This window comes from Cyprinus carpio, chromosome B4 (assembly GCF_018340385.1).
Source record: "Cyprinus carpio isolate SPL01 chromosome B4, ASM1834038v1, whole genome shotgun sequence".
NCBI lineage: Eukaryota > Metazoa > Chordata > Actinopteri > Cypriniformes > Cyprinidae > Cyprinus > Cyprinus carpio.
In genome coordinates, this window is record NC_056600.1 from 25,539,999 (window position 1) to 25,602,949 (window position 62,951).

The following is a 62,951-nucleotide window of genomic DNA, read 5'->3' on the forward strand; positions in this document are numbered from 1 at the left end:
AGGTGGAGGCAGCAGCTTCACGCCGGGGCAAGAAATGTTTGATCACCTTAATCTGCTCCTGGGCAGCTGAGAACTGCTGGACAAATTTTTCCACCACGTCGTCGATGAGGCCGGTTTGTGACATGGGAGTGTTCAAGAATTGTGTCTTGTCCATGTCACGCATGTTGGCCAGACACAGCCAGAGGTGGCGTTCCTGGACCACAATTGTGGACATTGCATGACCCAGAGACCACACAGTGATCTTCGTCGCACGTTCACCCTCGTGCAGGTCCTTTAGTCCCTTAGCCTGATGAACCTGCAACAACGCCATAGCGTGTAAGGTGGAGGCAGCTCTCCACAGGCCATATAAGCACTTCCAATCAGAGCCGACAAGTGCCTACAGGACCGGGAGGGGAGTAACAGCTTGCCCCACCAGGGGAGATTTCCTTATACCCCCGCTTTGAGGGCACGCACGCATCCGTTGTGACAACTGTGCGCGCTCTGGCGTAGTTTGCGCATGCGCCGGAAGCGATATCTCACGCAAATATGTTTAAACAATGAGTGACGTTTTCACATGAGAGATCGCTTCCAGAGCACATACAGACATCACGACGGATGCGTGCGTGCCCTCAGAGCTTCAGAGTTCCCTATAGCTACCATTATATGACTGACAGACTAGAACGGTTTGACTTAAAAAATCTCTAAATTGGATCTAATAAAGAAAAAAAGTCACCGACATCTCGGATGCCCTTGGGGTAAGTTTTTAAACAGCCAATTTTCATTTTAAAGTGAACTATCCCTTTAATGTAAGGGTAAACAAAGTAAATTTAGCTCAAAGGGAATCATTTATGTTTAATAGGGAATTTGAGCAGAATCACTGTTTTACGGTCAGCCAATGATTCACTGAATGAGCCAACAACATCAACTCCAAAATAAAGTGAAAACACTATTAATAAGCACAGTGACAAAACCGAGAGTTTAAGACATTAACTTGTAAACACAAAACGAAATATACTTCTCTTTTCAATATAAATAAGGTTTTATTGGATAAATCGAAGACATATAAACTAATCTAACACATGAACACACGCATTCACACATTCATACCAGTGGAAGGAAGAGAGAAAGTGAGGAAAGAATGAATTGACCGCAGATGCAGAGTCAGTTGGGCTAGTTGAAGTTTTGATGCGAGCACTTAAAATGTGGTTGTGGTTGACTTGGAGACACGGTAAAACTTAACTCAGAACACGAAACTCACAACGGAAAGAAAAGAAATTAAAGGAATAAAAGGATGTAACGAGACTAGATGATGTCTGTTCTCATCTTTTAGGTGGGGGAAGTTAATCTGAGGAAGTCTGTAGCTCGTGAGTTCTATCACAGCTCTACATGTGACGGTCCATGCTGTGCATCTCTTTGACCATCAATCTTGGTTAAATGGTTAATTACTCCAATTTGACAAACTCCTTCCTGAGTCAGGATTGCCAATAAGTGTTCTTTTGTTTTATTGCTGTGAGCTGCTCAAAGCTGCTAGTTGGTTTGTTAGGCTTGCTTTAGGCTGGCTTGCTCTGGGATCTAGACAGATTTATGATGTTATCTTGTATCCTGTCCCTCCTTCAGCTCCTCATGTTTCAATGTTCTGATCGACTCTTAAATTGTCTGATTCTCTCTGGTATCCTACAAGTAGGGTGGCCAAACGTGCCATTTTCGCAGTACACGTCCTGGCCAGGATTTCTATATTGCCTAAAATATCCAGGTTTTGGCTTATGTTTCCTGTTTTCATACTTGATGGTAATGATCGTTTGACCAATAACATGCAGACATTGTATGTAATCGACCAGTCGTGGTGCGTGAGAAGGTGGGATCTACAGAGAACGGTCAAAGCGATGCAAATGCATGTACATATTAGTGTTGGACTGGAAGCAGCACTGAGCACACCGATCGGTGTATGACATCAAAGTACCGTGAGAGCGATTCAAAAGCACAAGAAGCCGTCTACTCTCTAGAGCTCTCACGGTACTTTATACAACAATTGGTCTGCGCAGCGCAAACAAAGCCAAAACGTAGATATTTTAGGCAATATAGAAATCCTGGCCAGGACGTGTCCTGCGAAAATGGCACGTTTGGCCACCCTACCTACAAGATGCATGACAGATAAAACAAACACACATAGAATGAACTAAATCTTTTCATAAGATATTGAAGGCTTTCATGCACTTATGAACTGATTGTCTGATGTTTAACACGGTAAGAAAGCAAGTCTAAAAGTTATTAGAGTGAAACAATGAATGATTGAAGATGCTGGATTTGTGTATTCATGACATTAAATCTTATATATAATCAAAGTCCTAAGATATTTAGAGGCAATTTATAGTAGAGCTTTCATATAACATTATATTTTTATACAGTTCCTAAATTTGCATTGCCTTGAAGCCTTAAGTCCCATGTAAAATATCACAATACCAGATTTTATGAAGAACAGGAAAGTTTTCCAGCCCTGTGCAGATAAAGAACAGGATGAACAAAACTAGCCAGCACATAACAAACCAAACCAGCAAACCAGTGTTCACTAATAAATTGCTGTGTTAGCATGGTGTTAAGAGATATGATAGCATATGGGACATGTATTACAGTCACATTCAAAGTAGATATCAGAATGATATTAAATGCTCTTCTCTTCATGTGGTTTTCACCCTCTTTTTCTCTCTTTCTCTCTCCTGGTCCTGACTGCTTCAGAGCTCTGAGAACAGCCACAAGACAAAACAACTGGATGTGTGAAGAACAAGGTGTATGCCTTCAAGTTGAGAGGGTCTAATATAAACATACAAAATGAACATGCACCAAGTGCAATTATCCAGGCTGCAGTGCAGCAGATCACTCTATATCTGAGAGGTTTGTACTTCAGAAAGGTTACAGGATGAACCACTGCCAGGTAACGCTCAACACAGATCAGACTCTGAAACAGAATACGGATAGTGATGGCTAGTTCTTGTAGAAATCTTACTAATGTAAAGAGACATGAGAACACTTTCGACAGTATAAACAATAAAGAAGCCACACTGTTACCAATCTCACAAACAGAGAGATTGAGGATGAAGAACTCTGATGCAATTTTACTTCTTGATCCTGTGACAATGAGCCGTATTGTCACGACACGCACACAGACAGGTAGATCCAAAAGCAGTATGTTTATTGGGGTGATCCAAAATCAGAAAACATCCAGGCAAAGGTCAAAATCCAGGTAATCCGTCCAAAACAAGAAACATAGACAACATTCAGAAAACACGAAAAAACAGGGAACCAGGAAAACGCAGGGTGACATTCAACAAGGACTCCGTAACAATGACAGAACAACCAGGGTATTTATACACAGGTGCAAACAATGTAAGTGGTGACAGCTGAATACAATGAACAGTGATGAGCAGCTAAGGCTAGTGGGAAATGAAGTTCTGAAGGGGGTGACAATAAGGGGAAGTGAGACCTCTAGTGGACACCCAGGGATACACAAACCAGACACCGTGACACTACCCCCCCTCTAAGGAGCAGCTTCTAGATGCTCCTCAGAACAAAACCAAACACAAAACAAAGATACCAGGAGGGAGGTGGACTGGTGGAGGCAGAACAGGGGGAGGGATGGCGGGCCAGGCCCGTGTAGGGGAACTGGGACCGGCAGCGATGGCTCCCCTGGTAGCCCAGGTGGCTCGGTCAGATCAGGGGGCCATGGTGGACCCGAAAGTTCAGGGGACCACGAGGGACCAGGCAGTTCAGGTGGCCACGGTGGACCCGAAAGTTCAGGGGACCACGAGGGACCAGGCAGTTCAGGTGGCCACGGTGGACCCGAAAGTTCAGGGGACCACGAGGGGCCAGGCAGTTCAGGTGGCCACGGTGGATCAGTCCATTCTCGTTGTGCAGACGGCCAGGGAGGAATTCGCCATTTGAGTGGCCCGAACGGAAACCTGCCAATCGGGGAGCCAGTAAGGAGCAGGCTGTGGCGATGGCCCGGTCACGGCATTGGGAACGGTATCAGGAACGACCTCAGACAAGGGCACCGCCTCGGGAACGGCCTTGGACACAGGTATCGCCTCCGGAGCCATCTTGGGCCCCGCATCGGCCTCCGGAACAGCATCGGCCACCGCCTCTGGAATGGCCTCAGGAACGGCATCGGACCAGGACACCGCCTCAGGAACGGCCTCAGGAACGGCCTCAGGAACGGCCTCAGGAACGGCCTCAGGAACGGCATTGGACAAGGCCCCCGCCTCGGGAACGGCCTCGGGCACGGCCTCGGGAACAGCCTTGGACAAGGACACCGCCTCGGGAACGACCTCTGCATCGGGCACCACCTCAGGAACGACCTCGGCCTGCGCATCGGCCACCGCCTCGGGAACGACCCCCGGCCTGCGCATCGGGCACCGCCTCGGTCTCTGGAACCAACTCGGCACCACCTCGGTCTCTGGAACAACATCGGGCACCGCCTCGACCTGCGGAACGGCATCGGTCACTGCCTCAGGAACGACCTCGGCCTGCGCATCGGGCACCGCCTCGGGAACGACCTCGGCCTGCGCATCGGGCACCGCCTCGGGCACCGCCTCGGTCTCTGGAACCAACTCGGGCACCGCCTCGACCTCCGGAACAGCCTCGGTCTTGGGCATTACATCGGGAACCGTCTCTGGCACCGTCTCTGGCACCGCATCGGGCACCGCATCGGCATCGGGCATTGCATCGGGGACCGCCTCGGCATCGGGGACCGCCTCGGCATCGGGCACCGCCTCGGCATCGGGCACCGCCTCGGGCACCGCCTCGGCATCGGGCACCGCCTCGGCATCGGGGACCGCCTCGGCATCGGGGACCGCCTCGGGCACCGCCCTGGCATCGGGCACCGCCTCGGCATCGGGCACCGCCTCGGGCACCGCCTCGTGCACCGCCTCGGCCTCGTGCATCGCATCGGGAACCGCCTCCGCCTCGGCCATCGCCTCGGCCATCGCATCGGGAACCGCCTCTGCCATCGCATCGGGAACCGCCTCTGCCTCGACCACCCCCTCGGCCTCGGGCATCGCATCGGGAACCGCCTCTGCCTCGACCACCGCCTCGGCCATCGCATCGGGAACCACCTCGGCCACCGCATCGGGCACCGCCTCGGCATCGGGCACCGCCTCGGCATCGGGCACCGCCTCGGGACACCACCTCGGCAACCGGCACCGCATCGGGAACCACCTCGGCCACCGCATCGGGAACCGCCTCGGGCACCGCCTCGGCATCGGGCACAACATTGGGCACCGCTTCGGCATCAGGCACCGCCTCGGGAACCTTGGACACCTCCACCAGGACGACAGCGGCCTGCTCGGGAACGTCCTCCTGGACGGCAGCGGCCTGCTTGGGAACGTCCTCCTGGACGGCACCGCCCCCCCCATGAACACGTGCCTGGACGACAGCGGCCTGCTCGGGAACGTCCTCCTGGACGGCAGCGGCCTGCTCGGGAACGTCCTCCGGGCTTTGAGGAACGGCTGACGCCTGTCTCCTCCTCCTGCGGCCTCTATGATGACGTGCCGGTGGCTCCTTGACGGAAGACTCAGGCGTTGAGTCAACCATCTTGTCTGCTAACACAGGTGTAGCTTCGACCATCTTGTGCAGTGGTGCTGGACTGGCGATCATCTCGTGCTGTGGCGCTGGGCTGGCGGCCATCTTGTGCTGTGGCGCTGGGCTGGCGGCCCTCTCGTGCTGTGGCGCTGGGCTGGCGGCCATCTCGTGCTGTGGCGCTGGGCTGGCGGCCATCTCGTGCTGTGGCGCTGGGCTGGCGGCCATCTTGTGCTGTGGCGCTGGGCTGGCGGCCACCTTGTGCTGTGGCGCTGGGCTGGCGGCCACCTTGTGCTGTGGCGCTGGGCTGGCGGCCATCTTGTGCTGTGGCGCTGGGCTGGCGACCCTCCTGGACTGTGGTGCTGGCTCAGCAGCCGTGACGTGAACACTTTTGGGAATCTCTAGGATCTTGGACAGCCTAGAAAAATAATCCAAGAAGGTTTCCACGGCCCTCTTGGGCGTTGGCGCTGAGCTGGCGACCGTCTGGCCTCGTGGCGTGGAGCTGGTGACCACCCTGTGCTGTGGCGCTGGGCCGGCGTCCATCCTGCCTCGTGGCACTGGCTCTGCGGCCATCGTGGGCAGTGGCGCCACCATGGCGGACTGGCGCTTCCTCTCCCCTCTCCGTCCGCCATGGTGAGACCGTGGCACTGATCCGTCCCCCACGAGCCCAGGGTCGAAGGGGAGCCACGGTTGAGAGCGATGTTGCACCTCCTCTCGACCATTCCCTCCTTGGCGACCTCCCCTGGTTCCACGAAAAATGACCAGGCGGGTTCCCTCAAAACCGATCCCTCTCTCCCGCTCGCTGGCTGGGGGAGAACCCTCAAAAAACGTACCGCTGGATCTAAGCATGACGGAGTCCTTCTGTCACGACACGCACACAGACAGGTAGATCCAAAAGCAGTATGTTTATTGGGGTGATCCAAAATCAGAAAACATCCAGGCAAAGGTCAAAATCCAGGTAATCCGTCCAAAACAAGAAACATAGACAACATTCAGAAACACGAAAAACCAGGGAACCAGGAAAACGCAGGGTGACATTCAACAAGGACTCCGTAACAATGACAGAACAACCAGGGTATTTATACACAGGTGCAAACAATGTAAGTGGTGACAGCTGAATACAATGAACAGTGATGAGCAGCTAAGGCTAGTGGGAAATGAAGTACTGAAGGGGGTGACAATAAGGGGAAGTGAGACCTCTAGTGGACACCCAGGGATACACAAACCAGACACCGTGACACGTATAACATAGAAGTGTGTAACAAGACCAAACATGAAGTTGAAGGTGAAGACACAAATTTCCAGATATTCTGTTATGTTAGTGGAAGGAGTTGTGGAGTTGGTGTACGCGTGTGGTGTGGTTGAGTTCATTTTCACCTCGCTTAAAATATAGCAACTGTGAGCTGTAGGAATAGAGAGAAGTGTAAATGTAATTAAGGGTTCAAAGTAAATTTGATTCTAAAAATTATTCTCTTTGCTATCGTACTCATTAAGTGCCTATAAACCATTTATATATGACCGATAACCACATTGAGACATATTTTTCAGCATAAAAAGTCTTAAAGAGTTTGTCACCTGAATAGTGAATGTCTCTCTGGATGTATATAAATCCCAGTGCAGTGCTTTGTGGACTGTCTTCACAGCTGTCACAAGAATTGACCTCTGCATTTAGCATAGAACACATGCAAATATTCAACATAAAAACAAACAAACAAAAAAAACACATAGGTTCAAAAAACTACTTCTGTGGAAATACAATTGATAGCTCTTGATCGTGCAAAAAAGTAGTAAACCGATTTTACAGTCAGCTTAAGAGATGTTTTCCTGAAGACTAGTTGGAAAATTATATTGTAAGAAAATATTCTTTGTGAACAAATATTTATTAACTGGTTTTATTCAAGTCAAACATGTTATTTAATATCATAGAGCCAACTTAAATACATTAATTTAAACAAAGCAGAAAATGTATACCAATAAAGCAACAATTGCAGGGTACAACTATTTTACAGTGTAAAATGTGTTTTATGATAATTCTCTTCAGGTTTATACTATATCAGGGTGTCAAATTGCAGAGTTTAGCTCCAACCCTAATTAAACAGACCTGATCCAGATTATTAAATCCTTCAGGCTTATTTAAAACGACATCGTGTGTGTGTTGGAACAAAACTCTGCAAGGCTCCAGACCTCCAGGAACTGACTTTGACGCGCCTGTACTATATTCTTGATACTTACTAAAAGGTGTGCCATCAACTAAATGTATATTTTCTAGATAATATTTTTCCTGCATAAATGCTTACGTTACATTAAAATATCTTTCTGCCTTATTTTAGGAAGGGTTTCTTTCACAAGGGATCACCATAGCAGGTCCTTCACGGAAACCCTCACACCAAAGCACATTGTTGATTTTCTCTAAATTTACCTTTCCTTAATTGATCAATGAGATTGACAATATCATTATTATTTTTAGAAGTCAAATCTTTAAAGAAATTGTCATGAGTGAATATAAATCTGAAACTTGGCTTCCACAGGTGGCACACACCCAACACCTGCTATGCAATTTTTTTGAGTGCCAAATGAGAGTTTTAGAAAGACCTAACATTATGACAAATTTCAATAATAGTCAATAATATATACACAAACAGTCAAAGGTTTAAACACACCTACTTATACTTTATAACATTGTACACATTTTTGAATAATACTAAAGGCGTAAAGGTGAGATCAATAAATCTCTGGACATTCACTCAATGACCTGAAGTTTTCATGCACAAGGAGTTCAGTTCGAAGTGCTGAACATTTCTAAATTTAACAAATGGTAAAATGTCACATTAATGTGTTTTATGAGGAACAGAGACAGGAAACTTTTCAAGCCTTGTTCAGATAAAGAACAGGCTGAACAAAACCAGCCAGAATAAGTCAAATCAATCAACAGAGTTAATTAAAGAATGTAATTTATTACTCATTACTAGTAATTCCTTTTAAAAGTAATATTGTTATTTATTACTTTCTGGCAACAGTAATTTGTTACACTATTAGTTACATTACTTTTTCTAACTGTGTATCTTCCACATACAATTCTATTAAAATGTTACTAACAACATATTTCTACCCCATCATTTGACCAAAATCCACATTGGATCGCAGTCAGAAGTTATTACAAACACTCAATAGTGATTGATAGTGATAGCTGAAGTAGAAGTGTTGTATTAATCTCATTAAGGGGCCAGGACACACCAAGCCGATTTCAAAGAACTTACGGCGATGAAGGCCGAAAATGTAAACAAAACAGCGCTTACCATTTTGAATATCAGCAACATGGATAACTTTAATAATTTTACGCGGCTGATGTTATGAGAACATTCGCATATTAGAATGATTGGGAAAGATCACATAATATTTAAACAGACTTCTTTCTTTAGCGCCTTTATTTACATGCTTGTTTTCATCACTTTCGCTTTAATTCTCGGGCACTGACTCGTTTGCTAAACTGATCATCCAATCAGAGTCCTTACTTTCCTGATGAACCTGACATCCCCGACAGCGATTCAACATGTTGAATAGGGCAAACTGCTGCCGACGAGTGGAACACACCAAACAAACTAGTCCGACCGTCATTGGCCAACGTTGGCTTGGTGTGTCCCGGCCTTATACGATTATATTTTATTAGGTATTTTATCAAATCACATAAGTTTGTAAGAAACTGTTTAATTTTCCAAAAAGACGCCCTAGAGGTCAGTGCAGGGCAGGAACAGGGTGGAGTCAAGGAGGACCTCCAGGGTGGAGCGGGGAGCTCGGGGAGCCATGGCGGAGCAGGGAGTTCAGGGAGCCATGGTGGAGCCCATAGCCCACTCACCCTTGACTTGGCCATGACTATATAGCCCCCCCCAAAAAAAATTTTCTTGGGGAAGTCCAGGGTCTTAGCCTCAGGGGGGCACTCAGGAGAAGTGGGCTCTCAGGAGGGGCGGAGCTGGACGGGACCAGCAGAGGCTCAGGAGAGCTGGACGGGACCAGCAGAGATTCTGGAGGAATGGGCACTTCAGGGCGCTCTGGAGGAGTGGAGCTGGCTGGAACCAGCGGAGCTGAGGGAGATTCTGGGGCGAGGAGCCTTAAACTCCGGGGGAATTGCCATATCCAGAATTTCATAGGCCTCTGGAGGGCGCATGCAAGGAGCGGGCTCTGGAGGGCGCTTGTGAGGCATAGGCTTTGGAGGGCACATGCGAGGAGCAGGCTCTGGAGGGCGTATGCGAGGAGCAGGCGGTTGAATGTTTATGGGGCTTGCCATATCCACCACTCGCCCAGTCGCCAGCGCTCGTGTCTTCGGTGCCGCGGGAGCAGGGCTCGTGGACGGTGGCACTGGCTTTGCTGCATGCGGCGGCCTTGACCTCGCCGCAGGCTGCCACACTGATGGGCTGAGGAAAACAGTTGAGCTCGGGAGGATACTGGGGTGGTTGGGCTTGGGCAGGAGCTGTTGGAGCGGTATGTGGAGGTTCCCGGCGTGGGGTGAGTGGGCGAAACACGGCTCATTCCTGAGGGGACTGAACGAAGAAAATTTAGGTTGCTCATTGACTTCGTCCACTTCGAAGTCTGAACTGTTTAACCAAAGGACAAGATTAATCAGCTCGATCAAGGGGAAATCACTATCGGGAATATCGCAGCGGATTGTATTCTCATCGAGTAGTGACAGCTCACCCAGTTAGCTAGCTCAAGGAAATCCTCTGTATATCGCTCCAACCTCCGACCGCTCTGCCGCAAACGCCTCAGCGTGTCCTCAGCCGTCATCTTCTGTAGCTGTCGGTTCTTCTGTAATGATACGTCTAAGGAGAGAGTACCACATGGAATTCCAAAGTACAATTTAATTATCACAGCAACAGAGACAAACCACGTACATAACTTTAAGAACCGACAAAGAAGAACCAAACAGACAGGGCTTATAAACACATGGAACGTAATCAGGGAGAACAGAAACAGGTAGGGAGTAATCAGTTAACTAAACTGATTACTCCCTGTTACTCCATGGGTCGCTGTTGGACAGTGTTATTCCTGCTTCCTGCTTGCCGTGCTGCTGTTTTGTGATCGTAGCTCCGTGTAGCTTTGTTTTTCTGTAGAATCTTTATATTACTATCACTCTCTGTTGTTTAAAGTGATAAAATATAACTTAATTCCCACCATATTTCTGATATTATCTATCAATCTAATCTGATTAATTTGATCGTTCACTTTTATTTTAAATCCGCGAGTGCAGTGCACCTGCATCGGGTTAGCACTCGTTAGCTTGTCATTAGCGTTTCCATTTGTGCCTATCGCTGTTTTCTTTCCTCCTGTCCTCTCTCTCGTTACTCTCTCTCTCCGGTTTTCACAAGTTCATCAAACAACTGTGGTAAGAACCTTTCATCAAGCACGGTGAGTAATGGCTTCTCCTGCTATTGTTATTTGCACTGCTTGCCACATGTATAGTTTATCTATCTCTGTCGGTGTTGAGGGATTCACATGTGATAAATGCAGGGAAATAGTTAGGCTGACAGAGAAGATTTCAGAATTAGAGACACGCATCCAAACTTTAATTGAGGACAGTAAGAATGTGAGGGCTCTAGATACGGCTTTGGATGCGTCTAGCTCAGGGAGTCCTGTACATTGTTCGGTTTCGGTAACAGGGCCTTTGCAGCAGGGCAACTGGGTGACTGTGAGGCAGCATAGTCGTGGGTCTAAACACCACTCTTCTGTTCCGATCAAAACATTAAACAGGTTCTCCCCACTCAGTGATGCACCCACTGAGAAACCTGATGTAAGTGCTCTAGTTATTGGCGATTCTATTGTACGGAATGTGAAAATAGAGACACCAGCCACCATAGTCCAATGTTTACCGGGAGCCAGAGCGCCTGACATCTTAGCAAATTTAAAAGTGCTGGCTAATGCTAAACGTAAATACAGTAAGATTGTTATTCACGCCGGTGCTAATGATGTTCGACTTCGCCAGTCGGAGATCACTAAAAATAACATTAAAGAGGTGTGTGAACTGGCAAGCATGATGTCAGACACTGTAATATGCTCTGGTCCCCTCCCTGCTTACCGTGGTGATGAGATACATAGCAGATTGTCATCACTCAATGGCTGGATGTCTAAGTGGTGCCCGCAGAATAACATAGGTTTCATAGACAATTGGACAAGCTTTTGGGGCAGACCTGACCTGTTGAAAAGAGATGGTCTTCATCCCTCCTGGGGTGGTGCCGCTCTTCTTTCTAGAAATATGGCACATAGTCTTAGAGTTTGTACTTGACTAACTGGGGCCCAGGTCAGGAAGCAGACAGACTGACTAAACCGACCGTCTGCTTTTCAGGATTTCTCAGAGGGCAGGCTTCAAGTATAACTCGTTTGAAGTATTGGTGCTTAATATAACATTATCCAGAGAAACAAATGTTAATGATAAATCCCCTGTGATGTTTGTACTGGCTACTGTATACAGGCCACCAGGGCACCATACAGACTTTATTAAAGAGTTTGCTGATTTTACATCCGAGTTAGTGCTGCCTGCAGATAAAGTTTTAATTGTTGGTGATTTTAATATCCATGTTGATAATGAAAAAGATGCATTGGGATCAGCATTTATAGACATTCTGAACTCTATTGGGGTTAGACAACACGTCTCAGGACCTACCCATTGTCGAAATCATACTCTAGATTTAATACTGTCACATGGAATTGATGTTGATGGTGTTGAAATTATGCAGCCAAGCGATGATATCTCAGATCATTATTTAGTTTTGTGCAAACTTCATATAGCTAAAACTGTAAATTCCACTTCTTGTTACAAGTATGGTAGAACCATCACTTCTACCACAAAAGACTGCTTTATAAGTAATCTTCCTGATGTATCCCAATTCCTTAGCATATCCAAAACCTCTGAACAACTTGATGATGTAACAGAAACTATGGACTCTCTCTTTTCTAGCATTTTAAATACAGTTGCTCCTTTACGCTTAAAGAAGGTTAAGGAAAACAATCTGACACCGTGGTGTAATGAGCACACTCGCACCCTAAAGAGAGCAGCCCGGAAAATGGAGCGCAGCTGGAGGAAAACAAAACTAGAAGTATTTCGTATTGCTTGGAGGGCAAGTAACCTCTCTTACAGAAAAGCATTAAAAAACTGCTAAATCTGATTACTTTTCGTCTCTTTTAGAAGAAAACAAACATAACCCCAGGTATTTATTCAATACAGTGGCTAAATTAACGAAAAATAAAGCATCAACAAGTGTTGACATTTCTCAACATCACAGCAGTAATGACTTTATGAACTACTTTACTTCTAAAGTCTATACTATTAGAGATAAAATTGTAACAATGCAGCCATCAGCTAAAGTATCACATCAGACAGTGCACTATAGATCCCCTGAGGAACAGTTCCACTCATTCTCTACTATAGGAGAGGAAGAATTGTATAAACTTGTTAAATCATCTAAACCAACAACATGTATGTTAGACCCTATTCCATCTAAGCTCCTAAAAGAGGTGCTTCCAGAAGTCATAGATCCTCTTCTGACTATTATTAATTCCTCATTGTTATTAGGGAATGTCCCAAAATCCTTCAAACTGGCTGTTATTAAGCCTCTCATCAAAAAACCACAACTTGACCCCAAAGAACTAGTTAATTATAGACCGATCTCGAATCTCCCTTTTCTTTCAAAGATACTAGAAAAGGTAGTATCCTCACAATTATATTCCTTCTTAGAGAAAAATGGCATCTGCGAGGATTTCCAGTCAGGATTTAGACCGTATCATAGTACTGAGACTGCTCTGCTTAGAGTTACAAATGACCTGCTCTTATCATCTGATCGTGGTTGTATCTCTCTATTAGTGCTATTGGATCTTAGTGCTGCGTTCGACACTATTGACCACACTATTCTTTTGCATAGACTAGAACACTTTGTTGGCATTAATGGAAGTGCATTAGCATGGTTTAAATCATACCTATATAACCACCATCAATTCGTAGCAGTGAATGAAGAGGTATCATATCGTTCACAAGTGCAGTATGGAGTACCGCAAGGCTCAGTACTAGGGCCGTTACTCTTCACGCTTTACATGTTACCCTTGGGAAATATCATCAGGAAACAACGGTGTTAGCTTTCACTGTTATGCTGATGATACTCAGCTCTATATTTCATCGCGGCCTGGCGAAACATACCAATTTGAAAAAACTAACGGAATGCATAGTCGATATAAAAAACTGGATGACGAGTAATTTCTTACTGCTAAATTCTGAAAAAACAGAGGTGTTAATTATAGGGCCTAAAAGCTCTGCATGTAATGACCTAGAACGCTGTCTAAGCCTTGATGGCTGCTCTGTCAATTCTTCGTCATCAGTTAGGAACCTAGGTGTGCTATTTGATAGCAACCTTTCCTTAGAAAGCCACGTTTCTAGCATTTGTAAAACTGCATTTTTCCATCTCAAAAATATATATAAATTACGGCCGATGCTCTCAGTGTCAAATGCAGAAATGTTAATCCATGCATTTATGACCTCAAGGTTAGACTATTGTAATGCTCTATTGGGTGGTTGTTCTGCAGCCTTAGTAAACAAACTCCAGTTAGTCCAAAATGCAGCAGCTAGAGTTCTTACTAGAACCAGGAAGTATGATCATATTAGCCCGGTCCTGTCAACACTGCACTGGCTCCCTATCAAACATCGTATAGATTTTAAAATCTTGCTTATTACTTATAAAGCCCTGAATGGTTTAGCACCTCAGTATTTGAACGAGCTCTTGTTACATTATAGTCCTCCACGTCCGCTCCGTTCTCAAAACTCTGGCAATTTGATAATACCTAGAATATCAAACTCAACTGCGGGCCAGCAGATCCTTCTCCTATTTAGCGCCCAAACTCTGGAATAACCTACCTAACATTGTTCGGGAGGCAGACACACTCTTGCAGTTTAAATCTAGATTAAAGACCCATCTCTTTAACCTGGCTTACACATAACATACTAATACACTTCTAATATCCAAATCCGTTAAAGGATTTTTAGGCTGCATTAATTAGGTAAACCGGAACCGGGAACACTTCCCATAACACCCGATGTACTTGCTACATCGTTAGAAGAATGGCATCTACGCTCATATTAGTCTGTTTCTCTCTTATTCCGAGGTCACCGTGGCCACCAGATCCAGTCTGTATCCAAGTCAGATGGTCACTGCAGTCACCCGGATCCAGGACGTATCCAGCCCAGATGGTGGATTAGCACCTAGAAAGGACCTCTACAGCCCTGAAAGACAGCGGAGACCAGGACTAGAGCCCCAGAGACAGATCCCCTGTAAAGACCTTGTCTCAGACGACCACCGGGACAAGACCACAGGAACAGATGATTCTTCTGCACAACCTGACTTTGCTGCAGCCTGGAATTGAACTGCTGGTTTCGTCTGGTCAGAGGAGAACTGGCCCCCCAACTGAGCCTGGTTTCTCCCAAGGTTTATTTCTCCATTCTCTCACTGATGGAGGTTTGTGGTTCCTTGCCGCTGTCGCCTCTGGCTTGCTTAGTTGGGGACACTTCATTTACAGCGATATTGTCGACTTGATTGCAAATTATTGCACAGATACCATTTAAACTGAACTGAGCTGCATGATGACATCACTGAATTCAATGATGAACTGCCTTTAACTGTCATTTTGTATTATTGACACACTGTTTTCCTAATTAATGTTGTTCAGTTGCTTTGACGCAATCTTTTTTGTTTAAAGCGCTATATAAATAAAGATGACTTGACTTGACTAAACAAGAAAAGGAACATAACCAAATAAGGAAACAGGAGAACAAAAGTCCATAACCGTGACAACAACATCAACACCTTTGTTAGTTAAAATACCATTACTACAACCTAATATTTAAAACCTTAATAGATACAGGTATGAATGAATTCTTATAACGATTACTCTTACATAATGGAACTCTATAACGCTTCCCTGATGGCAGTAATTGATATGTTGAGAATAAAACATGACTTGAATCACTTACTATTGTTTGTGCGTTCTTGAGAACCAATGACTCATATATGGATTGAAGTGGTGTGTACTCTCTAACACCTATAACTTTCATAGCAACTTTAACAAGAAGTACCAACTTAGATTTTGATCGAGAGATTGCCATACCAAGCCTGCATTCCATAATTTAGTAAACTACCCAGTACAGCCTGGTAAAACAGCAACATAATTTTCTGACTAACTCTGAACAACATGAGTCTTCTTAAGAAATATAGTCTTTGCTGGAATCTTGAGCAGAGATAATCAGTGTGGGCTTTCCAAGTGAGTGAACAGTCAATGACCACCCCAAGATACTTGAAAGTATCCACTTGTACAATAATGTTTCCTTGAATAATTACTGGACTATAATCACCCAATTTTTTCCTTAGTTTTCCCAACATTGACAATGAGATGATTTACATTACACCACTGCACAAAGTTCCTAATTTCTGACTGATATTCTGTTATATCCTGATTCTTTCCTAGAAGACTTAGTATTACAGTGTCATCAGAGTATTTAATAATATAGTTGTTCTTATTACTATTTAGGCAATCATTTGTGTATAAAGTAAACAGAATAGGAGAGCATACGCAACCTTGAGGGGCGCCCACACTAATTGATTTAACAGTGTACCGTTTACTTTAACACGTTGGGTACGGTTTGTTAAGAAAGAAACAAGCCACTTAATAATAAAAGGATTAACGTCAAGTTTTACAAGCTTGTCCAAAAGTAACTCTGGCTGGAGCGTATTGAAAGCTGAACTAAAATCCACAAAAAGTAACCGTGCATAAGCATTGGGGTTCTCTAAATGTTGTAAAATCAAGTGAACAACAGTGTTGACAGCATCAACAGTCCCCCTTCTCTCCTTATAGGCAAACTGAAATGAATCCAACAGCGAATTTACATTGCTTTTCAATTTGGCCACCACATATTTCTCTAAACATTTCATAACCAAAGATGTTATCACGATTGGTCTAAAATCATTATTATCAGAAGCGCCTGATTTTTTAGCAACAGGTGTTATGATACACTTTTTGCATAACAGTGGGACCATATGATTATCGAGTGATTGCTGAAAAATCAGGCACAGTGAGCTCCTCTGCACAAGTCCACAAAAGATATGCTGAAATATCATCCGGCCCAGTTGATTTCTTTATACTGACTTTACGAAAAAGTGCAGTAACTTCATGAGGGTTCACAATTAATCTGGCATCCGTACCACAATCAACAGTTTGTAAAATCACTTCACATTCACTGACAAAATCGTTGTTATTGAACCGTACAAAGAATTCGTTCAGCACATGCTGTTTTATGGATGTAATATTATTAGGCTACTGAAATCTTATTAGTAATAAGTTACACTAGTTACTGAAAAAAGTAATATTATTACAATAACTAAGTTACTACTAACTAGTTACTGGCCAACACTGCCAATCAACCACATTATGCAAATGCATTGAATAAAAGTGGTTAATAATCCATGTGTCACGATCATTAGTTGGAGTGCCCATGAACTTCAGTAGAGGGCACTCCACTCAGGACCATTCCACCCATCAACCACCAGATTTCACTTGGACACTAGCACCTCTCATACTGTTGCACCACACCCAAACTACATTCCCCATGAGTCACTGCATCACAATCACCTTGCCACACCTGCACCTCATTCATCAGCCAATTTCCTTGCCACACCTGCACCTCATTTACACACACATAAAAGCAGCACAATCACTCTCACTCACTGTGAAGTCTTGTTTAGCCTGTCTAGCATTTCTGAGCGGTTTCCCTTGTGTTTGTTTTTCCCGTGTCTGATCTTGGATTGTGTATTTCGACTCTGATTCTCTGCTGCCTGCCCCGATCTCTGCTTGGTTCTGTTTTCGATTCTGGTTGCCCCTAATATACCTGACGCCAATCCTGATTTCTGCCTGTCTGACCATTCTTTGAATAAAGTTCTGCACATGGATCCGAACGCCTCTGACTCCTTGTTACACCATGTAACGCAAATGGGACAAATTTGATGTCAAGCTCACTGTAGTTATTAGAATGATATAATACACTTTTCATGTAGTTTTCCTTCTCTCGCCTGTTCCTGACTGCTTCAGAGCCCTGATAACAGCCACAAGACAGAACAACTAAATGGAGAAGAGAAGAAGGAACTGCAGTGGGAAGAAAGATAAGTGTACTTGATTGGATGTATACATTGAAATAAACAAGCCAAACAAACAAAGGCTAAGAGTGATTATCCAGGCTGCAGTGAAGCAGATCACTCTATATCTGAGAAGTGTTTACTTCAGAAAGGTTACATGATGAACCACTGTCAGGTAACACTTAACACAGATCGGATGCTGAAACAGAGGATGACCAGTGAAGCCTAGGCCTTGTAGAAACAGTGATTATCCTAGGCTTGAGAAAACAGTGATAATAGTGTAAAAGGAGAAGCAACTGACAGTAGACAGATGAAACATTTGAGACAGTTACCAATCTCACAAACAGAGAGATTGAGGATGAAGAGCTCTGATGCAACTCCACTTCCTGTTCCTGTCACGATGATCCATATAATGTAGGACTGTGTGGAAAGACTAAACAGAAAATTTAAGAAGTACAAACAGATTTCCAGACAGTCCATGAGCCCAATAATTAGTTTGTACTGTAGATGCATCAGGTGTGAAGTTCACTGAAGAATTATACATCAATTAATCAAGAATTATTAATCTCATCTGCGTTTGTCTACTCAGTTCAGCAGCTCACAAAAACATTGCAACAAGATCTATGGGACAATAGAAGTGTGAATATGCAGGTTAAATCTGATTCAACCACACTACTGTGCTTTAGACACATCTAAATTGCCTAAAACCATAATATTGCCACAAGACAAAAACAAGAACATTAACAAGTATTTCACCTAGAGTGTGAATGTGATGTATAATTCCACAATATATATTACGTATTACTACAAAGAAGAATGTATGTGCATGACTTCACATGACATGAATATGTATATACTAAATGCAACATGCAAATATATGCAAATATTTAAATAAAAAGATGATCTTTGCTAATAAGTATAAAATACTTAGAAGAAATATTGACTTAAAGTGAAGAAACATCATTTATGGTCATTTATGTTCACTTATAGAAAAATGGACTATCCAGTATATGATAAGCAGGGATTAAATTGGCTGGACCAATCATAAAAGGAGCTCCAACAATAGCCCATATGTGTGTGACTGAACGCTCAAATATAGAAACGTCATGCACAAAATGATTGACTAAGTGATGCTTTTCTGCTCAACTGTGTATAAGATGTAGCGAAACATGGAAAACCAACTAAGAAATAGCAGGTTTTATGAAGGCTGAATGTCAGAGGAGTAACGTATCATAAAACTAATGTTGTAAGAAAACTAAGGCTTCCTGTGATAGTATAAGGACAATATATGTTCACCTAATTTCATAGCATTCGATGTAGCGTGCGATATAGCTACTAGCCATGACTTCTTTATGTATACAGAAGTGATGTAATGACACAAAGATGAACAGCGGCACTCAAATTAGAAAAAGCTTACAGTTTTGAACAATTGCTAGTTATGTACTTGCTCAAAAAATTATTTCGGATAATTAATTTAAAAAGTTACGGACTGATGCTTTAAGTTTTATGGTTTACTTTGTTATTCTTCTAGTTATTTACCTATATCGGCTAATTAATTGGAAGTCTGGCACATTAACAGAAAATAGCTTTCTAGTTGCAAAATATGGTGGACAGATAAAAATGCAACACTTAAAGGGGTGGTCTAATGGATTTTTTCAAAGGCTTGATTGTGTTTATGGGGTGCACAGCAACATGTGTTCATGCTTTGTTTAAAAAAATTGCTTTGTTTTTCACATATTTCAAGGTTAAGTCATTTGCATGACTTCATGTCACATAACACAAGCTATTCAAATATTTCGTGACAAACATGGTATTCAGATAGAAAAAAAAATATTTTCATAAAATAGACAGCATTAATTTATTTGTATGATATTAGATATCCATATGCAAGTTTAAAAAGATGAATGCTAACAAGTTTTATATTACATTTAATTCACTAAATAATGACCAACATGAAGATCAGATTACTTCTACAGAGTCTACTGTTTAAGTGATTGAGAAGTCAGTGTTTTGTAAGGAATATGATGACCAGTGAAGACCATGGAATCCATTTGAAGTATGTATAGTGATGGTAATAAATATTCTGCTCTTTGTCAAATCAAGTGTCTTCTGTGACTTTTAAATTCACTGCAATGCTCTATACAAAAACATCTGACATGGAAACAGGTGACACTGTGTTAGAAATAAATGCTTTTATTATGAAAACATGCAAGTCACTGATGATACATAAACTGAAATGGTGTGGTACAGATTTTCAGACTTTTCGTCAGATTCACCAGACTTTTCCTTGTTTCACAGGAGATTGTTTTTTTAAAGCAATAGACACATATACAGCATCTTGGCCATTTCTACCATTATTGCATGAAGAAAAAATGTTATCCTATTGAAGAACACTTCATGGGATAAGCATACAACTGAAGATTCTATTATAGACTTTTCAGCAGAACTCAATCAGTGAAACAATTATACAGCACAAAAAAAAAAAGTGAATGGTAAAATCATAACAAGGTTTAAATATGTTAAAGGCATTAGAGGTGCTATGGAGGTTTAAAGAAGGGCAGTTTCCCAACTCGCCTGAGAAAAAGAAGAGCAGGCACAAAACCACCAAGCACAAAACACCACAAGCTGAAACACGCTCACTTCTTTAATATCTTTTTTCTAGCAGAATATTGAGGAATCTTGAGATAATAAAAGGAACAACAACGATTAGCATAGTTACAGTCAATATTGCAATAATCTTAAACGCTCTCCTCTTTAAGGGGTTTTCCTCCTCTTTCTCTCTTGTTTGCTCTCCTGGTCCTGACTGCTTCAGGGCTCTGAGAACAGCCACAAAACAAAACAACTGGATGGAGAAGAAGAGAAGGAACTGCAGGAACGAAAACCACATAAATAAGTTAACTGAAACTAGGACGAACATGCACAATAAGCAGGATCCAAGACCTGTTATCCAGACCACAGTGCAGCAGATCACTCTATATCTGAGAGGTTTGTACTTCAGAAAGGTTATAGGATGAACCCACTGCCAGGTAACGCTCAACACACATCAGACACTGAAACAGAGGACGGGTGGTGATGATGTTTCCTGTTAAAAACGTCAGTGCAGTCAATCGCACTGATCCTTTGAGACTTTGATTAGTTACCGTCTGCAAATAAATCAAAGCAAATAGAAAGAAAATAATCTCACTAACAGATATATTGAGGGTGACAAACTCTGATGCAATTCTATTTCTAGATCCTGTGATGATGAGCCATATAACATAGGACTGTGTAGGAAGACCAAACAGAAGACTGAAGGTCAACACAAACATCATTCCTGTGTTTTCAGATGCTGTGACATTGGTTTATGGGAAACATCTCACATGCGGGATCCACAGAAGAGCAGTTCATCTGTACTTTTCTTTAAGCCTTTCAGTTAGTATCTGTATAGAAACATTGTTCATTTCGTTTCAAATCCCAACATGAAGCCTACAAACCATTACAAGTCAAAATGTTTACATGAAAGCAATTGTATGATATTAAACATGTTTCACTTCCTAATTATTGTGGGTAAAAAGTGCATTTTCATCTAGCTTTGTCATGGGAAATGTGACTGAAAACAACGTAATAAAATATTAAACAGTTTGACTTCATGTACAGTATTTAATATTTAGTTTTAAAATTATAAACTCTATGAAGGAGTTATTACCTTGACAAGTCAATTTCCAATTATTCTTCAGAAATCAAGTTCAAGTTACCTCTTAGGATATGAATAAAAATTATAATATTACTGAGAAAACATTAGCTGTGTCTATTCCAGTGGAAAGAACAAGTATTGTGAAGTAACTATGGTCTACAGGAAAATTTATTAAAATCTCATAATTTATTGCCATTTGGTCCTGGCATGCAAATAAGCAGGGACCGAACAAGTTCACATGTGCACAGGAGTCAAACATGTCCACGTTTGATTCACTTTGTATGAATCCATACAAAATCACCATATTATCTAGACTCCTGGAATAGCCTGCGATAATTTTTTTAAAAGCTGTTGTCCTGTATTTAACTTGTGATGCCAGTCATTCAAGCTCAAATTAACTCAAATTGTTCATTTGAGTTGGTTCATCTTTTTTAGTGAACTGGGTGTGCAAAATGGTCCGAATCATTGTGGTCAAATGAGCCGCCATCTGTGAACCCCATGTCTATAGAGTGGGGGAACTATGACACCATTCTTGAATAAAGTTCTTGCACATGGATCCGAACGCCTTATGACTCCTTGTTTACAACCATGTAAACGCAAATGGCCACAATTTGACTTGCAAGCTCACTGTAGTTATTAGAATGATATAATACACTTTTCATGTAGTTTTTCCTTCTCTCGCCTGTTCCTGACTGCTTCAGAGCCCTGATAACAGCCACAAGACAGAACAACTAAATGGAGAAGAGGAAGAAGGAAACTGAAGTGGGAAAGAAAGATAAGTGTACTTGATTGGATGTATACATTGAAATAAACAAGCCAAACAAACAAAGGCTAAGAGTGATTATCCAGGCTGCAGTGAAGCAGATCACTCTATATCTGAGAAGTGTGTACTTCAGAAAGGTTACAGGATGAACCACTGCCAGGTAACACTTAACACAGATCAGACGCTGAAACAGAGGATGACCAGTGAAGCCTAGGCCTTGTAGAAACAGTGATTATCCTAGGCTTGAGAAAACAGTGATAATAGTGTAAAAGGAGAAGCAACTGACAGTAGACAGATGAAACAATTTGAGACAGTTGTACCAATCTCACAAACAGAGAGATTGAGGATGAAGAGCTCTGATGCAACTCCACTTCCTGTTCCTGTCACGATGATCCATATAATGTTATGGACTGTGTGGAACAGACTAAACAAGAAAATTTAAGAGTACAAACAGATTTCCAGACAGTCCATGAGCCCAATAATTAGTTAGAGTTTGTACCACGTAGATGCATCAAGGTGTGAAGTTCACTGAAGAATTATACATCAATTAATCAAGAATTATTAATCGTCATCTGCGTTTGTCTACTCAGTTCAGCAGCTCACAAAAACATTGCAACAAGATCTATGGGACAATAGAAGTGTGAATATGCAGTTAAATCTGATTCAACCACACTACTGTGCTTTAGACACATCTAAATTGCCTAAAACCATCATATTGCCACAAGACAAAAACAAGAACATTAACAAGTATTTCACCTAGAGTGTGAATGTGATGTATAATTCCATAAGCGATATTTCGTAGTCTGACTACAAAGAATGTATGTGCATGACTTCATATGACATGAATATGTATATACTAAATGCAACATGCAAATATATGCAAATATTTAAATAATAAGTATAAAATACTTAGAAGAAATATTGACTTAAAGTGAAGAAGCTTCATTTATGGCCATTTATGTTCACTAATAGAAAAATGGACTATCCAGTATATGATAAGCAGGGATTCAAAGTGGCTGGGACCAATCATAAAAGGAGCTCCAACAATAGCCCATATGTGTGTGACTGAACGCTCAAATATAGAAACGTCATGCACAAAATGATTGACTAAGTGATGCTTTTCTGCTCAACTGTGTATAAGATAATGTAGCGAAAACATGGGAAAACCAACTAAGAAATAGCAGTTTTTAATGAAGGCTGAATGTCAGAGGAGTAACGTATCATAAAACTAATGTTGTAGAAAACTAAGGCTTCCTGTGGATAGTATAAGGACAATATATGTCCACCTAATTTCATTGCATTCGATATGTAGCGTGCGATATAGCTACTAGCCATGACTTCTTTATGTATACAGAAGTGATTAATGACGCAAAGATGAACAAGCAGCACTCAAATTAGACAAAAAGCTTACAGTTTTGAACAATTGCTAGTTATGTACTTGCTCAAAACCATTATTTTCGGATAATTAATTTAAAAAGTTACGGACTGATGCTTTAAGTTTTATGGTTTACTTTGTTATTCTTCTAGTTATTTACCTATATCGGCTAATTAATTGGAAGTCTGGCACATTAACAGAAAATAGCTTTCTAGTTGCAAAATATGGTGGACAGATATAAAAAAAAAAAAAAATTATGAGGTGCACAGCAACATGGGTTCATCCTTCATAAAAAAAAAAAAAAAAAAAAAAAAACATGTGTTCATGCTTTGTTTAAAAAAATTGCTTTGTTTTTCACATATTTCAAGGTTAAGTCATTTGCATGACTTCATGTCACATAACACAAGCTATTCAATATTTTCGTGAACAAACATGGTATTCAGATAGAAAAAAAAAATATTTTCATAAAATAGAAAGCATTAATTTATTTGTATGATATTAGATATCCATATGCAAGTTTAAAAAGATGAATGCTAACAAGTTTTATATTACATTTAATTCACTAAATAATGACAACATGAAGATCAGATTACTTCTACAGAGTCTACTGTTTAAGTGATTGAGAAGTCAGTGTTTTGTAAGGAATATGATGACCAGTGAAGACCATGGAATCCATTTGAAGTATGTATAGTGATGGTAATAAATATTCTGCTCTTTGTCAAATCAAGTGTCTTCTGTGACTTTTAAATTCACTGCAATGCTCTATACAAAAACATCTGACATGGAAACAGGTGACACTGTGTTAGAAATAAATGCTTTTATTATGAAAACATGCAAGTCACTGATAATACATAAACTGAAATGGTGTGGTACAGATTTTCAGACTTTTCATCAGATTCGCCAGACTTTTCCTTGTTTCATTAGAGATTGTTTTTTTTAAAGCAATAGACACATATACAACATCTTGGCCATTTCTACCATTATTGCATGAAGAAAAAATGTTATCCTATTGCAGAACACTTCATGGGATAAGCATACAACTGAAGATTCTATTATAGACTTTTCAGCAGAACTCAATCAGAGAAACAATTATACAGCACACACACACACACACAAAAAGTGAATGGTAAAATCATAACAAGGTTTAAATATGTTAAAGGCATTAGAGGTGCTATGGAGGTTTAAAGAAGGGCAGTTTCCCAACTCGCCTGAGAAAAAGAAGAGCAGGCACAAAACCACCAAGCACAAAACACCACAAGCTGAACACGCTCACTTCTTTAATATCTTTTTCTAGCAGAATATTGAGGAATCTTGAGATAATAAAAGGAACAACAACGATTAGCATAGTCACAGTCAATATTGCAATAATCTTAAACGCTCTCCTCTTTAAGGGGTTTTCCTCTTTCTCTCTTGTTTGCTCTCCTGGTCCTGACTGCTTCAGGGCTCTGAGAACAGCCACAAAACAAAACAACTGGATGGAGAAGAAGAGAAGGAACTGCAGGAACGAAAACCACATAAATAAGTTAACTGAAACTAGGACGAACATGCACAATAAGCAGGATCCAAGACCTGTTATCCAGACCACAGTGCAGCAGATCACTCTATATCTGAGAGGTTTGTACTTCAGAAAGGTTATAGGATGAACCACTGCCAGGTAACGCTCAACACACATCAGACACTGAAACAGAGGACGGGTGGTGATGATGTTTCCTGTTAAAAACATCAGTGCAGTCAATCGCACTGATCCTTTGAGACTTCGATTAGTTCCCGTCTGCAAATAAATCAAAGCAAATAGAAAGAAAATAATCTCACTAACAGATATATTGAGGGTGACAAACTCTGATGCAATTCTATTTCTAGATCCTGTGATGATGAGCCATATAACATAGGACTGTGTAGGAAGACCAAACAGAAGACTGAAGGTCAACACAAACATCATTCCTGTGTTTTCAGATGCTGTGACATTGGTTGATGGGAACATCTCACATGCGGGATCCACAGAAGAGCAGTTCATCTGTACTTTTCTTTAAGCCTTTCAGTTAGTATCTGTATAGAAACATTGTTCATTTCGTTTCAATCCCAACATGAAGCCTACAAACCATTACAAGTCAAACTGTTTACATGAAAGCAATTGTATGATATTAAACATGTTTCACTTCCTAATTATTGTGGGTAAAAAGTGCATTTTCATCTAGCTTTGTCATGGGAAATGTGACTGAAAACAACGTAATAAAATATATTAAACAGTTTGACTTCATGTACAGTATTTAATATTTAGTTTTAAAATTATAAACTGTATGAAGGAGTTTATTACCTTGACAAGTCAATTTCCAATTATTCTTCAGAAATCAAGTTCAAGTTACCTCTTAGGATATGAATAAATTATAATATTACTGAGAAAACATTAGCTGTGTCTATTCCAGTGGAAAGAACAGTATTGTGAAGTAACTATGGTCTACAGGAAAATTTATTAAAATCTCATAATTTATTGCCATTTGGTCCTGGCATGCAAATAAGCCAGGACCGAACAAGTTCACATGTGCACAGGAGTCAAACATGTCCACGTTTGATTCACTTTGTATGAATCCATACAAAATCACCATATTATCTAGACTCCTGGAATAGCCTGCGATAATTTTTTTAAAAGCTGTTGTCCTGTATTTAACTTGTGATGCCAGTCATTCAAGCTCAAATTAACTCAAATTGTTCATTTGAGTTGGTTCATTCTTTTTAGTGAACTGGGTGTGCAAAATGGTCTGAATCATTGTGGTCAAATGAGCCGCCATCTGTGAACACCATGTCTATAGAGTGGGGGAACTATGACGTCACTTTGTGACGTGACTGTTAGCATGAAACTGGTTCCTTCGCCAAAAAGTCAATAGGATTTTTCCATAAGCTTTTGGATTATTGCAAAAAACAAGCTCTGTGTTCAACTATAGTTCATGAAACCTGCACGTTTTGTCCATCAAGATAATCTACACAAAATAACTTTGAATTCTGAAGCCTAAAAAAAGGGCCAGAACTTAAAAGCTAAACTTAAGCAATGAACAAACTAACTGTACCACGGTCGATCGCCTTCAACGTCACCACCATTACGCTTCAGACAACTTTTTCAAAATTATTTTTAACATGTTCAGTGAAAAGGACTCTGTATATGAATTTTAATCCACGCTACATGAACCTTTTTATATAAACTAAAATAAATTCAAGACTAGAGCCAAACTAAAACTGAAATGAAACATTAACAATACATAGTATAGTCAATAAATGAAGTAATCATAACTAAAGGACACGTGAAAGCACGTATTTCTGTACATTTCAAAATTAGGGGCATTAAAAGTCAATAAATTCCTGATTAATATGAATATTTTAATTAAAAATGTGTCTCCACGTACTATTCAATAAAATTCTAGTGCATTTCATCTATTAAATAACAGCAGAGTGAGCAAGTGAAAACTTTTGTTTTATCCTTGCTTATAGGAAATCCTCAATCTGTATGCTTTCTAACAGCTTCATGTGGCCGTAAACATTTAAGTTTAATGTGGCTTTGAGAAATATTTGAGAAATTTGAGATTTTGGGATTTTTGGTTATTCATAAAGTATTTTTTCAGAGTAGTGGAAGGAAAACATCCAAAAGACACTGCTAAGTGTTTCTTTTATAGCACTTTATCTATTTGTGTCAAAAGATTTCAATTACAATACATATTTTTAAAGGCCGTTTTCTCAAAATGAGTTTGTTCTCCTACACTGAGATGTATCTCTCCACTTCAGTAACACTTACAAACACTAAACTTTACAGTTTTATTCCTGTCTTTATCCTGAAGGTTTTTACAGAGGGATTTGTCATCCCCCCCCAAAAGAAATTGTGAAAATGTTTTGTTTTCTCTCTGTTCTAAGTATTCTCTGAATTATGGAGTGACAAAATTCCCACTGTAAAAACTTTTGACTCTAATGTCAAACAAATTAAATAAGAATTTTGAAACTGACTTAATCCAGTGTTTCGATTTTTGTTCTAGAAATGTATGCAAATTAGCGCATTTTTCAATAAATAATGCCTCATTGACATATTTAAATCTAACATTTTAGAAAACTTAATACGTAATACAGAAAAATGTTTGCAATTATCAATGTAATCAATCAACTAGGTAAGGCGATAAGTATTACTTAATTTTTTTACCCTATTCACCTGCAGTGTCTCGCCTTAAGCACTATACATTTTTCAAAGTTTCACTTTCACCACATAAGCCGGTAAATGTGGTGTTTACGTGAAATAATCATAATATTAGTTTACCTTATGGTACAAGCACAGAGTCTCCATATGAGTAAGCGATAAAACGAGCATCTTCCATCTGAAGACTTGTATTGCATTTCGGGGCAAAGCAAAAAACACTGTCAAACAACAATATAAAATGTGGGAAACTATTAATTATTCTGTATTTAATTGTATTACAAATTATATTACAATTGGAAAATACTGTGAATTGATAAAATGTTCTGCGTGATAACGTTGAATGTCTCTGAAAGCCTGTAGGCCCATTTAGCAACTTGTTAGCAACTGTCTTTTTTAAGAAACATAACAGTTTTAAAAAAGCCTGTGTGAACCACGAACCTTCCTTAAGGGATGTAACCAAAATCCCATTTAAAAAACACCATTGACTCTGGGACGATGGAACCGGAAGTGCTAAAATGCTCACTTGTTTCCAGGTTTTTGCCTACAAAGTGACATAGTTCCACCACTCTATTTTTGGAATTATGGTACGGATACATAAAGGGGCCAAAAAGCTGACGAAGACCTATATTTCAGCAGTTATTCATTAAATTGTTGCCAAAAACAAGAAAAGTTTAAAAAAGCATATTAATATTGGACATTTTTTAAAAATACAGTTTACTGTGTAGTTTTGGAGTAAAATAAAGTCTGTGCCCCAGACCGGCCTCTTCAGCAACTCAGTCAAAAACCGGCTACAGTGCACCAGCCGCAGACAGAAAGGGAAATGCTCTTTGGAAGATTATGAATGCACCTATCCATCCCCTGGTGGGGGGCCAGGTGGAGAACCTTTTGTTTCCAGAAATCTCGACAAAAGAGAAGTTTCTCTGTCTCTGGGTCTCAAGAGGACATGGAGAGTCACGGAGGGACAGACACCGGAACACACTCATCCTCCTCTCTCGCCAGCAGGCAGCAGTGGGCAGTTCGAGACCATCATCAAAGGCCCTACTCGCGTACCCTCTGCCAAACCGTAGAACCAGGTAAGCTTTGCACCACACACTCAGACCCCTCTTCGGCCCACCCACGAGCTGGCTCCCTATGTTCCACCTCGCTACCCCACTGCAGGTACGTTGGTGGTCCCGCTTGTACGGTGTCTGGGTACCTGGTAGTGCTACCAGCCAGTCTCTCCTGCGGACCATCTGACTTGGCTATGCGACTCAGTTTGCCCGGCATTCTCCTAAGTTCAGGGGCATCCACTTCACATCAGTGAAGGCAGCCGATGCTTGTGTCTTGTGTGCGGAGATCACAGTCCTACTGGTGAAGTACACCATGCAGCCGGTCCCTCCAGCCGATATAAAGATGGGTGTTTATAACCCTTACTTCATTGTACCCCTGGATGGGATGCAGAGGTTCTAGGTGACCTACCCCAGGAGGTAGTTGACGAGCTCCACCATTCCCTCGGCAGCCAGACGTGGCGGAATGCCCAGTGCCAGGCCTTCACTCGATGAATCTGTGAGAACTGGTAGAGGGCTGGGTTCCATATGTAGAGACCTTATTGGATCTCATATGTGCAAATTCCACGGTATAGCCTCAGAGCCTGTGTTTCCCCAGCAGACTTTCTGCCATTTTCCAAGAGGGTTACAATCACCTCTAGTCTTCCATATATGTATTTACTCTATTCTTCCACTAAATGGTTGTTCATATGTTTAAGTGCAAGTGCAAGCTTTTAATAAAGTATGGCAACCACACACACATCAAATTTAATTAACATTAAACATGGACTGCCTTTGCTAGGCTGAATACTGAACACATTCAGTGACTGGGATTCAGTCATCAAAAGGCATTCCAGTTAAGCCATACATCCCAAGAAAAACTTAAGATATAACAAGTAAGACTCAATAACAATTGTAATTAACACAAAAAAGTGCATTTACCAGTAATAATTAACTTGTGTGCGTGTGTGTGTTTTTTTTTAGGGGGTGCCAAGGCCAGACTCCCATTTCTGCTTGATGGCAATGTCAGGCAAAAATTACAATGCAGCCAAACACAAAAATAAAAAAACAAATTACTTCTTAAGATGCTGTTTGGTGTTGTTCATTTTAAGGAATTTGTATGTGTTGTATTAGTATATGTTGTAGTATCTTATACTGCAGTGTTAGAAAATTTACTACAGTAATGGCTAAAGTAATTTGTCTATATTGCTATAGTAGAATTACAACAGCAAATTACAATTCATATGTTTACTGTAGTACATTTATTATAGCATGGTTCAAAAACACTGTAGTATTTACTATAAATTACTATAGTATTTCCCCCCCACAATTTAATATAGTATGATTATGTTTCAAAAACACTATAGTATTTACTATAGAATTTTTTTACTACACTTTCTATGGCACATTTACTATAAACAACTATAGTATTTGTTTTTCACAATTTACTATAGTACCTTTACTATAGTATGGTTCAAATAGTATTTACTATAGTATTTACTATAGAAATTTTACTACATGTTCTATAGTAAATTTACTATAATATTTTTTAATGTGGAGAGGAGCTCCGGTTCGAATCCTGTGTAATCGCGGTTTGACAAAGCAGTTCAAATCTGCATATAAGGAAGTTGAAATGTCACGGTTGCATCAACAAATATGTTTTTATATCAGTTTTGCATTTGTTAACACTATTGGGTAGGTTTAGGTTTAAGCCTTAAGTCCCATGTAAAATATCAGAATAGCAGGTTTTATGAAGAACAGGAGAGTTTTCCAGCCCTGTGCAGATAAAGAACAGGATGAACAAAACTAGCCAGCACATAACAAACCAAACCAGCAAACCAGTGTTCACTAATAAATTGTTGTGTTAGCATGGTGTTGAGAGATATGATAGCATATGGGACATGTATTATAATCACATTCACAGTTGATATCAGAATGACATTAAATGCTTTTCTCTTCGTGTGTTTTTCACCTCTTTCTCTCTTCTGATCCTGACTGGTTCAGAGCTCTGAGAACAGCCACAAGACAAAACAACTGGATGCAGAAGAAGAGGAGAAACTGCAGTAAGAAGAACAAGGTGTATGCCTTCAAGTTGAGAGGGTTTAATATAAATATACAAAATAAACATGCACTAAGTGTGATTATCCAGGCTGCAGTGCAGCAGATCACTCTACAGTGGTGTGAAAAAGTGTTGGGCCCTAAACCTAATAACTGGTTGGGCCACCTTTAGCAGCAACAACTGCAATCAAGCGTTTCTGATAACTTGCAATGAGTCTGTTACAGCACTGTGGAGGAATTTTGGCCCACTCATCTTTGCAGAATTGTTGTAATTCAGCCACATTGGAGGGTTTTTGAGCATGAACCGCCCTTTTAAGGTCATGCCACAGCATCTCAATAGGATTCAGGTCAGGACTTTGACTAGGCCACTCCAAAGTCTTCATTTTGTTTTTCTTCAGCCATTTAAAGATTGACTTGCTTGTGTGTTTTGGATCATTGTCCTGCTGCAGAACCCAAGTTCGCTTCAGCTTGAGGTCATGAACAGATGCCTGGACATTCTCCTTCAGGATTTTTTTTGTAGACAGCAGAATTCATGGTTCCATTTATCATAGCAAGTCTTCCAGGTCCTGAAACAGCAAAACAACCCCAGACCATCACACTACCACCACCATATTTTACTGTTGGCATGATGTTATTTTTCTGAAATGCTGTGTTATTTTTACGCCAGACATAATGGGGCACACATCTTCCAAAAAGCTCAACTTTTGTCTTGTCAGTCCACAGAGTATTTTCCCAAAAGTCTTGGGGATAATCAAGATGTTTTCTGGCAAAACTGAGATGAGCCTTAATGTTCTTTTTGCTCAGCAGCAGTTTTCATCTTGGAACTGTGCAGGCCATTTTTGCTCAGTCTCTTTCTTATGGTGGAGTCATGAACACTGACCTAAACTGAGGCAAGTGAGGCCTGCAGTTCTTTGGATGTTGTTGTTGGGTCTTTTGTGACCTCTTGGATGAGTTGTCGCTGCGCTCATGGGGTAATTTTGGTCGGCCGCCCACTCCTGGGAAGGTTCACCACTGTTCCATGTTTTCGCCATTTGTGGATAATGCCTTTCACTGTGGTTCAGTGGAGTCCCAAAGCTTTAGAAATGGCTTTATAACCTTTTCCAGATTGATAGATCTCAATTACTTTCTTTCTCATTGTTCCTGAATTTCTTTGGATCTCTACATGATGTGTAGCTTTTGAGGATCTTTTGGTTTACTTCAGTTTGTCAGGCAGGTCCTATTTAAGTGATTTCTTGATTGCGAACAGGTGTGGCAGTAATCAGGCCTGGGTGTGGCTAGAGAAACTGAACTCTGTATGTAGCATAGAACACATATGCAAATATTCAATGTAAAAAAAAAAAACACCAACAATATAGGTTCAAAATTATGGTGGCCAAGAAAGCTCAACGTGCTGCAAATGTTCACGACACAACTAAACAGAAAAGCGATGCAAATACAATTCTTTATTTGGCTGTGTTTTGAGCATTCGCAGCACCCACTGTCAAACTGATGAAGATGTTTTTGTGATTTGTTGATGCTTTTTCTTTTTGCATTACATTAAGCTCTCTCAGCCACCGTACAAAAGTCTAGTAATGTGGAAATTTAACTGATAGCTCATGATAATACAAAAAACTAGAAAACAGTTTTCACGGTCAGCTTAAGAGATGTTTTCCTGAAGACTAGTAGGAAAATTATATTGTAATAAAATATTTTTTGTGAACAAATATTTATTAACTGGTTTTATTCAAGTCAAAAAGTGGCCGGAAGTCATTCATTTTCAATGTGAGCTGGCGTCGAGCAGCAGTATAATTCTTACAGCGCGCTAGCTCTAAGTCGGGTACCGGACCTGGTTGAAACACCTCTTGGCACCAAGCCAAATCGGCTCCTACACCATCGTAATCCCGTGCACCCAGATAAGCAACACTGGTGTGATATGGGGAAAATGCAGCAATATGTTGGTGCTTGGGAATACACTGCCGGCTTATAATGCGGGCATAATAAGGGGGCCACATTAGATGGCTAATGAATACCTCAACCGCAGCTATTACTAAAATAACTTGCGCTGTCTATACGACCTGGTCGAAACCATAGCCTAGTCCAATGACTACTCAACTCCCTCCTCCTGCACTGATGGCACATGTGATGCGAACGAGGGAATGTCCAAGTTATAGAATCTCGCAAACGTGTTGCGAGACGACCAGCCTGCTGCGAAACAAACGTCCTGAATAGACATGCCTTTCGCCCAAGCCCATAACGACGCCAAACTCCTTGTGGAGTGGGCGTGCACCCCGATTGGGCAGGCGGTTCCCCGGGAAGCATAAGCCATTCGCACAGCCTCCACTATCCAGTGTGATAGCCTCTGCTTTGACAGCGAGCCGCCCTTCTTGGCACCCGCGTAGCAGACGAAAAGCTGCTCTGAAGTTCGAGTGCCATATGGTGCCATATGGTGCCTCTCGCCTGGGATAAGAGGTCCCTTCTCGGCGGGATCTGCCACGGGGGAAGCCGCGACATGTTCGCCAGTTCCGGGAACCACGGCTGGTTGGGCCATTTGGGTGCCACCAGGATCAATGCACATCTCTTCTCCCTGATCTTTTGCAGCACCAGCGGCATTAACTTGACTGGGGGAAAACCATATTTCCGTCCCGTGGGCTAGCGGCTCGACAGCACGTCTCCCCCCAGGGGGATGCTGTCAGCGAGAAGTACAGAGGGCAGTGGGCGTTCTCCTGTGATGCAAAGAGGTCGATCTCCGCTATGCCAAACAGATTCCAGATCATATTTATCGTTTGCGGATGGAGTCTTCATTCTCCATGTACAATGCCGTCCCTGGACAGCATGTCCGCGCCGCAATTCAAACTGCCCGGTACGTACACTGCTCAAATCGACAGAAGTACCCTGTCTGTCCATAACAGCAGCTGTCTCGCTAATCCCTGCAGGGATCGCGAATGCAAACCTTCCTGCCGATTGATGTATGCCACCACTGCCGTGTTTTCCGTTCTGATGAGAACATGATGGTCTTTTACGAATGGAAGGAAACTCTGCAGCGCTAGATGAACCGCTTCCATCTCCAAGAAGTTTATATGCCAGCGTGTCCACCCTGCTTGAATATGGTCGTGCCGAACCAAGGCGCCAGAGTCTCGAGATATGAACGCATTATAAGGCGTTCCGTTCCCGCTCTCCACGCCTGCGGCTGCACTCGGCTCTGTAACTAGTGTTGAAGCAGTCTCATGTGCAACAAGCCCAGTCTGCAGATGGAGGCTGCAGCCGCCATCAGACCGAGCAACCTCTGAAACGTTCTTAAGGGGATAGCTCTGCCTTGAACGAAGAGGGCTAGTGTATTGTGAATCGACTGGATTCTCGGCTCTGACAGCTTCGCGATCATAGTGTGCGAGTCCAGTATCATACCCAGGAATGTGATAGATTGCGGGGCTTCAGCCTGACGGCCCACGCCAAGGAAGGAACCGTCCATCCATCTCTTAGATGGCAGCTCCTTGGGGGCTGTCCACTCTAATTCCATATCTGCCACCGCCTCCGTGAGGATCGCCATAAGCTCTGTATCCAGCGAGGTGGGGGCGGCTTTAGACGGGGCCTCGGACCACGCTCCCGGGTCGGAGGCATTCGTAGACATGGCGTCGTCCTCATCATATCCAAACAAGACCATTTCCCGCGCTTCTAGTGGAGGGCGGTAACTGGCCTCAGAGTATGAGAGGGGATCTTCCACGTGAGGATGGCGTGGGCGTTGGGCCGGCGCCAGTACCTCGACGGAATCCGTGGACGGAGCTCTCTGCAGTCTCTCGGTTCGCGGCTCGACGGCGGCGGACGGGGGAGAGGCAGGAGATACAGGGCCACCGTTACGGGTAACGGCCAGCCTTGCACGAAGGATCTTGATGGGAAGCTCCTCACAGGCACGACATCCCGATCCTTCGAATGCTGCCTCTGCGTGAGCCCGACCCAGGCACAGCACACACTGCTCGTGTGCGTCCGGGAAATCAATGGGCCCACCAAACATGCGGCAAAGTGACATTTTAAGAGAAAAAATTCCGAAACGCGAGAGGGGATAATTTTCCACAATATTCCGCTCTGAATGCGTGAATCCACGACGAAACCAGACTCAAGTAAAGAAAAAAGATTCTGAGGTTTTTTGGCTATTGGCTATTTGCAAGCAAAAGAGTTATTCAATCAGACTTCATAATTTCGAGGAAATGGATTTCCCCATACGTAATGTCGAGAGACCGCTGATGTTGTCTCTGTCAGAGCTCGCTTAGCTCTGCCTGGTCTCTGAACGCATGTATGTTAAGGAGACTTGGTTTAGACGGCGATTGCAGGGAGGGTGGGAAGTTCGCTTTCAGTGCTATCAGGCTAAGGTTCGCATTTTCCAAGATCTCTGACTGTGCCTTTAAGCCAGATCAAAAAACGGGACATTTATACCTATAAGCACCAGCAGTCAACTTTACCCGCTATAGCCTACACTGAAAAAAATGTTATGTTGACTTTACTTAATTTTATTATGTCAAGGGGTTGCACAAAATAAATTTATCTAAATCCAGATATATTTTTAAGTTGAGTGTACTTATATTTTATAAATTGTTTGTACTTATATTTTATAAATTGAGTTTATTCATCAATTATATTCATAATTTTAGTTAAACTGTTTTGAGTAGAATTAAATTTCTACTCAAAACAGTTTAACTAAAAATTTTAAATTTATGATGCTGAAATTACAAAAAAACAGCAAACAGTTACATTCAAAAAATACTGTAATAGAAAAAAAAGACTGTAATATAACAAAATAGATTTTATGCTTGGCTGAGGTGAAAAAGTTGGTGTATCAATATGGAAACAGACTTACTGAATAAAATGAAACATGTGACTTAAATATCCACTTAAGCTTAAGCTCCTCTGAGAATAATAAAAATAGTGGCAAATGAAAACATCACATCTGTGTGGAGGAATGAGTAGGCTGTAACATTCCTACATGAAACTAACAAGAAATGTTTTCCACATGGTTCTCCATCGTTTGAACTTTAACTGGAGCTCTTTTAATGACGTCATCTCATTGTGTCCTCTTCTTATGCAATGCTTCAATGGCGCAGATGTCACCAACTGTTTATCTCAAATCGCTTAACTTCTAATATTCATATGGCGGTAATGGATGGATGGATAAATTTTGTGCTGAGTGTGGATGGAAACCTGGCTTATTTCCAGGATTGCAATTTTTATTTTAGGTGAATATTCTACAAAATCCAATGAAAGCTTTAAATGTTCACACCAGTGGCTGTGTATTACAGTCCACCACTCACTTTGTTTTCAGTTTGAAACATCTTCTAGGGCTGCATTTTACATCATACTAAATGTTTTCTATCGCCTCCCAAACCAGATTTAAAAATGCAGCTTAGCGGCGTTCACAAGAGCGGCTGAAGAAATCCTACAGTCCAGCAATGATTTTGTTCTTTAGTCCAAGGACTTTGGGGGAAAGCCTTTCAAGAGCACTTTTTTAATGAATTCATAGGAGTATTTCAGCTCTTTGGGGTAAGCCATGTTCAGTACATAGATGACTCCCAGCATCATTGCACATGCTTGGGCTACAGATCCAATGTTGTCCAGAATGACTTCTCCTTCAACATAAATGCCAATGTCATCTTGTGCTCCAATTTCTCCACCCTTCTTGTTGATGACATATACGCCCATGGTGAATTTCTGCAGGTCTCTCTGGATGTAATCTCCTTCGATGTCCTGTATATTTGTAGAATATAGGAAAAACATGAATTTATGTAATAGATTTTAATGACCTGAAAATTCTAAAAATAAAAATTATATTTACAATATACAGAAACACCTCCCTTTTTGTTGAAAATAGATGTCAGCTGGGGTAAATGGCTGTCCAACTGAGCCATGAAGGTTGTTTCAAGTGGGACTGTTGTTATGCGGTGGAATTCGGAATTTATCTATTACACACACAAAAAAACAACAACAGAAGACAAAAAGCACTGTGATCAGCCATCGCTGTAATGATATTTTGTAGCTACTATATCATTAAAAGATAGATTCTAGGTGTACAGTGTGTTCTAGCCAGATGTATTGAAATCAATCAAGGGTAATGGCAAGAAATCAAAACTGGACCAGCAGCCTGCATCCTTATTTAAACCTTGCTAATATTTACAATGGGTCAAAGTGCAATGTAAAAACCCAGGGAGCAAGCATGTGCTTACCTCATCAATGTGAAAAAGTGCAAGCCACCTGGCTTTAAACTCTCCGGCAGCTGGATTTTCCTGCACTACCTCTTTTCTTCTGTAGGAGAATGTTTTTGACATCTTTTTTACACACGATGCACTTTGTTTCTTTGTCTGACATCATTCAACAGTTCAAGTCTGACATTTTCTAAGCTTTCATCTGTTTCGCCAGCAGGGTGTGAAGGACAAAAGTTGACTACAGCCTTTTTAGGCTTCTTTACATCACTATGTTTGTTTTTCAAAGCATTTACAGTCACTTCTGGAAAGCCAATGGTTTGCATCTTCATTCTGTAATTAGCCATTTTATATTTTAGGCTAATCATCCAGCCATAGGGAAATTTTTTGATGAATGCCTCTGCTACATCATCTGTTTGGTGATTTTGTGGATACGCTGTATACTGGAAGATCTCCTCGGCTAGCTTCTCTAAGATATCATATTCATATATCCATATTCATTCTTTATTGTCCTCAATAGAGGAAATTTGTTTCCACAGTCCGTACCAAAAAGTAACATTCAACACTCATAACATACACGTACAACACAGACTTTAACCCTGGAGTAATCTTCAGTTGAGTGCCAGTTTCTCTGAAGCAGTCATTTCCACGTTGAAGCTGTACCTCTACATTGTATGAAAAGTGAGGAATGGGGAATTCATGTGGCCATGCACATGATCTCAAGTCATTGTCTGAATGTGGCAGAATGATGGTGTCATCAGAGCCTGTTGCGGGCAATGAGGCCTGTGAGGAAATGGGAGATGTTTGGTTGCTCACTGGTGCTCCAGATGATCCAGAAGTGCTGGAAACATTCTGCATTAAAAAAGATGGACTCAAACCCACATCATTTAGGGGGGTTAGAGTTAGGGTTGCCATGTACACCAACTTGTGCCATTCTTCAATCTAATTGTTAAAGAAGACAAAAAAAAAAAAAAAAATTAAATCAGCATTTCATACTATTGTTACTTAGGTATAACTTTTTATGAACCGAATTAGAACAGGAACATACTACCACACAATTCCAATCTGTAATGTTATTCTGCACTTGAAAACACAATGAATTTTTACCGTTACTTTCTTTGCATGGAATGAAAAACACTGAGATATTTTTTTCTTTGTTTGTGGTTGTGTGGTAGTTGTTCCTTTGAACATGATATATTTAAACTGACAGATTTGAACACTAATTTATATTATTTTAGTCACAAATGTTTTCCTTAACATGTACATTTACAGGTGCTGGTCATATAATTAGAATATCATCAAAAAGTTGATTTATTTCACTAATTCCATTCAAAAAGTGAAACTTCATTATTATAGTCATTCATTACACACAGACTGATATATTTCAAATGTTTATTTCTTTTAATTTTGATGATTATAATTGACAACTAAGGAAAATCCCAAATTCCCAAATGGAATTAGTATAAATCAACTTTAAATCAACAATGATATTCTAATTATATGACCAGCACCTGTATATGGCAACATGAGGGTACTTTAGTACAGGGAGAAGTCAGATGATTGGATTGTATTTCCCTAAGAAAATTCTTTCTATCATTACTAAAAACAAAATTATTCCTCCTGTAAGAAATGTTAGGCACCCCTCTTGTTACCATATTTAGTGTATTAGAGTATCAACTCATGCAGCGTATGAACACAACACAAACTACCATAATCCAACCTTGTATCTGTATGAATCTTTTAAGTGTCACCATTCGCCGGCCTCCAATCCTGTAATCTGCCAAGGGGTACTGGTCCAACAAGGCACCAAGTTGAATGAGGGAGACTTCTGAAGTGGGACATAACTCAAAAGCCCTAAAATGCTCCCTATACCATGCATCAAGCTTTTTAACAATAAAGCTCAAGCTTTTCTCCACTACAACCATCTGGATAACCTCTGCAAACTCTCATAAGCCACCTACAGAGCCATGAACAACAACCATACCTTCTCTGTAGTTAACTCCATTAACAGACGCATTCTTTGTGAGCTAAATGTGAGTAATATCAGGGTATTCCAACTGCAGAACCTTCTGCACATCCTGATGCAAAATGGACAAGAGTATGTTTTTAAAGCAGCAAGTGTGATGGACCAAATGCTTAAAAAAACTGTGTTTCGCCTCAAACCTCATTGTCCACAACCCAACTAGTGGACCAAAAAATCTGATCATCTGTGGATAATGTTCCACAAAATGATGTTTCGGCAACAGCTTTAGACCAGGAAAAACCTCTGGTAACTTAGCTCTATGGTCACAAATCTTGGCTTCAAGGAAAGCAATGGATTGGGTCGTGTGCACTGGTGCAACAACTAGCTCAACGATATCTTTAAGGTCCAAAATGACCTGCCAGGCTGGTTCAACTGGGGGCACCAAATGTCCAATCAAAAGTGGAAGCAATCGCAAAAGACTCCAATTTTCATGCACATTTCCTCCAATACTTTTCTTCTGCATGAATGTCCTGGGAATAGCATGAGGACGATTACTTTTGTCTGTCAACTTGTAAGGAAATTTCTGAATGGACTCATTGAGTTTGTCAAGTGTGAAATACTTTTTTGAAATTAGCAAGTTGAGGCACTGTGCCAACTCAACTGGTAATATGTCTTCAAAGATGTCATGTGCAACATCTGGAGTGTAGCCTGTGCAGACATTGAAATGAGAAAGATATGAAGAAAAAACACACTTCCTTTTAACACCGTAATAAGGTTGTGCATTGTCCTGTGCTGATCTAACATGCATTTCATGCATCTCTTCGCTTCGAAGAGTAAATGTCCCTGAACTCACTTCGCTCACCTGAATTTCCGACTTTTTCACACAAAAGCGACAAATGTAATCACCCGCAAAACTTTCAATAAATCCAGCAATACCATGTGCCCCCAAATTGTCTGCTACAACACACTGTATTGTGCCTTTAACAAAATCTCCAAGGTGAGCAATAAAAATACCTTGACTTTCCAAAATTGCAAGATCCCTCAACAAGGACTCTAGTACCTTTTCATAGCCATATTTCCTCACATCATCAGATCTACAGAGTAAGGCCAAATAAATTGAAGACAAGGAAGAATGACAACCTGGTGGTAAATTGCTGAGAGTCCAGTAAACGCCACAGATCTTGTGCTTTTTACAAGATGTGCCAAGTGGTTTACAAATTTCAAAATCATCAACATAAAAATTCAACAACACTCGCAGCTCACCTTCTGACAAAAAATGTTTATCCTTGAAAGACTGACCATATCGAAAAGACTCGTATTTCACTTCTTCTCCTCTGCCCTCTGATATGAGGTGACTATCTAATGCTTTGTTAAGAATGTGACCATTAGTAAAAAGCTGCTGTAAAAACTTTAATAGTGGACCATACTGCAGTGTTCTTTTATCTTTGTCTTCCAAGATATATTCTATGGGTTCCACAACTTTGTCAAAAAATGACAAAATTGACAAAATTGTCTCTGTAGTATTTTTTGCGCTTAAAGGATCTTGCCAAAGGACAACCTTTGCTAATTGATTTATAGACAGGATTAGATGTACACAGGGCAGATGCAAGTTCTTCAGTGACTGGCTGGTCAATTTGCAGGTTGTAACTATTCAGTGTGTCATGTATCACATTTCTTGTACTACACAAAGGTGCTGTGCTCAACAAATACTGAAATTCTTCCAGCAATTCATCAATTGGAGCACTTGGCACATGAAAACTATTTTCCAGCTTTAATAACACTGCAGCAATTTTTTTTCTATTATCTCTGGCTGATCCTTTGACTTATCTAAATCAATGTCTTCAGACTGACTTTCATCACAGAATTCTTCACTGTCTGAAACACCAGGCTCTTCAGTTTCAGCTACACTAGTTCCCTGGACTACACCATGCTTAAAATCTCTCAACGTATGTAAGCTGTGCTTCCGACTTTTATGCGACTTGAAGGTGTTGTATACATTGGATGTGTATTCACAGCCTTTAAACATACATGTGATTGTCTCATTGTTTTTCAGATGATGGCCTATGTGCACAAAATAATCATGTTCTGTTCCAAGTTCACTACAGCCACATAAATGACAGGAAATTGAAGTAAATATGTCAGAGTGCTTTAAGGTATTTTCGTGATTCCTTGACAAATGTGACAAAAGTGAATTCCAAGTCGTAAATACGCATGGACAATTAGGGTATATACACTTAATATGATGGCCACGCCCAAAATGACTATGTTTTAGTCTGTAATGTTTAAGAATTTCTGATCGCCTAGACACTTCCGCACCACAGTCTTTACACTGCCACATAAACTAGACAAACTACAAAGAGAGAAAAGGGGACAAAAATCAAACATTAGTGATGGTGTCGTAACAGTCACATCAGGGGCATGGTGATCCGCATCAAATTTGATTACATAATGCTATGCTCTGTAAAGACAACTAAATGTATAGTTTATTGTGACTTATATTTGGGGCCACGGAATCTCATATTAAGCAAACAGAAGCTTTACTCAACAGATTAAGGGCGTACTCGCACTCAGCACGGAACTCGCACATAAACTCCACTGTGCCGTGCGAGAGAGAGCGCTTTTCTCAAAAGAGTGCAGTGTTTCCTAGAGAAGGAAAGGATAACCGTGGGGGGACAATCGTGCTTGGGCACGGTACAAGGCAACCGGGCCTAGTGTGAGTACGCCCTAAGAGTAACAGTGTCTACATCAGTGGCAGATTTACTTTGCACTGCTGTTAGTCATTACTGTTATAGAAAGAACAAATACACACAAGCACTCCTAGTAGGAAGCTAGACATGAAGAAAATGTCTGTGTGTACTGGTACTTTTATAGCAACACTTCTCTATGAATTATATGATGACAAAGTACCAGCGTTGAGAACCCCCCCATAAATAAAGAACAAAATGTATACCACACAGTTACAGAACATTTTTTAGATTTCTCCTTTGCAGCACTGCTGTGATCAGTATAGCTGTTAAGATGTATGTTAAATGCACTGTGTCTAAGATGTTGTTCAATGCACTTACCAAAACAATATGAGCTCCCCAAAGAATTAGGTTTTGGTCCACATCACACCAAGACAATCAGATATGAGAATAACCTGCAACAGAAATAAAAATGAGCAGGAATTAGAAAGATAAATTGTAAGCATGTTGAGGAAAAAAGTAATTGTCCAATAATCACAAACTTGTGTCAGCACAAAACAAAGCCCACGACTCAAATCAGATCACTACAAACGAATTTGTGTCCAAGTCCAAATTTTAATAAAACCTTATTACTATATATATATATATATATATATATATATATATATATATATATATATATATATATATGAAAATATATACAACAAATGGCAGATTAAGAGGTTGGAAGTGGACAGACAGACATGGACTTAATTTTCAGGAAAGACTATTTTAATTATGAACTTATTTATTTATTCACAGCGGGACTATTTTCTTGCAAGTGTGTTATTCCTCTTATAAATTACTTTAGAGCATTTAGAAATTACATCAGAAAATAATGCTTTCAAAGCTTTAGATGATCTAAGCAGACAGACAGGAAATTATATGAAACAAGAGGTGTATATTGAAGTTTATGGAAAATGTGTGAATTAAGTACAAAACAGATTTGGTTTCTTTAACTACACTCAAAAAAATGAAATGTGGCTGGTGTTGGTCCAAATAATATAACTATGTATAAATGAAATAATACAGTTTAGTTTGTGTGTTAAAATTAAAAAAGTTGTGTTGACAAAATTAGAAAAAGTAATATTTCAAATTTACACAGCTTACTTAAGTGAAATGAATGAAACTGAGTTGTGTTACTTCTGCAGTACCGCTCTTTGGTCACCAGGTGGAGTAATATCTGCACATGCGCAGATGGGAAGCACACTCAACGATCACGCTTCAGCTCTCTATTAGATCAGCGCCATTTTATGAGAAGCAAAACAGAGTAATTTCACGGTGCGAGGAATGCAACAGAAGTTTTTATTTATGTGGAAACACAGGTAAGATATTTTAGTTTTTATGCATATGTTGAGGCTGTCATTAGTTTACAACGGTAAATCGCGTATAATCTTATGTTTTGTGTGGTATTTTCATGAACCTGTTGTATTCCTCGTTTTCACATGCTTGTTAGTTACATTCTTTGTTTTCGCTCTTATGTAATGTTTTATACTTGTTGAACTTTGATAATAGTTAAATTTCCCCACACAAAACATGCAAATGACTTAAATTGCTGGTTAGGAAGAGTTTTTCCATTTATTTGTAAACGGATTTTGTGTGTAAATAAAGTTTTGATCAAGATTTAATATAAATTTTAATAACATTTAAATGATTCAGTCTTAAAAATGGTGTTGCACATTTTTTTATTTAATGTCTAATGTTAAATTTACATTTTTGGAAGGCCCAAACAACACACATGGCAATAAACATTCATTAAAAAATTTGACAACTTAATAAGATGGCATCTAGCTTATTATTATTATTATTTTATCTATTTTGATTGGTGACTCACATCCTTTTTTCCCCCTCACAGAGTTTTGGAGTTCTGCCTTTAGAGTCCCATATGTGGCTGTGCAGAGATTGTGGATCTTCTCACACATCCAGATCAAAGCTTTTAAAACACTTCAGGTTGGTACATGGACACTATGGCCGCAGACACGCATATCCATGTGCATATTCTTACTGTCCATGCACTTTTAAAACCTGGAATGCGCTGCGGTCCCACTTATGCAGATCACATAACAGTGAGCAGGCATCTCAAAAGCAAAATTCTAGTGAAAGTACTGTGATAAATTGTCATGTTTGTGCTGTTACTGACATTCCTTCAGTAAATGATTACTTTCTCCATATAAATAACCACTTGCGCAGTCATGAGACAGTAAGATGCATGTTTAAGGACCGCACATTCAAATCACATAAGAGCCGAAAGCATTGCCAGTGTTCATTGACAGATTTTAAGGAAGGTATAGTGAAAACTCAAGAGGTAAGAGGAATATCTGATGACACTCCTTCAAATGAAGAAACCGATGCATCTGTGTTAGAGGATGATTCCAGTTGTATTGATTCAGGAGAGGTTCCAGAGAACCTGCCAAAGTTGGTAGAGCTTAAATTTGCTTCATTACTGTTAAAGCTGGAAAATCACTACCATGTCCCAGGCTCAGCTGTTGATGAGCTGTTGGAGGATCTGCATTATTTACTGAGTGATGCTTCTTTCCCTTTGTCTCACAGAATCATTGTTGACACCTTACAAAAACACAGGATTGACAATGATACATTTCTAGTCAAAGACCTTGTTACATCTTTAAGTACAACAAACCCTTTACTCACTGCAATAAAGCATGGTGGTCCGCTAGCCTCTGCATTTAAGCGTAAACAATATTACAGGGACAATTTTAAAGTTGTAGACCCTGTAGAGTATGTTCTTGATGCCAAGGGAAACAGAACTTTTCAGTATGTTCCAATACTTGAGTCTTTACAGAATCTTTTTTGTCAGAATGATTTACTTGACAAAATGGTTGAAAGTCACAGTTCTCAACAGTTAAGAGATGTCCATCAGTACAGATCAGTTCAGGATGGTCTGTATTTTAAAGCAAATGATTTCTTCTCAGAGGAGTTGAGGATATCTGTGTGCTTATATGTTGATGACTTTGAAATTTGCAACCCTCTAGGGACATCAAGAAAGAAGCACAAGTTATGTGCAATCTACTGGATTTTGGGTAATGTACCATCAATGTCTCAGTCAACGTTGTCTTCAATTCATCTTGCAGTTCTGTGCAAAACGGAAGACGTGAAGACATACGGATTTGAGAAAATCTTGCGACCACTTTTGCATGATCTCCAAACTCTGGAACAGCAAGGTGTGTATGTCCAACAGCTGGGAACATTTCTTAAAGGAACAGTACAATGTGTTGTGGCAGATAATCTTAGTGCACATTCAATGGCTGGCTTCATTGAGAACTTTTCAGGTGAATACTGTTGTCGATTTTGTTCAGCTTCTCGTGCAAATTCTCAGACCACTGAAGTGAAGGCAGGTGAATTTACACGTCGGACTGCAGAAGAACACCAAGGACATGTGAAACTTGCAACAGAAAAAAAGGTAAATGTCATGGGTGTGAAAAAAGCATGTGCTTTCAGTGAAAGCCTTAGCTACTTCAATGTTACAACAGGCTATCCTCCTGATTTGGCTCATGATCTTTTTGAAGGCGTAGTACCAGTTGAGCTGGCAGAGTGCTTTGTTGTACTTATTTCAAAGAAGATCTTGTCTCTTGATAGGCTTAATGAACTCATCCATCATTTTCCTTACAAGTGGGGTGATAATACAAATCGACCTCAATTGGTGCCACAGACATTTGCAAGCAGAAGATCAGTTGGTGGCAATGCACATGAAAATTGGTGTCTGTTAAGATTGCTGCCATTGATTATTGGGCATTTGGTGCCTGCAGATGAACCTGTGTGGCTTATGATTTTAGACTTGAAGGATATTGTGGAACTGGTTGTGTCTTTGGTTCATACAGATGAGACCATTGCATATTTGGAATGCAAGATCTCTGAACACCGTCAGAAATATCAGGAGCTGTTTCCACTTAAACAACTGCTCCCAAAGCATCACTTCTTGGAGCACTATCCAGAAATGATTCGCTGCTTTGGTCCTCTCGTATTTCTTTGGACATTGCGTTTTGAAGCTAAACATAGCTACTTCAAACAAGTAGTTAGGCACAATAATTGCTTCAAGAACATACCACTAACTTTGGCAAGTAAACACCAGTTGATGGTTGGATATAACCTCCACATACCCAGCCCTGAAAAGACCACCTTACAGGTCACACATGTTTCTGCCATCTCTGTTGAGGTCATGAAAGAGGATGTTGTACGTTGCCTTAATTGTAGGTATCCTGGTATCACCACTGTCAGTGTTGCTCAGAATGTCTCTTATGATGGCATTATGTATCGAAATGGCATGATAATTGCCCATGGGTCTCTTTGTGGTCTTCCAGAATTTGCAGAAATTACTCAAATCTGTATAATCGAAGACAATCTGGCTTTCATTGCCAAAAAAATGTGTTCATGGTACCAAGAGCACTTCAGGGCCTTTGAATTGGTACCAACTCTGGAAATTTGCTTAATTTGCCACAATGAGTTGAAAGACCCATACCCTCTTGCTGATTATATGGTTGGAGGTGTCCGAATGATTACTCTGAAAAGACACATACTAATAGATGAGGTGTAATAACCAGCCACTAAAGTCCTGTGGGACATAGAGATGTATTAATCTGTTTCAGCACCACTGTCATACCTTGTAAGTACTACTTCGAGACTACTCTCAGGAGGATTAATATGAAAACAAAATCTTATTCAAAAAATGTTATGTCTTTTTCATCTATTTAAAGGAATAAATCAAGTAAATTTCTGTCATCATTTGCTCACCTTCATGTTGTTCTGTATGAGTTTGTTGAACATAAAAGAAGATATTTTGAAGAATGCTGGTAATCACACATTTGTTGGTCCCCAGTGACTTCCATAGTAGGGAAAGCAATTCTATGGAAGTCAATGGGGACCAACAACTGTTTGATTACCAGCATTCTTCAAAATATATTCTTTTATGTTTAACATAAGAAAGAAACTCGTACAGAATGACATGAGGGTGAGCAAATAATGACAGAGTTATAATTTTTAACTATTCTTTTAGTTTAAATAGTTATGATGAGTCTGCTGGCATTGTACTCATATATTCATCCCCCTCTCTCTTTCAGAAAAGTTTAACATGATGGGCACCCCAGCCAAACTTCTAGTGATCTTAGGAGAAAGTAATTGTGAAAGGTTAAATCTCCCAGCTGGTATTCCAGACTCATTGAATGACCTTAAAAGAGAAATCCAGACCCAATTGAGAGTCCTTGAAGATTTTCGACTTCAATTCAAAGATCCTGATTTTAATGATTTTGTCAACCTCAGTTCAACTTCAGACATACAGGACAAAGCTACACTCAAGGTCATTTTTTTGACTTCATCTACAAGTATCCCTACTTCTTCATCTGAAATAAATGAGACCTCTTCAGTATCATCCTGTGATACAGACCTAATCTCATCCCCACAGTCATCTGTACTGTCAACTCCAGAATCTGTGTCCTCCGTTAGAAGTCAGGCATGGCCTGAAAGTTTTCCAATACCACAGTTTAGTTTTGATGCAGAGATGCAACTGCAAAAAGCACAACTTGCTTATCAAACTGATGGTACTGTCCTGAGCCCCAATGCCAAGCTAAAGTCTGACATTTTGGATGCTTTAGCCTCAGAAATAATAAAGTTCAAGGCATACCCTTCAAGTGCAGATCTTGATGATGTAGCTTCTGCTTTGGTACGCAAGCACCCATGCCTCAAAGAAAAAGGCTCTGCGAGTGGCTACTATGGCTGGAAAATCAGTTTGAAATATAAGATGGCAAATTACAGGACAAAATTGAGAAACATAGGATGTTCTGAGCTAAACATCAACTCCCATAAGCGAAAAGGATCCATGGGAAGCCCAAACCAAGTGAAGAAACCCAGAAAAGCTGAGGTAAATTACTGTCCAGATTACCCACTGGGTGAAACAAAAGATACCCTTGGAAAGCAAAGGATTACCCTACTGTCCGAGGTAACTAAAAAAAACAATGAGCAAGTTATCAAGGTGCTGATGGACCAAACATTTGCACTCCGAAGGCATGAGGTGGTTGAAGATTTGCCTTTCATTGTTGAATTTAAAAACAGATGGCCAGCACTCTTTACTGAGCGAGAGGTAAGTCTTTATGTAATATCAACTGTGATGAATTACTTGGATGTTGTTGTAATTCTAAATATTGAATTTAAGTACTTTAGATGTAATTCAGGTTTATGTTCACTGGTAATGATTTTGAATGTCATCTGTAAGTGGTGGTAAAGGAATACTGTTGGTGTTATATTATTCTTACTTCTGTCACAAATTTATCAGCAGCCAACCTTATTTGTCCTTTTAATATTTTATTAGGTATCTGCAGAATTTAGCCGGATCACAACAATCCCTTTGGTGTCCAAATTTATGGGCCAGCTTGATAATTTCTCAACACAGCTCCTCAACATTGTCAAAAAAAAAAGGAGGAGCAGCGTCACAGAAGATCACAAACATCCTGTCAGTTATGGATCAGGTAAGTTCTCTAAATTCATCATCATTTTAAATCTGACAGTAATTCATAATAGGTTAAAAAAAGCTTTCACCCAAGGCTTATAGGGATAGTTCACCCAAAAATGAAAATTCGGTCATTAATTACTCACCCTCATGTCGTTCTTAACCCGTAAAACCTTTGTTCATCTTCAGAACATAAATAAAGTTATTTTTTTATTAATTCCGAGAGCTTTCTAGACAATGCAACTTACACGTTCAAGGCCCAGAAAGGTAGTAAGGATAGCGATAAAATAGCCCCTGTGACATAATTTTTTGTGCAAAGAAAACAACAATTATTTAACAATTCTTCTCCCTCGAGTCTGCCTCCATTATCGAGAGTAACGTGACACATGCATCTTCTACGTCAGAAGCAATGCACAAATGTGTCGTGAGACTCTCATGAACGGAGGCGGGCGGTGATGTTGAATAAAGTCAATATTTTTGTTTTTTTTTTGCACACAAAAATATTTTCGTAGCTTCGTAAAATTATGGTTGAACCACTAATGTCACGTGGACTGTTTTATCGATTGATGGGATTGACAAACTTATCTTTTGTTGAAACAACACAGTGAGATAATTGGTATAATGCTACTGAAAATGTTAGATGTACAAGTCTAAAAAGTGCTAACGAATGCTTATTTCACATTCAGAATGTCACCATTGAAAAAAAAAAGGGAATGCATCCTGAAAGCCCTTGCTGTCTATCTAAATGAAGATCCCTCAAACCTTGTGAAGGAGTATATGGTAAGTTACTTAATTTTTTTTAAACTTATTGCATGTTTCTCTAAAACCAGCTCCTTCTTTCACCCTTGATCTTTTTGTAATTGTTTCTTTTTATACTTGTCATTTTTAGGATGTTGAACATGACGATGCCCTAATCTCAATGCGCAACACCACCCTGGGAATCTATGCAATTGTACATGAAGGGGCAGATGCTACAGACCCTTATGAAGACGTTGGGATCATAATTGAAGGCATCCATATACTTCAAAATCTGAAAAATGTGCCAAATGCGTGTTCTGTGTTGCTTGGTGTAATTTACGCATTAAACTTGGCTTACCCTCAAGATCTAAGATACACTTTTGAAGTATTTCAAAAGATTTTTATGGAGCTAGATGCAAACAAGCTGTCAAACAAGGTCCAGGTCCTGAAAAATAAACTCCTTACATAAAGACTGTAGCTTAAAGTCTGAAAAGAGCCCAAAGATGTTTAATAAGAGGCTGAACTTGTGTTTTCTCCATAGTGTTGCACTGTTGGCTACTGCAGTACATTTGTTTCAGTATTGCCCATGTTATATTCCTTTAAAATTTGTCTTGCTTTGAATAACATGCATTTTTTCAGTTTCAAGGAGGCACATATTACAAATGAAGACTGCCATTTTTTTTTCCTAAGTGTAATACTTGCATGTGAGCATTTTGTAAATCCTTTTGATGGCAGCATACTTTTTATTTTTACTTATTTTCTTGTATTAAGTGAAGAACTTTGATTTATAAAAAAAATAAAAACTGAAGCATTTTGTACAAATTCTTGTTGGAGAAATTTGTAAAAGTTGTTAAAAATGTTTTGAATGGACATTGAATAAACTCAATGAAACATGATTATTTGTTTTTATTGAAAGTGACTATATTAATTTTAGAATAATTGAACTTAATTAACTTTATAGATTAAAATAAAATAAAGAATGTTTAGTTCATTAAACTAAACAACATTGCATTAACGTTAAGTAATTACCTTAAGTTTACTGAAATAAATATTATTACTTAAATGCAACCTAACTCAGTTACGTGGAACCTGTTGACATAAAAAAGTTAAGTAATTCCAACATATAATTTTTTTGAGTGTACCATTGTTTGTACAACAATGCAGGAAATATAAACACCTGTACAATGTTTTAGAATAAATGATTCTGTAAGGTTATTTACATTGAGTCAGATCATATTATATGGCGATTTTTTTTATAAACTGTTTGTGAAATCAGAAACAGAAAAAAGACCCCTGCCAGCTCTTAGTTTTGTTTAATTAATTTGTTAATTTAATTTAGATTAATTAATTTTTCTGTCTTCATGCCATATCACTAACTCTATTAGTATTTGTATTTTTCATGTTCCACTTCTATACTAAAAGTATTACTTTGAAATTGGGAGCAATAAATGCAGTGCCAACATAATTAGTCTTTGTGTTTAGAGCAGAAACAAAGTTGAATAAAATTAACCTGCTAGCTAAACCCACATTCTAACCCCTATACTCTTCTTCCTACAACTTCAACTTAAAAATTCTTTCACTGGACTATCGGCTGTGGTCGTACTAGCTGGTCCTCTCGTGTCATCTGCAAATCTCCTGCTATTTAGTTATGAAACATTTGCATGCTTCTACTACATGTACTTTCAGCCTCACCTTTACGTTTTAAGATTTGATAAGGTGAGTTGGATACCGTCCACGAGGACTGCTACCCATGCCGCTACCATGAAGTGAAGAGAAGCTTGTTCTGTTTTTCCTACCCGCATTCTGTGAAGACCTGCCTCTGATTGGGTAGTGTTCGTTGCATTCGTTGGTTAGGTTTGCAAGTGGAGTGACAGGCCTTGAAAAATGTCACGGTCGGTCGGAGCCAGTCAGCGGCAGAGTAGGGGCAGGTCTACAGGTGTTTAAAAAATACAAATTTTTAAAGAAACGGTAAATTCAGGCACCTAACGTTACCTATGGCTGCCATTATGTAGAAACATAAACTCTTTTACCAACATTATTTCACAGGTGTATTTTGTCCTAATGTTAAGTTAACACATTGAAAAGATTAAAAAACATGCATACAGCCAGTCAGGAATAACATTAAAGTTAATGTAACGTTAGGCTTGACCAGTCTAACGTACAAGCCTAGACAGCAAGGAAGGTGCAGCTACAATTAACGTTAACATTCGTAAAACTCTTTTCCTTTTATTTGGCTTCCACAAACTAATAAATAAATCAAGACAAACACTGAATTCATCACGCATTTACACTTAAGTTAAGTTAACTTACTAACCTTACACAACTCACGTTAAGCTATTAATTTATATATAAAAAACACAAACTTAGCATTAGCTAAACATATTTTTTCTATCAAATGTTTTAAAGTGTAAACAGAACTCTGTTTAAGTAACAAATATAACACATCAATGATTATAAATTGCTTACTTACCAAAAATGCAGAGCTGGATGCAGCATTCAAAAGAGTGCATCACGTTCAATCCTGCCTTGGCGCCTTCAGAAAAAAATTTGTCTGCACATGCGATAGTATATGGAAATTAAATTAAACATATTTTTTCTAATTACTTTTAATTGAATTAAATTAACTTGTTTTAAACGAGGGCAGTGGATTTCAAATAATTAAAAATAAGTAGGATTAAATAAAACATTAAAATCAGTGAAATTAACCAGATAAAACCATGTAACATTTACAAGGGGTCAGAATCATTTTTTTTGGGTGTATAATGCCTGTATGTTCAGGAGGCGTGGTTTAGACGGCGATTGCTTGGAGGGTGGGACTTTCGCTTTCAGTGCTTTAACATAGGATTGCTAGGCAATGCCTTTCACTCACTGAATTAGCGGTTATCAGTTTCATAAATAAAGACAATGAGTAAAAGAAAGCAATTTATGAATGATGAAGAGGTACAAGAAGCACTAAATGCCATGAGCGATGGAGAGTCTGATGGTGGCGATCAATATATCATATTTAGACATTTTATTCTAATGTTACTCATAATTGTTAAAAAACTGGATTATTTAATTTTTGTTTTGCCATTTTTATGATTTATTGTTTGCTTCTGTGTTTCTATTTATTCTAGTCTGCCCATTTCTTGGAGGAAAAAAGATCAGATCATTTTTTATGATTACCCGAAGTTATTGGTGTTCTTCTTTTATAATTCAAATTATAAATAATATATGTAAATGATTAATTAATTAGGTGAAGCTGTGCACTTGAATTGCGATGAGTAACTGAGGTGAGTGTGCTTTTGAATGGTGGTGGTAAGTGGATGCAGGTGTTCGTGATTAGTACTCTGGTGATTGTGAATAGGTGTAGGTGGCTCTGTGACATTACCCCCTCCCCCACGGGCATCTCCCGATGCCCCAGGTTGACGGCGAGGACGGCCGCGTCCCCTGGGAGCGGGACGATCCGGGTGGGCTTAGTGGAAGTCGTTAATGAGGGGTAGGTCCAGAATGTCATCCTTGTCTGCCCATGATTTCTCCTCAGGACCGTACCCCTCCAAATCTATGAGGTAATGAAGCCCGCCGCCGGGAGTCGAGGATTTCTTTGACTCTGTAGATGGTTTTCTTGGAAGCGACCTCGGGCGGAGGAGGGGGTATCTCATGCTCTATGGAGGGAGGGAGAAGAGGATTAGTGAAAGGTTTGAGCAAGGAGACGTGGAAGGTGGACGAAATCTGGTACTGAGCAGGTAGGTGGAGCTGGTATGTGACATCGTTGATGCGCCTTGCTATGAGGAAAGGACCTATGTACCTGGGACTCAGCTTCTTGCAGGACAGCCGGAGATGAATGTCCCGTGTTGATAGCTAGACACGGTACCCGGGCTGATAGGTGGGATTGGCGGAAAGGCGAGTGTCGGCATTGGTCTTGTGTCTCCGGACTGCCCACTGGAGATGGATATGAGCTAAATCCCATACCCTCTCGCTCTCACGGAACCAGTAATCTACCGCTGGGACCTCCAATCATTCCTCAGTCCTGGGAAACAATGGCGGCTGGAATCCGAGGACACATTGGAATGATGTTAGTCCGGTGGTTTCCTGGCGCAGCGAATTTTGGACATACCCTGCCCAGGGTAGATACTGGCTCCAGCTGTCTTGATGTTCATAACAGTAAGCCTGGAGATACCGCCCGATCTCTTGGATCTTCCGTTTGGTCTGGCCATTGGTCTGTGAATGGTACCCCAATGACAGAATCACTGATACCCCCAGGAGATGGAAGAACCCTCGCCAGACCCTGGAGATGAACTGTGGCCCCCTGTCGGAGACAATGTCCTGAACACTGAACACATGCTGAAAGAGGGCTTCGGCTGTTTCAAAGGCTGATGGAAATTCACGTAGTGGGATTAGTTTGCAGGACTTGGAAAATCGGTCGACGACTACTAAGATGGTTGTAAACCCGTTTGAAGGTGGGAGGTGGGTGGCAAAGTCTACCCCCAGATGGGACCAGGGCTGGCGAGGAATGGGCAAAGGGACCAGTTTACCTTCATGCAGACAGTGTGGTGTAGAAGAGATGGCACAGATCGAACATCCCTTGACATAACGGGCGACATCCCGGGCTATGTTGGGCCATCAATAGCGATTCTGGAGAAGCGAGAGGGTTTGGTGGCTGTCTGGGTGTCCAGATCCTGGAGAGGTGTGGACTGAGTCTAGAATGGTTAAACGCAGGTCGGATAGGACATAGTTCTTCCCTTCTGGACCACCCAGCGGAGTAGGTTCAGGAAGAGTGGCGGCTTGGATTTGGTCGTCAAGCTCCCACAGGACAGGTGACATGAAGACAGACTGTGGTAGGATGGTTCATCTGGAGCTGAGTCAGGTTGGTGTAGGCAGGAGAGAGCATCAGCTTTAACATTTTTACTTCCTGGATGGTAAGTGACTGTGAAATGGAATCGGGTGAAGAACAGAGCCCATCTGGCCTGCCTTGGATTGAGACGTTTGGCCTCTCGGAGGTACTGAAGGTTCTTATGATAGGTCAGTGATTACCACAAATGGATGTTTGGCACCCTCCAACCAATGCCGCCACTGCTCCAGAGCGAGCTTGATGGCCAGTAATTCTGGATTACCTACATCGTAGTTCTGCTCCGCCGGGGACAGTTTCTTGGAAAAGTAGGCACATGGATGGAGTACAGGGGGTTCACCTTTCCATTGGGACAGGACAGCACCCACTCCCAGGGTTGCTGCATCTACCTAGACCAAGAAACAGAGATTGGGGTCTGGATGTGAGAGTGCCGGGGCAGTGCAGAAGGCAGACTTGAGCAGAGTGAAGGCCTGTTGAGCCTCTGGGGTCCAGGTTAAAGCTTTGGCTTTCTGTCGGAGAAGCGAGGTAAGAGGTGCTGCTAACTGACTGTAATGGGCTATGAATCTGCAGTAGAAATTGGCGAACCCCAGGAACCTCTGCATCTCCTTAACTGTCGTGGGTTGAAGCCAGTTCTTTACCGCTTCCACCTTCTTCTGGTCCATTTGCACTCTGGCAAGGGTGACGATGTAGCCCAGTGAGTGGATTGATGGAATTCACATTTCTCGGCCTTTAAGTACAGGTGGTGTTGACGGAGGCGCTGGAGCACTCGGGTGTCATGATAGTGGTGTTCTTCAATGTTGGGTGAGTATATGAGTATGTCATCAATATAAATGAGGATTAACCGGTTGAGCATATCTCTGAAGATTTCATTCATGAAGTTTTAGAAAGATGGAAGGTAAGTTTGATAGCCCGTACAGCATAACCTGGTACTCATAGTGTGGTAGGTGTTACGTAAGCAGTCTTCCATTAGTCATCCCTGCGGATGTGGATGAGTTTATAGGCGCTTCTTAAAATCAAGCTTACTGAAGATACGGGCCCCACAGAGCCCTTCCAGGGTGGTTGGAACCAGAGGAAGGGGATAGGCACAGCTATATCACCCTGCAGCCCAAGACTGGTTGCCCACTGAAGCTAAGCAGGGCTGAGCCTGGTCAGTACTTGGATGGGAGACCTCCTGGGAAAACTAGGTTGCTGTCGGAAGAGGTGTTAGTGAGGCCAGCAGGGGGTGCTCACCCTTTGGTCTGTGTGGGTCCTAGCGCCCCAGTGTAGTGACGGGGACACTATACTGTCAAGAAGCACCATCTTTCGGATGAGACGTTAAACCGAGGTCCTGACTCTCTGTGGTCATTAAAAATCACATGGCACTTCTCGTAAAGAGTAGGGGTGTAACCCCGGTGTCCTGGCCAAGTTGCCCCCTTGGCCTTTGTCAGTCATGGCCTCCTAATAATCCCCAACCACTTGATTGGCTCTGTCTCTCTCTCCTCTCCACCTGAAGCTGGTGTGTGGTGAGCGCACTGGCGCTGTTGTCCTGTGGCTGCCGTCGCATCATCCAAGTGGATGCTGCACACTGGTGGTAGTACAATATATACAAATATATACATATAAATACGCTATATATACAAAAACAAACAATAAACAGCAACATAATAGCATCATTCATTCATTCTCTGATCATTGAGGGCACTGTAGTTGATACAAGGCCTCAGACCTCCATCCTTCTTGGCCACAAAAAAGAAACTTGGTGCTGCAGGTGAGGTGGATGGATGGATGAACCCCTGATTTAAGGCTTCCTTGATGTACTCCTCCATGGCGGCTCTCTCCGGGATCGACAGTGGATAGATGTGTCCCTTGGGTAGCTTGGCCCCAGGCAGCAGGTCAATAGCGCAGTCCCATGCCGGTGAGGAGGTAGGTGAGTGGCAGCGTCCTTGCTAAACACGTCCTGGAAATCCTGATATTCGGGAGGAATGGGTGTGACTTGGTGCGTCTCTGGACTCTCTATTGAGGTTGAACAGACAGTGAGACTGGTACGGTTAGAGGTCAGGACAGGTAGGTCCTTTAGGCATTCTCGTTGGCATTCCACACTCCACTTGTGAATCTCTCCAGACAGCTAGTTGATGGTGGGTTGATGTTTGGAGAGCCAGGGGCGTCTCAAGACGTTATCCACAACAGCCTCCTCCAGTACCAGTGGCAAGATCTGTTCAGTGTGGAAGCATCAAACGCGGAGAATGACCTCTGGCATGCGATGACGCACCAATCTTGACTTGGATGGCACTCACTGCTGGGTGTGGAGAACGAACAGGACAGGCACAAAGTTGGTGCTCAGTGGAACCACAGTAGAGACAGAGGCCTTGGGTGAGTCGTCGGGATCGCTCAGTGGTGGATAGGTGATAAGTATCCGTAATCATAGGCTCTGGTTCAGGAGATGAGAGGCTGGATGAGGCGGCAGCAATGAGCATGGAATCAGTATGGCAAGCGCTTAGGAGTTGAGAAACACAAGCAGCTTTTTGTAGAAAACTCTCCAGGCCCACTGTTTTCATAAATGGACATTTGTTAACGTACTACGGGATTAAGACCTCGGCAAAAGGCAGAAAGAAAGGCAGCCTCATTCCAACTGTTGCTCGCAGCGAGTGAGCGGAAACGAAGTGTGTGATCGTGGACTGATAAATTGGCTTGCCGTAACTGGAACAACTCATTGTGCACTGAGATCTCCGTGGCTGGCTGACTGAATACTTCCCGGAAATGCTTCACGAAGCTATCCAGAGAATTAATCCTTGGGCTTTGTGAATTCCACAGAGGTTCAGCCCACTGCAAGGCTCTCCCCATCAGTAGAGAAATGATGAATGCCACTTTCGCCCGTTCTGTCGTAAACTGATGGGGTTGTAGTTCAAAGTAGAGGGAGCACTGTAACAGGAACCCATTGAGATGCTTGTAGGATGGGCCATAGGACTGGTGGAAGGAGTGATTCTCGCAGAGAGTGAACGAGGTCGGCGAAGAGTTCCGGTGAGGAAGTGCTCTGAGGTTCCATAGGGAATCTTCATGATCTGTATAACTTTTTTCAACTTTTAAAGGGCTGGTCTTCTGTCACACACAGGTCAAGGAGGCAGACAGGTTGATACAAGTTAAATGGTAATTTATTAAAGGTAACCAAGGATATGCATCCAACATAAAGTAATCAACTGAGGAGCATACAGGAAGCAGATAAACAGTCTTAAATGAATGGTAACTTCTTGATCTTTCTATAGGCAGAGACGAACTCCAGGAATGACGGGCAGACAGGTAGGCATTGACCAGCGCAGAGGAGCTTGCAACCTTGAGACCAGATGACGAGTGACTGAGGTGAATGTGCTTTTGAATGGTGGTGGTAAGTGGATGCAGGTGTTCGTGATTAGCACTCTGGTGATTGTGAACGGGTGTAGGAGGTTGACTCGGTTGGTGAGGTAGGTGGCTCTGTGACAACTTGTTTGTGAAGACAGTAGCATAATACAGTGAAAAAATATGTTCTTTAGCCATTCAAAAACAGCTGTAACGTGCGTGGGTAAAATTTATCCGCTGGCGGTTTTAGGTATACAATAGGCTGAAATGTTGGCAAGGCTTCAAAATTTAATTTCTTACTATTTTTTACCAGATGGTGCCATTTTTTCAGGTTTGGCCTATAAAGCAAATACTCGCTTTATTCCTGTTTTCTGCATATTATAGAGCCAATTGGATAAATAATGCAGCTATAATTGTGTGGGTGTGTTGGTATGGATGTCAGAGTGTGATTTGTATGTGTCAAAAAAAAATTGTGTGTGTGTGTGTAACCACTCTCTGACCCTTAGTGAGCAAAACACCACAAGTGATGTAGCATCTAGGGTGAAAGGTATAAAGGGTAAAGTAGACCAGTGCTCTAGATTCTTATGGAGCCAAATGAAAGAGACAAATGAACAGACAGACAAGGTAGGTATGAATAATGATGAAATTATTTATATAATAAAATGGATGTATGAACTGATTAACTGTTTTTTTTTTTTTTTTGGATTCAGGAACCAGATGTATAAAGCGTAAAAAACAGAGAAATAAACAAAATAAAATGCTCACTGATTCACAATGAAAAGAGAAATAAAATGAAGTAAATAAAATCAAATTGTTTCTGTGTTTGAATCTCTTTGTCTCACAATAATGTTTCACTTAGTCTCTAGTTTCATTCTCTATTTACTTTATTCTCTTTTTTTTCGTAGAGTTATGTTTCGTATATCTAGATTGGCTTTTTTTACTAGTACTAATAACTTTTTTTTCCCTCTAAGCTTTTAATCTGTTATTTTTTTTAACAAAGTTTTATTAGTTTAGCTACAATAAAACTTAACTGATCTTGTTTTGTTTCCTATTTGGATTAAGTTTCCTTAATTTACTATTTGAATGGATTATTCAAATCAACAGCTCAGTTACATAAACTTTATAAAAAAAAACAATTACATTTTAAATACAAAAACTTAACTCACTGCCTTTGTAAGTACAATGTTACAGTTGATAAACAACAAGAAAAAATGAAATGTAATCAGTTCTCAGTTCCAGTTTGTGTATCCGTTTCAATCAAACAGTCTATGAACTTGCAAGAACCGATCTTCAATTTGAAAATGAATGACCTTCCGCATCCTGTGTAATGCGTGTGATCATGAATGCAACAGTTCAGGCCTACCGTCCTGATGAACAAAGATATGAGCAGCAACGCGAATGCTGATGGAAAGTTTCACTTCAATTCACTCCGTCTTCCAGTGTGTTTGTTTTCCCCCGTCTGGGGAAAAATTGAGCAACAAATCTTTTGTGTTTCTTTAGGCGTTTTAGAAGTGTTCAAGACTCAGTGGGTGGCTCGCCATCTTGATCCATGTGATCAATACTAAATACTAATTTCCTGAAAGGTTACAAAGACTGCCAGTACATTCCAATAAAGCTTGCCCCCCCCCCTTTTATGGAGGAGATGCTTTTTGGTGCAGTATACAGTGACCTGATAGAGTGCTTCCTTCAGTTTGTAAGCACCCAAGAACGAGAAATTCTTCAATGTGCATTACAGGATTTCATCTTCTGTTGAACTTGATGAACTGTTGGAAGTTCTTGACAGCTATGAATGCTGCAGAAAAGTCTCTGCAGAAAACTTCTCCGAAATTCTGAAGGAGATTTCCCACAAAGAGCTTGTCCAAAAGCCAATGTTTGTGTTAGACTGATCTCCCTTACTTTTGAGGAGCCAAAAGAGATGTATGCTAAACTCCTACCAACAACTAAAAAGGTCTTAGGACTTTTGAAGTTCCCTGCTGATATGACAGCAAAGCAAAGAGAAGTAGCACATCATCTGAAAAGGTACATCAGAGAAATGGATGATGAGAAACTAGGAAAGTTTCTGAGGTTCTGCACAGGATGTCACTTGATTTTGTCAGACCACATGTCTATTGGGTTTGCAGTGATGTCAGATTTCACAAGGCGCCCTGTTGGTCGTACATGTGGGATGTTCCTTCAGCTGTGTGAGAACTATGAGAATTTTCCAGAGTTCCGTGCTGAATTTAATGCTGTTTTGGAGAGCAACATTTGGGTAATGGACATAGTTTAACGTAGTTGTCCACCTCATTCAGAATATCTGAAAAATCATTTTGATTTATGTTTGATTTGATTTTGATTTGATTTTCAGTTACAGAAATCAAAAGTTTTGCATAAGTTAAAGATGAGTTAACACACATTTCCCCTTGCTTGTTTGGTTTTACCAATGTTGCCTTAGAAATCTTAGCTTGAAGATTGCAATTATACAAGCAAATGCTTGAAAAAAAAATGTAGTTTAAATCCCAGTTTTAATTATGCTGTGAATTAAGAATTTAACTGCTTGATCACATTTTAAGATACAGACACAGATAAAAAGACACTATTGTCATACATACACTGATACTTATAATTGTATGTTCAAATGTTTTATTGTTAATTTTCAGTGCAGATTCAAAGTTCCTTTAGAAAATATGTTTCTGTTAAAATCCAAGGAGTTTTGTGCCAATTTAACAGATTTTGACATTTCAAAATGTTTTCATGTTTCAATAAGGAGTGCTGTTCATTATTCACATTTTGTACTAAATAAACATTTTTCTTAAAGATGAAATGTGCTTATACAAAAACTGTGCATAAATCAGACATAATGTTGGTAATTCAGTATCATAAAAAAACATCAAATACTCTTACTTTTAATATGGCACACAGCAACATGCAGTTTAGCTAAATAAAGGTTGTGCAATCCATAATGCACTATATAGTGATACGTTGAATACATAGTTACTTACAAAGGGTTAAGTAAGCATTGTGTATTAAAATTTTTGCTGTTGATATTGCAAAGTCACACACCTGCTCTAATTTTCATTGATATGCAGCATGAACTACAGATAAGACAGTAAATATGAGTTATGACAGATAGGTGCCCAGCTAACAAAACTGGGATTAAGGACCATCAAATATTTTGCTGTATTTCTGCTCTCAACAATACGTAGAGATTAGCTGCACTGAATGGATCTGTAGGAGCATCCCATCCATTTTCCTCCATTAACAGACAGCACAGATCAAAAACTGTTTCATCACAAGGGAACTGACCCTTGGGGGTGCACTCTTCCTGACAAAAGGCAGCTTCGTCCATGTCAATTAATTTGAGTCTATCTTCGGCATTGTGCAATCCTAGAAGAGAGAACATCACTATCGGACGTCCTGATGCTGCATCATTTCCAGATCTTGCTCTGATTTTGTGGGAATTCCATGTATTGACAACCTCATCAAGTTCATCCTGTAAAGAATAAAGAAATAAAAAATAAAAAAATGTACAGAGATATAAAGCATACTTTAGGTATATTGCACAATAGTGTGTTGTATGGGTAATTATATAGCTATTTAGAAGATTTAGTTTAGCAAGTGCTACTATATCAATACTCGTTCTAAAATCTGTTAGTGGCTAGGCCTGGAACTGTTTTTTTTTTATGGTAACCCACATGAAAAAACACTAGTAATTTATAGTAAAAATACTATAATGTTTTTGAACCACACTATAGTAAAGTACTTGAATTAATTTGTTGTGGCAATTCTATAGTTGTTGTGGTACTATAACAACTATAGTAATATAAACAAATTACTTTACCCAATACTGTACTAAGTGTTTACTTTAGGGTATATTATATACAATACACTACAGTTTACCATAGTAAAAACTAAAGTATACTTAAGTATATGCAGTTGTCAGTTTACTATAGTTAACACTACAGTATGCATAGCATTCATTAACAAATTGTTAATACTTTAGTATAGGCTGTACAGTAGGCTATACTACAATTGAATTTACTATAGTAAATACTTATGTTAGAAATGTCATAGGTTAGCTATAGTAGGTCTACAAAATGGCATTTTAAAACAAGACATACCTGAATAAGGTTAAGGTAGCAGAACTGAATCAGACATTTATCCAAAAAGTCTCTGCTAAAGTGTCCATCACTAATTAATGTCTAGAAAAGGTTCATCCAAAACTGTGCACTCTGCTTACGGAGGATACCCCACCATCCCTCGATTCGTTGGTTTGCTGTGCTTCTTCCGTAAAGGAAACTCCTTTCTCCGGCAAAACTGTCTCCATGGTTACTTCGTAAAAACCTTTGCATTGCTGCCACACTACCATTTTCGGTCCCCATGTCCGCGCGGATCCTCTCAGGACACCCTCCTATGCCAGTAACTGTTTTTATGAAGTAACTGGCTATTATATTAGGATCGTTGTTGGTTGTGTACGCCTCCATCCACAGAATGTAACGACTGTAACCATCTATACAGCCATTAATGGCAATGCCGTACGGTTTTAATTTATCATAGCTGTCCATATGCCAGAGTCCATTTGGGCCAGCGCAAGTGTACTGGCGTCTTCTCAAGCGTCTCCTCAAGCGTCTCCTTCGTCGAAATTCCACACCTTGAGGATCAACAAGTTTAATAATGCGTCTTATGGTATTCTGGGAAACCAAATTGGACTGATTTTTTCTCTTTTCAAAAGACCTAGCCGCTTACAAATTCTCTTTAAAGTTCGTATGCTAATTATTATTCTGTCATAATTAGCTAAAGTTGATAGTATTTCTTTGTTACTGAAAGAAAGTCTAAAATATAGCTTGACTAAGTGATCCAACTCTGCCATGTCCTCTATCAGTAGGCTATACAATGAACACTGATCGAATGCGTTATTCTCTACATTTCATTTCAACTTTTTTTTCCTTGAAACACAACGACTTTATTCTCGAAATTTAATGAGTTTATTCTCAAGATTGTATTTCGACTTTTTTTTTCCGAAATTTTAAGTTTTTTTTTTTCTCGAAACACAACGACTTTATTCTCGAAATTTAATGAGTTTATTCTCAAGATTGTATTTCGACTTTTTTTCTCGAAATTTAACGAGTTTTTTTCTCGAAACACAACGACTTTATTCTCAATATTGAGTTTATTCTCAAGATTGTATTTCGACTTTTTTTTCTCAAAATTTAACAAGTTTAATCTCGCAATATAATGACTTTAATCTCGAGATGGTTTTATTTTTTTATTATTGCTTGGCCCTAAACCTCCTCCGTACTTTTCATAACGGTCAATATTAATTTAAACAAGCCTGTTCTGACAACGAGAATTAGAAGGAAGTAAATAAATATTTGGGAGGTGTAATAGGCTATTATAATATAATATCATTAATCAATAGGCTATATTAAGATAACCTGTTATTTAAATTAATAAAATAGCCTATAGGCTATAATGAACAATAATAATTCACCACATTGCATAGGATACAATAAATTCAAGCACACAGCTTCTCCTAATTAATTATTAATTTGTTTAGTTATATTATTTATAATTTGAATTATAAAAGAAAAACACCAGTAAACTTCGGGTAATCATAAAAAAATATTCATTTAATTACCCATTTCCCTCCCCACGAAACAAGAACCAAGACAATAACAAATATCAAAACAGAATCTAACAACTAACGATAGAAATGACAAAACAAAAATTAAATAATTGAATTTTTTAACAATTATGAGTAACATTAGGATAAAATGTCTAAATATGATATATTGATCACCGTCAGATGCTGAGCTGACAGGACCCTTTACTTATCTCCTCACCATCAGTCTCTCTGTCGCTCATGGCATTTAGTGCCTGTTGTACCTCTTCAGCATTCATAAATCGCTTGCTTTTACTCATGTTGTCTTTATTTATGAAACTGATAACCGCTAATTCAGTGAGTGAAAGGCGTTGCCTAGCAATGTGTTAAAACATAAGCGGCCTGTAAATTACAGCTCGAACATACAGGC

The 62,951-nt window shown here is 40.4% G+C and overlaps 1 protein-coding gene and 1 long non-coding RNA gene across 2 annotated transcripts; one reads left to right on the forward strand and one right to left on the reverse strand.

Annotated features, from left to right (window-relative positions):
- Positions 1 to 36,519: 36,519 nt before the first annotated feature.
- LOC122137078 lies at positions 36,520 to 42,016 on the reverse strand. The gene is made up of 3 exons (XR_006154590.1): positions 41,957 to 42,016; positions 36,953 to 37,870; positions 36,520 to 36,688 (listed from the first exon to the last, which is right to left on the reverse strand). It is a non-coding gene; the product is annotated as an uncharacterized LOC122137078 (long non-coding RNA).
- A 608-nt stretch (positions 42,017 to 42,624) lies between these two features.
- LOC109075618 (sterile alpha motif domain-containing protein 3-like) lies at positions 42,625 to 49,596 on the forward strand. The gene is made up of 8 exons (XM_042722455.1): positions 42,625 to 42,939; positions 43,470 to 43,564; positions 44,704 to 44,793; positions 44,929 to 45,032; positions 46,687 to 47,702; positions 47,931 to 48,087; positions 48,755 to 48,848; positions 48,958 to 49,596. The coding sequence occupies exons 5-7, from the start codon at positions 46,698 to 46,700 to the stop codon at positions 48,766 to 48,768; spliced, it is 1,176 nt and encodes a 391-aa protein (XP_042578389.1). The 5' UTR covers positions 42,625 to 42,939; positions 43,470 to 43,564; positions 44,704 to 44,793; positions 44,929 to 45,032; positions 46,687 to 46,697; the 3' UTR covers positions 48,769 to 48,848; positions 48,958 to 49,596.
- Positions 49,597 to 62,951: the final 13,355 nt, after the last annotated feature.

Coding starts and splice junctions, on each gene's coding strand:
- LOC109075618 (XM_042722455.1), top strand. CDS start 46,698: ATGATGGGCACCCCAGCCAAACTTCTAGTGATCTTAGGAGAAAGTAAT. Junction 47,703..47,930: donor CACTCTTTACTGAGCGAGAG/GTAAGTCTTTAT, acceptor ATATTTTATTAG/GTATCTGCAGAATTTAGCCG.